At 44.3% G+C, this 70,491-nt stretch overlaps 6 protein-coding genes and 1 non-coding gene across 8 annotated transcripts; 3 read left to right on the top strand and 4 right to left on the bottom strand.

The window, feature by feature from the left end:
• Nucleotides 1–16,467: 16,467 nt before the first annotated feature.
• LOC133912298 (abscisic acid receptor PYL4-like) lies at nucleotides 16,468–17,520 on the top strand. Its single transcript, XM_062354964.1, has one exon. It carries the CDS (start codon nucleotides 16,546–16,548, stop codon nucleotides 17,212–17,214), a length of 669 nt encoding a protein of 222 aa, XP_062210948.1. The 5' UTR covers nucleotides 16,468–16,545; the 3' UTR covers nucleotides 17,215–17,520.
• A 16,471-nt stretch (nucleotides 17,521–33,991) lies between these two features.
• Nucleotides 33,992–37,511, top strand: LOC133912297 (uncharacterized). Its single transcript, XM_062354963.1, has 10 exons — nucleotides 33,992–34,471; nucleotides 34,967–35,052; nucleotides 35,193–35,259; nucleotides 35,686–35,828; nucleotides 36,014–36,062; nucleotides 36,135–36,272; nucleotides 36,361–36,441; nucleotides 36,622–36,798; nucleotides 36,901–36,987; nucleotides 37,109–37,511. The coding sequence occupies exons 1-10, from the start codon at nucleotides 34,181–34,183 to the stop codon at nucleotides 37,169–37,171; spliced, it is 1,182 nt and encodes a 393-aa protein (XP_062210947.1). The 5' UTR covers nucleotides 33,992–34,180; the 3' UTR covers nucleotides 37,172–37,511.
• Nucleotides 37,512–51,067: 13,556 nt separating this feature from the next.
• Nucleotides 51,068–53,209, bottom strand: LOC133912295 (small ribosomal subunit protein eS7). Its single transcript, XM_062354960.1, has 6 exons — nucleotides 53,077–53,209; nucleotides 52,894–52,989; nucleotides 52,693–52,766; nucleotides 52,442–52,565; nucleotides 51,687–51,869; nucleotides 51,068–51,382 (listed from the first exon to the last, which is right to left on the bottom strand). Exons 2-6 carry the CDS (start codon nucleotides 52,966–52,968, stop codon nucleotides 51,260–51,262), a joined length of 579 nt encoding a protein of 192 aa, XP_062210944.1. The 5' UTR covers nucleotides 52,969–52,989; nucleotides 53,077–53,209; the 3' UTR covers nucleotides 51,068–51,259.
• A 569-nt stretch (nucleotides 53,210–53,778) lies between these two features.
• On the bottom strand, nucleotides 53,779–56,185 carry LOC133912296 (small ribosomal subunit protein eS7-like). 2 transcript variants are annotated; one of them, XM_062354961.1, is made up of 6 exons: nucleotides 56,081–56,185; nucleotides 55,853–55,956; nucleotides 55,597–55,670; nucleotides 55,350–55,473; nucleotides 54,399–54,581; nucleotides 53,779–54,097 (listed from the first exon to the last, which is right to left on the bottom strand). In XM_062354961.1, the coding sequence occupies exons 2-6, from the start codon at nucleotides 55,925–55,927 to the stop codon at nucleotides 53,975–53,977; spliced, it is 579 nt and encodes a 192-aa protein (XP_062210945.1). In that variant the 5' UTR covers nucleotides 55,928–55,956; nucleotides 56,081–56,185; the 3' UTR covers nucleotides 53,779–53,974. The 2 variants fall into 2 exon arrangements, with proteins under 2 accessions (XP_062210945.1, XP_062210946.1); XM_062354962.1 differs by having other exon boundaries at nucleotides 56,043–56,099.
• Nucleotides 56,186–56,783: 598 nt separating this feature from the next.
• LOC133912294 (uncharacterized protein At5g01610-like) lies at nucleotides 56,784–58,356 on the top strand. The gene is made up of 2 exons (XM_062354959.1): nucleotides 56,784–57,159; nucleotides 57,716–58,356. Exons 1-2 carry the CDS (start codon nucleotides 57,073–57,075, stop codon nucleotides 58,139–58,141), a joined length of 513 nt encoding a protein of 170 aa, XP_062210943.1. The 5' UTR covers nucleotides 56,784–57,072; the 3' UTR covers nucleotides 58,142–58,356.
• A 165-nt stretch (nucleotides 58,357–58,521) lies between these two features.
• On the bottom strand, nucleotides 58,522–58,592 carry TRNAG-GCC (transfer RNA glycine (anticodon GCC)). Its single transcript has one exon. It is a non-coding gene; the product is annotated as a tRNA-Gly (tRNA).
• A 265-nt stretch (nucleotides 58,593–58,857) lies between these two features.
• LOC133912292 (uncharacterized) lies at nucleotides 58,858–62,250 on the bottom strand. The gene is made up of 2 exons (XM_062354957.1): nucleotides 61,240–62,250; nucleotides 58,858–59,291 (listed from the first exon to the last, which is right to left on the bottom strand). Exons 1-2 carry the CDS (start codon nucleotides 62,026–62,028, stop codon nucleotides 59,088–59,090), a joined length of 993 nt encoding a protein of 330 aa, XP_062210941.1. The 5' UTR covers nucleotides 62,029–62,250; the 3' UTR covers nucleotides 58,858–59,087.
• Nucleotides 62,251–70,491: the final 8,241 nt, after the last annotated feature.

The raw sequence follows: 70,491 nt of genomic DNA, 5'->3' as shown, positions 1-70,491 counted from the left end.
TCGCTTCTGGTTTCATTTTGCTCCATGTCGAGCCATTCCATGAAGTCACAGATAGGTGGAGGAGATTGGATAAATGAAGCAAGATGTGAGATTAGTAAAATAGTGCATGAAATTGTATGGAAAGTATCACATGAGTGATTTATGTTATTATACTGGTTGGTACTCATATGGTTCATGTTGAGACTTGCCGTATTGGTAGTTAGCACATATGAAGAAGAGTAGGTTATAGGTGTAGGAGATCTCCTAGGACTCACGAAGCCTACAAGGATCGTCATAGAAGCATATCGACGGTTCGTCCTCCTGTGGGATAAAAATCTCCCAATATTTCTTGAATGGGCTTGGTGGAGCAACCAAAGCAGGTAGGTCTCCAAGTGTCTCGAGACCGAGTACACACCAGCGTCTGGGTGGATGTATGCAGGCTTGAAGTAATGCAAATGATGATGAGTAAAATATCTTTAAAATCGTAAAGTAAATGAGAAGGTAAATTGCAAGATACCTAGAACTATATGATCCACTTCTTCATGGGTCCTCATGGATTTGATAGGAACTCGGGCACATAGGCAGGGGTGTGGTACATAGAAAGTAGACACGTTCGAATATATAAGACTAGTTCGTGAATCGAAGATGCATCATGAAACAAACATATAAGTAACAAAAGCAAAGGTAAAATCCTACTGATGTCTCCCCCGATGCCATCGGCCATTCCCACCATCATGGTCCCGTAGCCGCTACCGCTAGTTCGTCCTCACATGGCCCCTCGAGTAGGTTAGGGTGTCCAGCGGACCAACCTAGCTGGTAGGCCTCATAGCGATCACAGGTGTCGAGGCGTCCTGTTGGGTCTGCTGCGTTGATAGTGGAGCACTGGGCAACTGGGACCGCGTGACGACATCGTAGTCCGGTGTGGCCCCGAAGAAATCCCTCACAATGTCAAATGGGGGGTCTGGCCTAGGCTCGGCCTCCTGACTTAGGTATGACAACTACGATGGTGCCGCCGTCGCCCATGTATTATCACTTGAGGGGCTTGCGAACGGATAAATTTATTAGATATGATAAATGTGAAAATGAATGTGTTAGTATAAAATACAATGTTGTACTTGTATGATATGTAGGTGTAGCAGTAGATGGTCAGGCATGAGTGCCAAAGTATGGTGCGAACGGTAGAGGTCTGAACGGTCGAGGTGCAAACGAAGACGTCCCAACTTCATCACCGTAACAACCTACAAATAGATGATTATATTGAATATATTGAATACGACAGTATATTAGAGCCTATTAGCTGAGAGGCCTGTGAACGGCGAAGGTGTCGGCAATGGCCATGGTCTAGGTGTTAGCATCGATAAATATGTAGGTGCACCTAATATATTTTTTGAAATTAATGCATCAGTAAAACAAAAGAATATCGCTAACCGTTGTGCGTCTGAAAAATGTGTATCTATTGTGTCTAGCTCTGGAGCTGTGGTCGAGGTGACGGTGTGGATGTCGGTCCCGGTGGAGGTCGTTGCACATCAGACCTCATGGATGACTCTGCATGGACCCCACTCGACCTGGAAGGAGCACTGATGATGTCTGTGATGGATCGGCATGAGGTAAGATTGATAAATGTCGCTACATCCGCCGCACTAAGCTGCATCCTTGCGTGAGGCGCTCCGTGGTTCCAGCCGCGTCCCTATGGATATCGTATATGATATCAGCCTGTTGAAACCAAGGTTCAACTTACCGACCTCCGGCGGTAACCGAAAAACCGCGGTAACCGCGATTGCCGGTCAAAAATTCAAAAAAATTCGGAGAAAATTCATTCGGTAAATTTTGAATTTTTGCGAAAAAAAATCGGATTTTTGACCTCTCGGTAACCGGTCGGTTTGGACCGGTTACCGAGCGGTTTGCTCGATAAATCGAGCGGTTTGGGCGGTTACTGACAGTTCGAAAACCGACCGCATTTGTGCGATTACCGATCGATTTTTAGCGATTACCGACATGTGTGGATGCATTTTCAATAATTAAGCTGAAAAATCATAATAAACAAATAATTGCCCACTAAATCATGAGGAAAAATAGTATATAACCATGATATGTTTTCTAATATCATATAAAATTTTGGCATGACCTTTGCTAATTTTTTATGTTTCGAAGGCAACAAACAGATAGTAATAGCAATTCAAGTACGAACATATAATTATTGTTTCGAATATATGCGTATATTACATATGCAGCGCCTGAAATTAATAAATATATATGGAATTATCATGACCTTCGAAAGTAAATTTGCATCACCTTTAGAACCACCAGCTTGGGGGCCGATTACATTCGGCCATACTGTACTCATCGGTGGACATTAGCATTAGCCGTCGTGTCGATAGTAACTCTGCTTTAAACTCAGCCCATGTTTGTCCTGTCCATGCAGAAGTGGTTGACCATTGTCCTTGCAAAGTGGCATAAAACTCAAGGTCTTGCCACTCATAGACCCACTGAATAGGAGGCTCTGAATGAGCATCGGGGGCAGGATAGTGGTACGGATACGATCCAGAACTACTCTCCATGCCATAGCTGCTGGAATAGCTTGCACTATCTTGTGGTCCATCGTGGCCACCATGTGTTATATGCCTTAGTGAGGATGGAGCAACGTGGTCCTGATCTTGCGTGGCATGTGAAAACTGACTCTCACCAGTGAATTGCACAGGAGGAACGACAGATGTTTGGCCTGGATGAGCATCACCGCCCTGACCATCATCGGTTGCACAGGGGATTTTGCTAAAGCAACATTGTAATCCCGGACACTTGGTGGTGGCTCCCTTGTTGACGATGCTCTCCTAAGCATCCTCTTTAATACAGAGCCCCCTCTGTCAGTACCACTACCACCTCCATGCTCGTAGGACTCGCCTGCCCTCCTCCTAAACTCTTCCTCATCCCTCGATCGACCTATGGCACGCTGCACCTGTTCCTCTTCCGTGTCCTCATTGTCGCTTGTCAAATCTACTTGAACTCTAGCTGATTCTTGCCTCTGAAGCCTCTCGTCTGCCTTTCCCTTCCTCTTATCTTTTGCCCTATCCAGCTCACATCTGAAATAATCACTTACATCTGGAGGCACCCTATCACAGTGTACAACATTTGATCCGCGCCCTGCCAAATGTTCTTTCAACCTTGTGGCACCACCGCCTCTCTTCAACTTATTGCAATAATTACACCTAAAACCCGGAGCCAAATTGTCCCCATGCTGCCACACCACATCTTTATCTGTCATTGATTAGTTTGCAATTTCTCTGTACGAAGAAGAAATCTCGAAGGTTAGCCTACTAATACATATGCCCACATGTGTTCAAATCGTTACCCAACTCAATTGAACAAAAATTATCAATGCTTACCCAACTAATAAACTTATTTGACCGCATATTAGCATCATATACACCTACATAACCGATTATGTAGCACATATATTACCATCATTCACATGTACATGGACAATTCAATGTAATAAGGTCTATAGCTCAACGATTCACCCGAACTCATCACCGAACAATGCATTTTACATGAAAGAACTACTGCACAGTTCACAACCGAACTAATAACGCATTGCATTGTCAAAATAACATGATACCGACCGTTAAATTGCTAAAATCGAGCTAACTACATCGGTTTCCGACCGCTACTCTGCAAAAATCGCGCACAAATTAACGGTTACCGAAGGGGGAGAAACGGTTACCGATCTTGCGCCCAAACTCCGCGCCCGAGCTGTTGAAGCTGTCGGTTACCGAATTAAATCGGTCGGTAACCGAGTTGAAGCTGTCGGTTACCGAAGCTTCACCACCGGAATCGCGCCGTCCTTCCACGGAATCGATCGGAATGTCGCCGGCGCCGCTCTAGGAGCTCCTGCATTCGCGGTGGGGAAAGTGAAATGCTGCCAGGACGCGCTTACCGACGCCAGCTTATCCATTCGCCGTGGGCTACAAATGGGCCAAAGTCCACTGTTCATTCGGCCCAGAACAGAAACGAGCCCATTAGAAATATGTCCGAAGTTTGCCCATCAATTTGGATGTCAAAATGATATTTGTTTCAAGTTTCATTTTTCACAGATACTCTTGAAATTACCTCTAGTTTTTTATCAGATTTTTTTTGGAATTTTTTATTTTTTTAAAATTCGGTTTGAATTTTTTGAATTCAAATTCGGTAACCGAACGATTTTTGAAACCGAGCCGCAGCGGGAAGGTCGGTAACCGCGATTTTTGGGCGGTTACCGTCGCATTTTTGAACCCTGGTTGAAACAAACATCAAATGGGAATTTCAGTTTATAGTGGCTCCTATGGGATTATATGATAAATAAATGAGACGTTAATTAAACATACCGTTAATGCAGCGTCCTCGTCCTAATGGTCTGGGTAGGCCTACGTAGTCGAAGCGACGTGCTGCCGGACAATATATGGGGTGTAGGTGACCCGTGTACGTGTACGCGGGACGTACCACTATAGGTACTCCTCGAAGCTCGAGTCAGCTAAAGGACGAGGCTCCTCAACGACATCCTCAAGGGCATGGGCCCATGCTGAGACGTATGGCGCCAAGCAATCTGCCCATAGGTTGCCACCTAGTTGGCCCCTACGTGTATACCTGCAAGTCAACCACGTTAGATAGACTATAAATGAGATGAATGCTATGGATTGTATACTTGATTTTTACCTGTGAACATGGCCCAGAACAGTACGAACGTTGATGAGGGGAACGCCTAGAAGCGTCTGAACTATCTCATCACGTGGTGGGGTGAGTACTCCTCGATGTAGATGTCAAAGACAAGGAGCTTCTTCGTAAGCTTGCAGTCCTTGTCGCGGCTTCACAACGGAGACAGATCGAAAGGCGCACGGGCTTGTATCATCAAGTGGCTATAGGGGGTCCAGACCATGTCCTCTGGGCGCAGACGATCCAACTACTAAAAAGCTCGTACGTGATGTGGGCTTACTCGTGCGCCCAATGTGGTTATGGAGAAAAATAGTAAGAAACCAGAATTAAAATATGTGGCAAGTGAAGCAGAGCTATGTTTCATACGTACCTGATATCAACACCTCAACGAGCCCATGGTGGGCCCGTCCTCCTCGGGTCCCTGTACCATTCCTCGGGGTATGGGGACTGGTCCACAACGAGCCGACTGATCACGAACCACTCGTATGACCACAATTGCAGTAGGAGTGGACACCTAGCAAATGTGGGTTGTGGCTCCTTCTTTGTGCACGCATCGCACAAGGTTCGATACATCGTGCCCAGGACAACAGAGGCCCAACTCAACAGGGGACATCATCTGGCTCCACATCTGTGATCCCCCTCGTGTACCGAACAAGGGCCCTCAACACCAGGTGGCCTTGGCCGCTGGTGAACATAACCCGGCCGAACAACCAAAGCAGGTAGGCCTCCAAGTGCCTCAAGACTGAGTACACACCGGCGTCTGGGTGGATGTATGTAGGCTTGAAGTAATGCAAATGATGATGAGTAAAATATCTTTGAAATCATAAAGTAAATAGGAAGGTAAATTGCAAGGTATCCGAAACTGGAGGATCTACTTCTTCGTGGGTCCTCATGGATCCGACAGGAACTCAGGCACGTAGTTGGGTGCGTCGTCCGTCCACTGAACATGGGTGAACCGCTGGAGAATGATGTTCATCCAGTCTGCATCCATGTTGATGACTCCAACGACGGCTCTGGCAAAAGGTAATCCTAATAGGTAGGCTACGTCCTGCAACATCAGAGCCATTTCGCCACAAAGGAGGTGGAAAGTGTGGGACTCAGGCCTTCACCGGTCGACCAATGCAACAATCAGCGAGCAGTCGAAATAGAATTGCCTCGCAGCTGCCTCAGGGTTCTCTATCGCTTGGGCCTCCACCAAACGACACAACGGTTGGAGTCCAAATGCTGCCAACATGTACCATTTGGAATACTAAGTGAATATAGATCATGCAATAAATAAATAATCGGGCACATACGCAATTAATTCGGGACACACTGGTGCTTCCAATGATCATCAATCGTAAGTAGCTCCTCGGAGCCACGTGGTCGAAAAATTCTAACTCCGTCTGGTGAACGACAGATAAGAAGTTACGATGCTTCTTATCCACTGCAGGGTCAAGAAGCTCAGGGGTCGGTGGGTGCGTCATATCTGCATTGAAACAAAATATAAATAGTTTGTTATATGAACATAGAAACACAATTACGTGAACAACATATAACATATATGTACACAAAGTTACATGAACATATTACAACATATAGGTACACAATCAAATACAAATGTAAGGTCCATACAACATACATATGTAAGGCGAAAACCTTGAGATACGCTAAACACATTCATACTTGACTGTCGTCATGACCCCATCTACACACCAAGTGTATTTTTCAGACAATTGTAGATCTCAACAAGATTAGTTATAAATCTCAGCGAGATTAGTTGCAGATCTCAGCAAGATTAGTTGTCATTTGTTGCCATTATCCCATACCTTGCCCCTCTAGTGTTGTACATAAATGCTTATTTCTCTCTAGGCTCATTTTGTATCCACTGCAAAAATTTCCTAACAGGTGATCCTAACCTCCTTACTATCTAGGGAGTATCTGTTGGGATGGGTCCAAGAGCAACCGGGTCATCTCCTATGTTTGCTAACTCAGTTGTCTACTTCGTCGTTAGTCTGTCTAGCCTTACTTATAGTTGAACTTTCTATGCTAGTTTTGGCTGCACAATTTCTTGAAAAGATTCATCAAGTCCTTGTTTTTGAATTATCTGTAAAAGTTTACACTCGTATACCTTATGCACCACCTTCTTTTTGTACGACGGTATTTTTACCGTGTTTGTGCGCAATCCCCGTATACTTATTTATACACAAAAGAAAAAAAAGAGAGAATAAAGAAAGAAAAAAAGAGAGAGAGAAAGGGGGGCAACTCGGCCGGCCTTTTGGGTCGGGCCGGTCTTTCTCCCCCCCCCCCCCCCCCCTTCTCCCCCCAACTTCCTTCCCGCACCAAGCCAGCCCAGCCCGCTCGCCCCTCCTTATCCCATCACCCGCCTGCCCTAGAGGCGTTGATTGGCTCTTGTGCTTCTTCCTCGCATGAGCTGCCCGCCCCTCTTTCTCGCATGCGTCGCCACTTCTCTCCCCGTGCTCTTGAGCCGCGCCACTGGCCGAGCCAGCCCGCTCCTCCCCTACTCTCTCCTTTCCCCTTTCTCTCTGCTCCTCGCCTCCCTATTCCTTGGGCCTTGCGCCCGAGCGCGCGGCCAGCCTTGGCCGCGCTCACGCCGCACCTGAGTCGTGCCGCCCTCTCCCGAGTCATTCGCTCATGTCTATCCCCTCCTTGCTTATCCTTATCCCCTCCAAAACCGCGTCAATCCATTTTTGCCGTGTGGAGGGCCCTAGCCACTGCTATATAGCTCGGACGGGGTACCCACGGTGGGAAGGGGGGCCGGATCGGTGAAAGAGAGAGAGAGAGAGAAGAGAGAGAAGAGAGAGAGGAGAGCTTTTCCTCTTCAATCCACTACTTGCCATCGTTTTTATTTCGGTCATCACCGGAGCACCATGGCTGCCGTCGCCCTTGCCAGTAGGTCTCGGCAATGATCGATTCTTCTTCCCCCTCCATGTGTGTTGCAGGTCACCGGCCGGTGCCTCGTGCCCGTGTCCACGCAAGCAGGTGGTCTCCGACCATTGTTTTGTGCCGTGACCATGTATGACTTTGATTGGATGCATGGGTGCTAATCCTCGGCCGGGTTTGTGCTACAATTTTTGGTGATCCAGCTGTTCTTGTGTGGTACCCGGCCGATGTTCTTGCGCCGCGTCTGTGTGTACGGGTGGTTTGTTCTGTGATCCGACCGGCCCTTGTTGCCGTGTCCGTGGTGTGGTGCTGTGAGTTGGCCGGCGGTGCTTGTTGCTCTGTAGTGGTGATTCGGCTGGCCTCCATGCCGCGACCGTGATGATGGAGATGTTTCGGCCCGATTGTTTCTTCTATTTTTTTTGTGCCGACCTCGTTACTGTGGCCATGGAGATGTGATCATTGGCCACCGGCTAGGAGCCAGAGGGCTACCGGTGAACCGGTCGAGGGTCTGGAGCCGCCAGGCATCTTATGCTGAATGCCATGGTATGGAGATGGTTTTGCGTCGTGGTGTTCATGATGGAACCTGGCAGCCATAGTCTTTCTTTTCTTTGCTCTGATGCAAGTGGCCGATGACTATTTTGAGGCCAAACCTTGCTGCTGTTGTTACTTTGTGCTGAGACTATGGCCAACTGGTGTTGCTCCCATGGCGGTGTTGCTAGCTCATTGGTTGGTGATGAAGCCATCAAAGATGAGCCCCCCTCCCATCTTTTCACCCTTCTCCGCATTTTTGTCCTAGCGTTCAAGTGGAGATGGTTGGGGCTGAGGTGCTTTGGTCGGGTGCTACTGTGTTGGCGCGCGCGATGTGTTGTTGCCTGGTCAATGTGGCACTATAGTTGACATCATTGCTTGGCTAGTGTACATACTGTCGTTGTCGTCGCCATTCCATAACTTGGCCTGCGAGCATGGTGTAGCCATTCTGTTATGCCATGGTTGCTGTTAGCTGTTATCCGTTAGCAATGATAATTGGGATGTTGGGGGGCTTCGCTGGTGTGTGTGCCCTTGCCAATTAGGTGATGAAGTACGAAGCCTTGTCTTCCTTTGGTGCCTGATATGGTTCCTGGTTAAGGGAAGGGCATGTTGTTGCCTTTGGCTGGTCAGTTCATGATTCTTAGAGTCTTTGGCCTGTCAGCTGGTTGTTGATGGTCAGCTTATGTGATCGGCATGATGTTTAGTTTGGCCTTGATGCCTATGGCACGTCTCTTCTATTAGTTGGCCGGCTTGTGTTGGATGGGCCTTGCTGAAGTATGCGCCCTTGTTAATAAGATCAGGGTAGTGATCTTTTCCTTCCTTGGTGGATATTGTAGCATTTCTATCTGATGGATGGTGCTCTCATCACTTGTATGCTTCACTGTGATGGGCGTGGTTGTTTGGCTGATTGGTTATGATGGCATGATGATGGCCCCTTAGCTACTGGCGCTTGGATGTTGCCTCTGTTCTTTTGTTTAGTCTGGTTCATGTGGGTTTCCTCCTCTGATGTTGCCCCCTCCACTGATCTTAAGGTTATTCGTTTGATGTCAGATGAGCTCCCTGTGGTGAGGTTTGCTAATATCTTTGTGGCATGATGTCGCCTACCCTCTTGTGATGTATCTGTGACCCTTCTCTCTCCCTTTGTGGTCTTTTTGGCGCACTGTGATCATCCTGATGCTTGTGTGCCCCTTGTGTTGGCTGTTGCCTTTGTGGCTCACCATGATCGCCTTATACTTGTGCGGCATTCGCCTTCGTGGCTTCGGTTGTTATTGTTATCACCCCGACGCATGTGTGGTATTTGCCTTTGTGGTTCTGTTGCCTGTGGGATAGTAATAGAGGTCGCAGATAGGAGTTTAGAAACGTTGCATTTCACCGGGCTCCTGCGAGGTTGTAGCTGGTGAACTGCCATGTAGCAAGATTCTCTCTCCCTCTATCTCTCGTGTAGCACCTGAGGCTACGGTCGATGATGAGGGGGTTGTAGTTTCTAAGGCCTGTTTGAACGATGATGATCCGGGATATATAGACAGTCCATAAAGCTCATGCTAGATTGTTTGTCCCATTTCTTTTACCGTTTTGATTTTTGACGCTTACTTTGCTTGGTATGTGATGTATGTGACTACAGTATTACAGACTCATAGATGACTTGATGATGATCAGTGGAAAAATAGCTTAATCGGAGGTAGTCCGACCGGAAGCCGGACGTAATTAACCGGCGGCCTCACGAGGCCCCACGAACCAGAAGACACAGCCGCCAGAAGATAGTCAGTAGCGCATGTGTTTGTGTGTGACATTGTAATAATATGAAACTGTACTTTATGATTTCAAATGGTGAACGAATAAAGTTCGTGTTTCTATTACAATTGTCTCTATTGTCTTTTCGTATACTTTGAGTATACTGGCACGTCTGCAACATATACATACAGTTATACATATACATCAATTCAAAGCATCGTGTTTAGAATCCGCGAAACACTTTTCAAGTCGGGCCACTTTGCTCTTACACAACGCCGAACACTACCGTATTGCATATCTAGCAAAGCCTGCAATAGCCCTGCATATCTATCATGAATCCAACATACATCAGGTCGGTCCAGAACAATAGCATGCTTGATTCGCTCAAGGAACCAATACCAGCTCTCCCTGTTTTGCTCTCCACAAAGGAAAACCCCAGTGGCATGACTTCGTCGTTCCCCTCTACCCTAATTGCAGACAATATCTGTTCTTTATACTTCCAAGTGAGGAACATCCTGTCCAAACAAATGATGGATCGATAGTACTTAAATGCCTTGATGGTTGCTGCAAATGCAAAGAAAGCACGCTGCAATACTCGCTTCCCTCTATACTTCACATTAGTCGAGAGGTAATGCTTGATCTCAAAGTAACTTCCAGAGTTTCTTGCACATATTGTGGCTAGTTGACGTGGTAAGTTGTCATATAAATCTTTGTTTGTCCCAAATCTAATCTCAATAGCCTTCTGTTTTACCCTCCATGTCTTGGTGTAGTTTATTGTGTACTGTAATATTTCCTTAATAGTACGGATTATTGATCATAGCTCATACTTTAGGTTGTCCATAATCTCTCAGTATATAACATTGGCAACAAAAGCAGATGACAGGTTTCGGTGGGAGAACACTATTTTCTGAATATAACAATTATGCTCCCTAACTATTGAGCACTCCTAGTTGTCAACCCACTTCTCCCTAAATACGTGCACCCGCCATGGACAATCAGGTACTAAACACTTGATGTCGTACTCTCTTTTACTCGACTTCACAACCTTGAATTACCTCCGAAGAGACAGTGATCAGAATTTCACTGCATCAATAATAACCTCCTTACTATGGTACATAGCACCCTGGGATACCTCGTTCTCATGATATCTCTAAGGTGTCTAATGACTCTCACTCACCGCTAGCTTTGAAAATTTCTGAGTCCTTCACTCTGCAGGAATATGAGCATTTCCCTCCTCATCGACAATGGCTTTATCCAACTCTTGATCCTCCCTCTCCATCTCTTAAATTATGCTAGTGATGTGCTCTCGCTCATCGGCTACACCCCTCGGTTGCATCTCCTGCACATCCCTAACATCTTACTCGTCCCCCACAGTTGTCGGGTATGTTTCATCCACCACTACCTGACATGTTACTGTTACTGTTTCAAAAATGTTTATATCTGTTGGATCCTTCTGGTACGCCTCAGCTATCAGCACAAGAGGAAAACCACGTTCACAAGATATATCTATGTACTGCCTCTAAGTAGATATCGCATTAATCAGGACGAGCTCCCTGAAGTACCCTTGAGTAGCACGGTTTAGCACAACTCTCAGCTTAAGCTTATGTTGTTGGGGATCCAGTTGAAAATGGCGCATCAGTCATTTACACACGTCCACTATGATCCTCTTATTAGCTCTACTAAGTCACTTGATGACATGCTGAAATTCTGAATGATCTACATCGTTAGTACCATAACCAATCTGATATTCACCATAATATATCTAAAAATATAATTTATCAAACATCCCTAAAAACATCCGAAAATATGTCTAATGTTAATACCTAAAAACTATACTTCTGATTATCGAAACTCTAACAAAATTACCGGTACCGATAATCATCTAACAATATGTTTAGTTCACTATCATCAATATTGCTCCTTAGAAAACTAACTAATTTAAACTAATTAACCATCTGTCTATTTAATAAAGTTTTTAATCATCTAACAATACGTTTAGTCCACTACCATCAATATTGCTCCTTAGAAAACTAACCAATTTAAACTAATTATTCATCTGTCTATTTAATAAAGTTTCTAATTATCTATAATTATTACTTACATTATTATTCTGTAAAATCTAGATAATCGAAACTACCGTACTCTAAATACTATATACATCTGATGGCTATCCTACCGTATTGAAATTGATCTTTATAATATACTATAAAAGACATAAAAGTATTATTTTTTACCTTTTTAAACCTAAGTCTCATATAATATAACTATTATTACGTCGCTAAACTCTAGATCTAGTGGTACTTTAATTACTAATAAAAACATAAGTCTAGAAAAATTACCGGAATCATCCTCTGAAAAGACTGCAGCTCAAAAGACGGTAAACATCTATTTATAAAAATATTACCATCAGAATCTATTTATTTAAATATTAATGATAGAAAATATAAAAATAAAAAACCTCCCCCAACCGAACCCACACACCGAAAATTGTCAGGTAGATTGAGCCGGCCCATCGAAACAAGCCATAAACGTCGTAGTTCCCGGGTCCTCTTCGTACGTTCTGGTCATGAAGTGGAAGAAGCACGCAAGCGGGCAGCGTTTATCGTGATTCGTGGCTGCCGAATTTGGGCTGGAAAATGGGCCTGACGTCTAAAGATCATTGCAGGCCTGCAAGTCGACCTGTTCCAAATGAAACCCTGTTTGCCGTGCCTTCCAGTGAAAAAACTGCATGAACATGCATACAGGAAGGAATAACGAAAATGGAATAACTATTCCATTAAAAAAAAGTAAGATAGACTCAGGGGGGAAAAAGAAGGAAGAAGAAAGCTCCTCTCAAAAGGAAAAAAAAGAGAGGAAGAAGTGATATGCTCAACCGACTCGTATAGGTCTACCTAGTGCTCAACGGAAAGCTTGAAGCCCGTAAGGACATCTCCAGCGGAGGAGGCTTCCGCGCTCCGCATCCCTGTGCCTGACACAATTGCCGATCGCAGCTGCCGCAAACAGCTCCAACGGAATCCGCAAACTAGCTTTTTCAAAGCTACAGAGGTACGGCATGCAGCTGGAGTTCGGCATATTTGCCGCAGGATACGGCATCCCCTAACACTGTTCACAGCGTATGCACGTGGGCCTGAGGAGAGGAGGAGAGTAATGGAAGGTAGGAAATAGGGTAATTGCTGGAGATGAAAAAATAAGGGATACTGTAATAGTATTAGGGGATGTTGTAATAGTGTTATAGTGGATGAATTTTTAGAGTATCTGCTGGAGATAGCCTAAGTTAGCTTAGCTCATATTTAGCTCGGTTTGGATCATTTTAAAATCTAACAAACCGAGTCAGAGTTTTAACACATTTATATAATGAGCTACCTCACAAGCAGCTCGTAAACCAAACGAGCCAGAAAGTAGACCATATAACATTGTATAACCTGATAGCCTATTTGCATAATCAAATATATACCTTCACCCCTAGTAACCCTAACGTAGCATCTTATTTCTATTATACCACTGTCACCGCAAACCAATTCTCGAGGGATGAGGGCTCGACCGCTTGAGACATGGGCACGAGGGCTGCGAGGCCCAGGTGCGGAGCCGCCAGCTACCGGCGACTCGATGAATGGTGAATCGGCAACACCATCCTCCATCCATAGCAGTCATCATCCCCCCCCCCCCCCCCGGTTCACGACATTCGTGTCGTCGGCCACCAAGATTCCCATCCACCCGGTTGCTTGACACCAACTCAGATCTCTGTTCATGTCACCAATAATCCTCCGTTAGTCGTGTCGTCGGCCACCAAGATTCCCATCCACCCGGTTGCTTGACACCAACTCAGATCTCTGTTCATGTCACCAATAATCCTCCGTTAGTCAAATGAGCTAGCTCGCGAGCCAAACGAGCCAAACCTGGCTACCATATTTTTCTTGTTATATTAATGAGCTAAGCTAAACCAGCTCGTTATCTAAACGAGTCAAACAAGCCGAGCTATAATAAGCCAAATTGTTTGATATCCAACCCTAGCCTACGAACTGGACACCCGGAACTCGAACCAACAAAAATCCGGGCAAAGCAACAGGCATGAACTGCCTCCAGGCGCGGGTGGCCTCCCGCGATCCCGCGAGCCGTGTGACCCGTCGTCGCTCGTGAGCTGCGACCAGTACTCCTCGTTCCAAACAGCACGCCCCACTTGCATGTTGTGCCCGGTGGGGGTAGCGCCACTAGGCTACTAGCGTGACGGAGGAGGGACCGGCCGGCATCGGACGGAAGCCTCTGGTCCAAGGACCGGAGCACGCCGCGGGCGGGAAACGGGGCCGAGCGACCGCTCGTGATCAGACCGTGACGCCAGCTGCAGCTGGCGCAACTGGGAGTGCTACTGCGGGTGGTGATACTTCGGAAAGGGACGCGCGCGCTCCCACTTGCTCGCGTTCCCCTCGCGCCCTTGTCCCGTCCACCAGCCTCGCGCAAGTAGTGGCCTCCCAATTTGCAAGCTTGTTGATTTGCTATCACGACCGCCTCTGCCGCGGTCGATTTTACACCTCTGCATGCGACGGACGGTAATTATGTTCAAAGTTGGTTCACGAGTCCGGCCGTAGAAGAACCGCCTACTGCGTGCTAAGCCTGGAGTAGCTGTGGCTCCTGTTTACGCATGTGGAAATTACTGGGGAACCGCCGCTGGCTGTTGCTGTAAGGTGAAAGAAAATGTATCGATGACGAACTGACGACGTTGTACGTGACACATCGATTATCATGGTTCAAACAAAACTCTGGTGATGCATCGATGTTCTTGCGCTTACATTGATTAATTGGGTGAGCTCGCGTCTTTGTTTCAAAGAAAAAAAAATAGGTACGCGCATGTTCATCCAAAAATCCAGATTCGTGATCGATTCGTTTACCTATAGGTATATGTGTATTGAGCACTAATGCATGCAATTTGAAGAGACCCATTCAAATTGTATATAGGCATGTTTCCTGGAAGGCTTTCTTAATCGGGCGGGTAGAAATGAGCCCTCCTGCCAAATCATGAGCTAGCTATATTTCTCCTATCGCAATCCATCATGTGCGTGGAAGAAGAATGCTCGATAGTTAGAAGAAGCTATAGCGAGCCACTCCTTTGTGATGGCTTTCTGCTATTCTGTGTCATAGGTACTTGCCAAGAAAGTGTCCTCTTGCGACTTGCAAATTGTTGTCACCATGTACAGGGCACGGCTGGAAAGAAACCGTATACGTTGCTAGCTTTGTCGTAAACAGGATGTCAAAATAAACTTCCCCTGTGTCTACCGTTGTCCATGTCCACGCCGACATGCATATGATTCAAGCTTTTTTATTCAGGAGAACCGATACCTATTTCAAGTACGGTTGATGAGAGAACATGTGATAAAAAAAATATTTTAGACATACAAGAGATAATAAAAACATATTTTTCTTCTTTTTTACGTTCTTTATATATGCTGTGCTATTTGTATGTGAAATACAACTTTGGTGGTCCTTTCAACCGAAGAAAGGGACATAGCACAAGTTGAACCCCCATGTAGCATTAGTTATTAGGTGAAAGATTGATAATAGTAAAGGGAGGGGATCACGACGATGGAAAGCAACAAGGTATGGCAAAGAGGGCTGATATACATCTAAAAAAAGAGGGGTGATATAGAAATGGGCATCCAGGGAAAGCACATTGTCAGGGTTATATATAAACTTATCTCAACCAACCTGCTTAGTTACCTCCCCTATTCTATATATATGCTCCACTAGTCCTAGACCATTCTCAATGTTTTATTTCTTATACTATGTCTAAGAAAAGAGAGAGTAAGAAATAGATATTAAAAAAAAACTTCTAACATATGTATATATCTTACTAGTTTTTTAGTCTTTCAAAGCAATTTATTATCTCACAATCATCTAGAATTACTTAAAGAGCTAATTTCTTCTATAAAAAACAATCTCCTTATTTTTCATCTTTAAATTACTTACCACATCAATTTTTTACTTAGATAAACACTTAATTAATATATAAGAAACTAGCATTGGGAGTGGCTTTACGATTAAATCATATTTCACTGGCTCAATCACCTCCCATGTTTTAATCAATCATCCCCTCTAGCATCAAGACTTGCATGTCGCAGTGTTTATGTGCCCATATTATCTTATTAAATACTCCATCCGATCACAAATACAAATTATTTTGGATAAGCCGCATTCTTTAACATATAGCTTTGATCATTATTTTCTATTAGAATATATTATAAAATCCATTGAATTTTTGATATTATAAAAGTTTTTTTCAAAACAAATCTACCCGTATGATTTTAAGTTTTTCAAACTAAATATTTTGAAAGCTATTATTAGTTAAAGTTTTAAAAGTTTGATCAAGTCTTTTTCAAAATAATATGTATTTATAATCAGGTGGAGTATTTCAACTATTACTATGTACAGATTATATATAGTGAAAGAAATTAAAAACATTGTAGATTATATGGAAGTAGTATCGACCAGATCAAACAACCGCAACCTCCCCATGCAACTTGGGCAATTGTGAGAAGCAGACCCTACTCAAAGATGATTTATTTGAATTAATTAAAGAGCAAGCACAATAAAAGCGTAGGTGCAACTAGATACATATATGCAACAGTGCAAGCCAGGACAAGTTGGCGCGCCGCGTCTATATAGACGCCTCTCTACCTGGCCGCAAGAAATTCCACCGCACACGGGAAGCGAAGGAGGAAGGTAGCTAGCGGACCAGGAGCCAGCGCGGTCATGCCTTGCATCCAGGCGTCCAGCCCCAGCAGCATGCCGCACCAGCACCACGGGCGGGTCCTGGCCGGCGTCTGCGTCGGCGTGGGGTGCGGGGCTGAGGCGGCCACGGCTTCTACCAAGGCGGGGATGAGGTGCGGGGCGCACGACGGGGAGGTGCCGGCGGAGGTGGCGCGTCACCACGAGCACGCGGCGCCGGAGCCCGGGCGGAGCTGCTCCGCGGTGGTCCAGCACGTGGCGGCGCCCGCGGCGGTGGTGTGGTCGGTGGTGCGGCGGTTCGACCAGCCGCAGGCGTACAAGCGGTTCGTGCGCAGCTGCGCGCTTCTGGCGGGGGACGGCGGCGTGGGCACGCTCCGGGAGGTGCGCGTCGTGTCGGGCCTCCCCGCCGCGTCAAGCCGCGAGCGGCTCGAGATCCTGGACGACGAGAGCCACGTCCTCAGCTTCCGCGTCATCGGCGGCGAGCACCGGCTCCAGAACTACCTCTCCGTCACTACCGTCCATCCGTCCCCGGCCGCGCCCGACTCCGCCACCGTCGTCGTGGAGTCCTACGTGGTAGACGTGCCACCGGGCAACACCCCCGAGGACACCCGCGTGTTCGTTGGCACCATCGTCAAGTGCAACCTCCAGTCGCTAGCCACCACCGCCGAGAAGCTCGCCGCCGTCTCGTCGTGAGGCGTCCATCTCCATCTCCACGGGTAGTCGATCAGTCGTTTTCCGGGCGGGAGGGATGCGTGTTTCTTCCGCGCGTGAGCTTTTTTTCCCCTTCTTTCTTCTTTGTTTTTTCACATTTGACCCCTCTTTTTTTTTTCTCGTTGTTACGACGCACACCCCTCCCTCCCTTGTCCAAAGATTCAAGAGATAAGTAAAAGATAGAGATTTCAGTTCGAGTACATGCTTGAATTTTGTATATATATGTTCGTGATGTAGATATTGTCTCTTTGGAAGGCCAGAAATACATACGATTGTGTTCTTTTGCAAGTTTTGATCTATATATACCATATGTTCATGTGTAGCAATTAAGATCTAGAGCATCGGGTACAAGCGATGAGGAACATAACCTTTCCGGCTTACAATATTAGTTGCGCGATCGAGCTTGTCTGTAAACAAGTTGTGACACAGCAACTGATGAGAGTTTGATCGATATAGTACATAGCAACAGCAAGCTCAATCCTGGCAGGTCTTAAAAAGTGAGATATTTAGCCGGCCTGATTGCTGCAGATCGACATTTCCCGACCGATCAGCATACTAGATGCGATAAAACACAGCCGTGCATGCCTTTGATCAGTGGTACAGACCAATTGAACCATGGATCGACCTCAGTCTCCAGCAATTGATTTTTCCGAAGAAAAGAAGTTACGCAATACACAACTTTGAGGTACTTGTCAAGCAAAGATCTAGAATGGCTACGATCCAGTAAGTAAATCGTGTCAATGAACTGATGGTGTGGACCCTCTCGCCCTGTTAGATTTTTTTGGTTTGAAGGAAGGAACACAGGCCTGCTCGTCGGTGTAAGGACCGAATTGAATTTCGTTCGTTCAAAGCAAAAGAAAAGGACCGGGGGAGTGCCTGTTATTGTGATTAGAAGCTAAACACATGGTGCGCGCGGCGAATGTGCCGCGCGCCGCTCCCACTTGCGGCGCGTCACGACGTCTCGAGCTGTACCGCCGAAGCCGCCGGCCCGGCCCGGCCCGTTCCCCTCCCCTGTCCCCTCCTCCGTCTCCGCGCCAGCCAAGCCAAAGCCAACTTGCGCCTATTGCTTGGCCGCCGCCCCCACCCACCCCAAAATGTCCGTTTCGACTTTGCGCCTGTTACATTCGTCCTGACCCTAACTTATTCCAGCAATGAGATTTACATAATTAGATCTTGTTTAGCAAAATTTAACTTCTAATTCTATATCAGATATTACGTTTGTTCATAGGATAAGATTAAATAGTTTAAGTCTCTATTTTTATACTAAAATTAGTAAGGTGATCCACACTAATAGCATAACCAATCTTATTGTAATATTTTGTCACGATAATCTTTGATTAAAAATTAGTCTCTTTAACTTTTTTTAATAAGATTAGTGTCATTTAGTTACAAAATATATAAAATTAGAAGAAGAGATAAAATTTATTAATAAAAGAGAAAATTATTTTATGCTCCAAACTTGCACCGAGTCGTATATATGTATTGGTTCAATACATTTGATCAACTATCAAAATTGTCTGTCAGGTTTAGGTAATATAACCAAAATCAGAATAGATTTGTCTTGCCTACATTTTATGATGCGATGACTTTGAGCTAAACATTGGTTTTTTATCTATTATTTTAGTAATAATTTTGATTTTTTTATTTTTATTATGAATTTTAGCTATTGATTAATTGTATTTTGCCTAGAGTCTTTATTTAGGTATTTGATTTTTATAATATTCTGCTTTCCAAACTATATAGAAATCAAACTACTAATTTTCTATATATTTTAATTCCGAATTTACTTAATTATTAATTAGATTTGATACAGACTTTTTAATTAAATCTAGACTATTAGATGTTTATACTATGAGTGATCTAAATTATTTTTTAAAATTAACATAATAATTTTGTAACTAAAAATAAACATGAATGCTTATGTTTCCTTTAAATATTAAGATCATAGAAGATAGAAACAAAATGACTCAATTAAACATGCTAGGTGTAACTTCAGCTGCACAAAATTTTAAAATAGGAATCCCCTTGCCCCTGCCGCTCAGATCAGCCCAACTTGCTGTGCGATGAGCGTCGCGATCGAGACCGGCCGGGGCAACTAGCCGTTGGAAATGGATCACGGGGGCGGGACCAGGTCAGCACATCTACGTGACGTGAACAGTTAGCTGCGCAAGTGGCCGAGCAACTTGCATCCGTCAGATCGTGGCTCGCTTAATTGCCTGCCCGGTTGGTCCCTCGCCTTCCGTCGACCGGTACGGTGGCAGCGGTGCTCGTAGTGGCGGTCCTGCTCCCGTAGCTCCAAGTTGGGATGTTTTGTGGGATCCTTCTACTAGCTTCTGGAACGGTCCGAGCGGGGTATCGGACGGACCGACCGGACCTTCCACTATTTCCTTTTGAGTTTTGGCAATGGTCAGACAAAATCGGTGAAAGTTTCAAGCCATTTGAATATCTTGCTACCTGAGCGAAGAATTGGAGCGGGTTGAGGCCATCGCCTGAGCCGGGAGACTACTGGGGCACCGCCGGCGCCGGTTCCGGTGGCCGGAGGCGGCAACTAGGATGGCGAACGCAACGGCTCCAATTTGGGGAGAGGCCGGCCGATCGGGACGGTGAGGCATCCAGGCAACAAGCCGCCGCGATCTTTACCAGTCAGCTGCAACGGAAGAGAAGAGGAGAATGGAACGCACGCGTATGTACGTACGTACCATTACGATATTACTCGCGTACTTGAGAAATCAAACGTACGTACTGCTCTCCGTACACGAAGGCTACCCTGAGGGGCGATGGAGCCAAACTACCGTACATCTATTTCTGAATGTAAAACGTGCAACGGAGTCAGAACCGCGTTCCGATTGGCCGGTCGAGACAGCCAGGTCGGTCGCCACCGACAGCTAGAGTAGAAGTGACGCTGTTTATCAGATGTATGTTTTCTTTTTCTTGCTATCAATCTTAGTCGGCCGATGAAGATTCCACATTTATCTTTTTTTTTCTTCTTCTCCTAATGACTTCGTCCTCTCTTATTATCTGTCACACAACAGCTCCTATTTTTATAGTGCTTCCTTGACTCACCACCCACCTTTAGCCATCTCTAGCATCTCTCTTGTCGTCGGATTCACACCTAGCATCCTCGTTGCCTTACCGCTTTGCTTCCACGTCTGTCTCCTCCGCCTGGCCTATATTTCTCCCCCAAAATCTCTTCTAAGTCCAATAGACATGGAGGACTCTTCAAATCACGAAACTTCTAACTTTAACCCCCATCGACAACCGCTATCCTTCATCGTTTGATCTCACCTTCTAAATTTTAGATATCTGAAATTTAGAGGCCTGCTAGAGTAAACATGCATAGAGTGGCCATGGTTATAGTCAGACTGATTTAGGCCTATTCATGAACAACTTAGTTTGAGGAACCTGATCTGATTTAACCAGTGTATGAGCCAAGTTCTAGCTTTAAATCATAGATCAGTAGTTATAGTCAGGCTAGACTCGAGCTTCAAATTAGACTCAAAACCTAAAAAAAAACTCTAAGCCTAAACCTAATGTCAGGCTTAGGCTGGGCCCAGGCCTACAGATTTTCTGTCAGCTTTTTCAAAGCCGGATCTAAAACCTAACCCAATCCGACTTTTGAATAGGCTGGACTGATTAGACAAATCCAGTTGAGTTTATCCGCCACTAGCTACATTCAAGTGTGACGACCGAGCGCCTAGTTCATTGAACATACTACAAAGCAAAAAATATCGCTCCGTCTTCTTCGTCTTTTCATCAGCTAGAAAATAAGCTGTTGCTACACCGGACTGCACGTTGCTTGCTACTGTGCTAAGTTCGGGCGGCGGCCTCTCCAGACGCCAGTGCAGACAGTGGGACAGGGTTTGTTTTCCTTTCTCCTCCTCCACTTTATCTTCCTCTTTTTCTCTTTTTTCTCTTATAAAAAAATCGATGAGGGCTTTGGGGCTACAGGAGTGACAGCTGGTAGAGGCCCTAAGATCTGTCGCTTAGTGTGGATGGATAAAGCGATGATATCCACATTATGTCTTGGCCTTAGCATCTTACTCTTTGTAACAGCATGATCCATGTTCCATGATGGTGACCGGCGATTGATTCTGCCGTTGTTAACTGTATGCGCCGCGCATGCATGCATACGTATATGGTATCACTACGTAAGAAAATCATATGCACTAAGTAATAAACCAATAAAATAGACACGTTATTAGTAACGATTACTCATTATACGTCGCTAATATTTTATTAATGATGAGTTATATGAGATCCTATTACCAATATGATACTGGACTAAGACCCATCTCAAACCTACCACTAACGACAACAGTGACGAATGGCAAGTCATCACTAATGTCCTAGTTATTAATGATGGGTTAAACAAAATCCATCACTAATGTCCACCGGCTAAGCTTTCTTTTTGTCCGAATGCCACTACGCTCGCCTTGCATTGCTCAAGAAACATCTGTATCACGTATGCACATGAGTTGCCTCGCTCATGCATCCCTTGGACAAGTGGTCCTCTCTCTCCACTCATTTTTTCTGAAGAGTTTAGACCAGACGGCCTCCTAATCAAATCACATGCGCTCTCCCTCTCACTCTCCTCTGAATACAAATCATGATGGGGTAGTCGAGGGCTGGCGAGGCCATCGACGCCCTCTCTCTCTCATCCACTTCCTCTTATCCACCGCTAGGAACCATGACTCGCAAGTGAGGTCAAACCGCCATGGAGAACCGCTGCCTCATGTGATTACGAACCGCTATCGGTGTGCATCTCAACATCTCTTTCTCTCTTTTCTTTTTCTCTGTGATTTGTATTAAAATCTTCCCCCACTGCCTCCCCTTTTCGCTTACCTTCCCCTTTCCTCCCCTCTTGTCGCTACCTTATTCTAGGGTTTCCCCCCGCCGCCGCTACCGCTCAATTCGAGGCAAATTGCCGCCCGCAACCATGGTGCCGCCGCCGTCTAACTTAGGTATGCGCGTGCCTCAGTCACCCAGATCCGGTCAGCTTGGGCTGACTGCTGGCTTCTCTCTCTCTCCGTATGTTATCTCATATGCTCATCGTGTTCTCGTGCTGATGGATGGGTTGGCTCATCGTGTTTCGATAGAGGATCCTCTCTACCCAAAGCTTTGACATGCCTATGCCGGCCCATTCGTCATCATCTCACGCGTCCACGACCTTGTCTTCTATTTCCCGTAGGGCCACATAGAGCAGGTCGTACGTCCCCTTTAGTTTCTTTGAGCTATTTCGATTCTGTTGTTTGCATGTTATGCAAAATTTAACAGGCGAAGATGGATAGGACGAGGTCTATGCGCAGATCATGCTCATGTTAGGAGCTCGAGGTAATCTCCTTATTTAAGCGATTTAATTTGGCTATGTTTTGAGTTTTTTTTTTTCGGTTCAAGGAGATGCTTAATTGAGTTCGGCTTGTTGATGCAGCAAAACGACATAGCGGCCGAGAAGGCTAGTTCTAGGTCATACGCCATGCCATCTAGGCCAGAAGTCAGCTTCTTCTTTTTTAAACATACATTAGTAACGAGTCTGAATCCGACTCGTCACTAATAACTATACGTTAGTGATAGGTTAGGTTTAAACTCATCACTGATGAGTCTATATTAATAACGTGTTCAAACTAATAAATGTGACACTTACCACTAATAAAAATTATTACCTATCACTAATAAACTTTTTTTAAGTGTACGGCTCAATCGAGCCCGAAGGAAGCAATGCGGCAAGTGTGTAGAGCGACACCGCGTGAGGTCGACTATCGGCGGCGCCGGCATTATCCCCATCGAACATGAGTTCAGCAAATTAAACAATGATATTACTTGAGGCCTCTCTGAGCACTGTATCGTCTTATCGACCGCACAAGCACTATAGATAGCATGCAATTGTACACATATGCATACATATATACATACATACATCGGCAAAGCACCGTACTATATCCAACTTTATCCTGGTTGTACGGACCAAAATGGCCCTCTGGCCGGCTACTTTGAATCCTATACCAAAGTTGGTAACAAGTTAAGGCCCCTTTGGATTCTAATTCCTCTACAATTCACTCAGACCTCATTTTATTTGCACTGTTCACGTAGGAATGACACTGTTTTTCTTGTGTTTTTTCTACGGCTCATCCAAACACTCATTCCTACAAGTTTATTTATTTATTTTTGAATCCTCTATTTTCTAGCTGCATTCCTATTATATTCTTGTGTTTTTTCTATTCCTATGATTTTCTAATCCTGCGCTTCAAAGGGAGCCAAAAATATGAAAAAGTACTCCCAAAAATCGAAATGTGGAAAAGGAAGATTAAAAGCATCTATCCTTGGATATGCTAGCTCGACTAGACTAACATCGTAAGTGTTTTATTTTTCTTTCAAAGCAAGGGCGGGAGCTCTGCCATTGGTTAACATTGTAATTATTACCTTGTTTGCAATTTATTGGGAATCAAATTAGGTTGGGGTGACGGCTATATGAATATGAATATATGATTGATGGATGGCAAGACCTGTCCTGAAATTGTTCTAGTTCGACTTGTTCAGGATTAAGTAACGCTTTCAAATGTTTTTTAAACAATAATGCTTTCAAATATCGTCACCAAACTGCAGGTTCCTGCAAGCTGATGAGCACTAGTTAAGGTGGGTGCAGTCGTGCAGATGCAGTCTTTAGAGGTGATCACTGATCAGATAGCTGTAGTTTGTTAAGCACCAGCTAATCATGGGGGCAAGGTGATTTGGTTTGGTTTCTAGTATATTCGGTGATGTAAATTAACGCGTGATGCTGCTGACATGTAAGTATCTATCTGGCAACCTAAGTCCATTGCGATCAAACTAATTCACATCGAGCCATTGATCGATAGGCCTTTGCCGACTTGCCGTTTTGTTTTTCGGTGCTGTCTGCCCTTTTCCGAGCACATTAATTCTTGGGTTCTTTCTGCACTCGGCCGTATTTCGCTAGCAAAGTAATATCGAGAAACTTGTTGGTGCTCACACTTTTTCTCGTAGTTCCACACGTTCTCAAATACTACCTCTGATCCCAAATAGAAGTCCGTTAGGATAAGTCATTTTTTAAGATTTGATCATCAATTCCTAAAAAATAATATAGATTAACAATATAAATTAATGTTACTAGATTTATCATGAAAAATGTTTTCATGATATATAACTCTTTTATTTAAAAGAGTTAATTTCTCCAAACTAAAGATACTATGATAAAATTATTGCAAAACTACAAATTTAAAGAATAGTTTTACAAAACTACAGATTTAATACCGATTTTATCGCAAAACTACAGATATTTTGATAAAATTATCATAAACTATAAATTTAAGCAACAATTTTACAAAACTACAGATTTAGCTCTGATTTTATCGCAGAACTATAGATTCTAGAAAAGTTGTTTCCAACCCCGTTACCATGACGACTGAGCCCTGCTTGCAATCTTATAGCAGCTGCCAACTTATGAAACATATCGTCTGGGAGTTCATGTGACCACAAGTGGAGCACATTTGTCAGGTTAACAGGTTTTTGATAAAATCTATAGTTTTACGATAAAATCGATACTAAATTTATAGTTTTATGAAATTGTTACTTAAATCTGTAATTTTACGATTTGCGATAATTTTGCCCAAGTATCTGCAATTTCATGAGCTCTCAGATGGTCCATTTCATGAGATGACAGTTGTTGTGAGATTGCAAGTGAGACCCGATTGTTATATAGGGCTGAGAACAACTCCTCTAGAATATGTAGTTTTGAGATAAAATCGGTGCTAAATATATAGTTTTATGAAATTATGGTTTAAATATGTAGTTTGTGATAATTTTGCTAAAGGTCTTTGGTTTCACGATAAAAGTGGCATTAAATCTATAATTTTATGAAATTATTACTTAAATTTGTAATTTTATAATAATTTTATCAAAGTATCTATAGTTTTACAAAATTTACTTTATTTAAAATAACATATTTTCTATAGACATTGCTAGTAAAAATATCATATTAGAGACTGTATCAATATCAAATAAATTTATATTTATGATAAGATGAAGTAGGCATTTTGCATCGCGATAACCGGGGCAAATTTAGCAAGAAATATGTGCATAACAAATAGGGCATGCGCCTATGTGTGCCCTAATATGCGTGACGTATCGAATTTTTGGTTCATAACTAGTTTGACTAATCATCGATCTTCTGCTCAAACTTGTGTAACTTTATTGTGCCAAGGTGTTGACTAAACATCCACCTTTTGTTCTGCATCAGTTATGATGTGCTGAAGTGCAGGTGAACTAGTTGGTACATAGTAACTTAATATTATACATTATTTCTCACGAAGTGCGGATTTTGCAACAAAATAGCGTCTAGGGTGCCTGCTTTAGCGAAAGAACTTACTAACCGGAAGCCAAATGACAGGACCATGCTGCTCCTAGCTCAGAAATTTTTGGAGAAGCTAGCAAATGCTCTGGCTCCCCAAAAATTGAGGTGATAAATAAGGACGGATGGCTCCGTTGGAGGAAGACACCGCCCTCCACTTGTTGGGATGGCAATCGGATCTCCGGGTGTAGGGCTTTGGTGGGTTTTGTGCCCTATGGAATCAAGGGTAGATCTAGTTTTGCGCCCATGGGTCGGGTGGGCCGGGGACCTGAGAAGGGGGTGGGTCTAACATTTAATCCGCGGGCTTGCTTGCTTGCTTGGATGGATTCATTACTTGCTCAGATGGATTCGTTACTAGCTTGAACGGATTGGTTGGATGGAGTTGATACTTGCGTCGCTCTCTGCTTTCCGGTCGCCGTCCTACTGTCGATATGCCAACACAACATAAGTGGCAATGGCCAGGTCCGATGGGCGCCCACTGGGTCTCAAGTGCTTGTCAGGCACATATTTTGGACGGATCTACTGTTTGCTTGCTTGGATAGATTCATTACTTGCTCGGATGGATTTGTTACTTCCTTGAATGGATTGGTTGGATGGATTTGTTACTCACGTCGCTCTCTACTTCTGACCACCGTCCCACTATCGAGATGCCGACACAACATAAGTGGCAATGGCCAGACCCGGTGGGCGCCCATCAGGTCACGAGTGCCCGTCCGGCGTGAGTGTGGTACAGTTTTCCACTCGCAAAGAATTTTAGGGGCGGGTCTAACTCTGTGTCTCGAGATTCATCGCGAGTGAGTTTTTGCTAAACCTGGTCTCAGCCTTGTTAAGATAATTGATCACATGTGTAACAGGTTAGACATAAATCATGTTTAATTAGTCTATAGATAGAATTTGGTTCAGGTTCAAACTTGTGTTTCAGTTGTGATCATATCCAACTCTTGATGTACTCAATTTGTATATATAACTTGATTATAAATAGCAGAGCTGCCCACGATTGAACGTGAGGCACAATTCCTAAATAATTCTATCGTTCTTCTATTTTTTATGGTACCAGGGCCAGGGCCATGACGACTCGTGCAAACACCTCCCTCTTGCTTGGAACCATGGATGCCGACGTTGTGTCCACCTCTATCAGGGTCCTGCCACAACCATCCACTCCACCTTTTACCTAACTCGTCACGATCAAACTCAAGCGAGAGAACTACCTCCTATGGAAAGCACATATGCTACCTTGGCTCAAGAGCTACAACCTCATGGGGTGCGTTGATGGATCGAAGGCACCCCCACCATGGGTTATCACCATCGCCACCACCACTGAAGGAGACGAGGCGCAAGTCCTCAACAATCTTGCATTCACGACCTGACAATAGCAAGATCAGGTCGTTGTGAGAGGCTTGCTGTCGTCACTCTCGGAGGAGGTCCTTGGGCATGTCCTGTTCAACCGCACGATAATGGGAATTTGGAGTGAACTCGAATGCATGTTCACATCTCGTTTCACATGCCAAGACTGCCCAAGTGCGTGTGCAGCTCGCCAACTTCAAGCGCAACGACATGCCGGTCATTGATTCCAGTCTCACTCGGAGAACTCTGTGGATATATGGTGAGTTATGAGGCTTGATTGAGCAAAACGCCTCGACAGGCATGCAACAACAATTCTCTTCATCTATGAACCAAGCATCACACGATGGCGGCAATTATCAAGGTGATGATGGACAAGGATGCGACAACAGAGGTGATAGTAGCCGTGGACGTGGAGGAGGCGATCGTGGATGTAAGGATCGGTGACGTCCTAAGAGGGGGGGTGAATTAGGACATCTAAAACTATTTTTAGCTTCAAAAACAACACAAGATAAACCTATATCAATTTCTATCTAAATGTGCTCTAGGTTTATCTAGTGTGTCTACTCTACCGATCAAAGCGCTTGCAACCTATCTAAGAAGGTAAATTGCAAGTAAGTAAATGCGGAAACATAAATAAGGTAGAGAGAGCAAACTCAGCACAAGGATTTTTCCCGTGGTATAGATGGCATGAATGCCACCCCTAATCCATGTTGGAGCTCCACAAAGGATATGCTCCCGGTCGGCACCCGGTCACGGCCTTTGAGCCACCGAGTCACAAAGACAAGGCCTCCCCTGGATGAGCCACCAAGACAAGGTCTCACCACTAGCCTCTCTTCCGGTTCCTTGCCGCCGTGATCACTTCGGAGCTTGAGCCACAAAGGCAAGGGTCTCCGCGTCCCCGCACAATCGCCTTGCCGTCGCTCCACACCAAGTCGGAGGGTCAACAAGCTTACCGGCGAGTCACCAAGACTCCAAGGTGCCGACGTACTAAGAGGTACACTGTTGGATCACTCCTTGATCTACTCTCTAGGCAGCAATCACCTAGCAACTCACTCTCTAGGCCTATAAGCACTAATCACTCACTAATCTTGTGCTTGATCGCCTTGGATGATCACTTTAAGCGCTTTGGTGGCTTGGATGTCTTCTGAGGTGTTTGTCAACTTCTCTAGACTCCAGCATACTTAAATGACTGAGTGGAGGGGTATTTATAGCCTCAAACTTGCGCACTAGCCGTTAACCCAACGGCTCTAAAAAGCTGTTAACACCGGATGATCCGGTGAGAACAGTAGTACTAACACCGGATCATCCAGTGAGTACACTCTCACAAACTAGCCGTTGGAACCCCCACTCAAGTCTCTGTGAACACCGGATTATCCTGTGATGGCTCACTGAACACCGGACAAATGCACCGGATAATCCTATGTGTATATGTTCATTGTGATGCTCTTTGCAAATAATAGTCCGGTGTGTTCATTTTGTGAACACCGGATCATCCTGTGATAACTTATTGAACACCGGACTATCCTATATGCATATCTTCATTTTGGAGCTCTCTGGAAATATTATTCCGGTGTGTTCATTTTGTGAACACCGGATCATCCTGTGATGCAAAATATTCTGCTTCAAATTTTCTGTGAACACCGGACTATTTTTCATTGAACTCACCGGATTATCCTATGCAACACCGGACTAATTTTTATGTGAGCACCGGATCATCCTGTGAGGAAAATTTCAGCAAAATATCGTTATGTATTTTGGGCATAACTTTTCGCTCTGAACTCCGATTTTGATGATCTTTGGCTCTATGTAAAGCTTGTGAAGATCTCTACAAGATTATATAGAAATATATTCCATTTGATCACATCAAAATTTATGGAACAAGTCTAATTCATTCCTCTCTTTGTTCCGGCTTCGGCGACTTCTCTTTTGTTGCATCCATGAGGCTTACTAAAGCATATACTTGACAAACATGTTAGTCCCAATGACTATATTGTCATTAATCATCAAAATCACAATCATAACCTAATAGGGCTATTTTCGCTACAGTGGACCGAACCAGGGACACTGTGGTGGCAATGCCCAGCAGCAATATTGCACCAACAACAATCCAGGACAAGGACGTCCACCACTCCCCACGCTACCAGATCTGCTCGAAGCGAGGGCATGATGCCCTTAACTGCATTTATTGAGTTTCATCCCAATTTTTTCTTTGTCAAGGATCAAAACACCAAGAAAATCATGCACCAAGGACTGTGTAAGGGAGGCCTTTACCCTCTTGCAAGCTCGGTGTCCACATCCCTACCAAGAAATTTTCTTTCAGCCACCAGAATTGATCAAGATCTATGACATCGAAGACTCGATTGTCCGTCATCATCCGTCGTGTCGTCTATCCTAGCATCTCTTAAACTTTTTCCTTTAAATAAAGAAACACATGCGTGTGATGCGCGTCAACAAGCAAAAGCTCGCATGCTACCAAATAAATCGTTTTCTCGAGCGTCTACAGTTTCTTTAGAATTAGTTCGCTAAGATGTTTGGGGTACTACCATATTCCTACCATATCATCTGTAAACGGTCATAAATATTATGTTCTTTTTATTTATTATTTCAGTTGCTTTACTTGGATTTATCTTCTTAAACATAATCAGATGTAGGACATGTTTTTCTTCGGTTTCAACAACTTGCCGAAAAATGATTGAATGTCAAAAATCAAATCTGTGCAAACAGATGGTGGTGCAGAATATATCAACCTTCATCCTTATTTGGATTCTACTGGCATCTTACATAGGATTTCGTGTCCTCACAATAGTTAGCAAAATGGTGTTGCCAAAAGGAAACGTCGCCATCTAAGTAGAGACAAGACCTGCTCTCCTGGCTCAATCTTCAGTTCCCCTTTGCTTTTGGGATGAGGCCTTTTTATCTGCATGATATCTCATCAATAGAATGCAAAGTGAAGTGATACATGACCAATCACCCAATGCACATCTCCTAAAGAAACCAATGGACTAATCCTTGCACAACATATTTGGTTGTGCATGTTAGCCTAATTTGTGCCCGTATAATGCTCGAAAAATTTAGTTCCGGTCAAACCAATGTGTATTCTTGGTTATAGTGTCAAGTACAATAGGTATAAGTGTTTACACATGTCTACTGGGCGGATATATATCTCACGAGATGTAGTCTTTGATGAAAAATTATTTCCCTTTGCCATGGTGTCTCAAAACTCTACATCCGAGCCTCATCCTATGTCCAATATTCCTGTAATAATCTCCTCGACTCAGCCACCTGCAACTTCCTTGTTTGAACCAGGAATAGATAGTGATCATGCATGACAATACTGTTGCAGATTTTCCTGCCTTTATAGAGCATGTAGGTGATGTCCATTAGGCCCAACCAGACTTGTCTGCTGCTCAGGAACCGGTGTCACTGAGTGCTTAGTCTCCAGTTGCACCCGATGAGCCTCTCGCTGAGCCCGACGCATCACCACCGCCCGCGTCGCCTCCACCAGCCTCTCAGATGCGCACAAGGTTGAGTCACAACATTAACAAACCCAAGGTATTCATTGATGGTACAGTGCGGTACCCACTGAACAAACGTGCATTCCTGACAACTACTAGCTCATGTCCAGCAAAACCTATATCGCATGATGAGGCTACTAAGTTCCCTGAGTGGCGAGATACAATAGACACTGAATATGAGGCCTTGATGCGAAATAAGACATGACGACTCATTCCTCTCCAAGCACATCACAACGTTGTTGGTTGTCGACGGATTTTCATGGTAAAACATAAAGCAGATGGGACACGGGATCGATACAGCGGGAGGGCATTGACTACGGAGACACATTTAGCCCTATAGGTTTAAACCTATCTTTCAGTTATGATTATATCCAACTCTTGTTGTATTTGGTTTGTATCTGTAACTTGAATATAATTTATAAATAGCGGAGCTACCCACGATTAAACGTGAGGCTCAATCTCTAAATAATTCTATCGTTCTTCTATTTTTCGAATCTGGTCCGTTGCCATCCTATACACTTGCAGCTGCCTTGCTCCATACCAAGAGCAGTGGCGTGCAACTGCGACGGCAAGTTGTGCTGCTTTGATTTAGTAAGTGGCACAGTGTGTACAGCGATAGTAGACTGAAACTCCAAAGGCGCACGTCGGCTCAGGCCTTTATTCGTCGTCTTCCCCCCGTCTGTCCCCGTCTCCTACGCTGTTCGGTCACTCCTGCTCTCGATGCACATGAGTAGCAGCGTGTGCTCGTAGTGCCTAAGTATCTCCGCGTGACATGTGCGGTGCCAGTCCAAGTCTCTTCGGGCCAGGATCTCTGTGGCGGGCCGTCGCGCACGTAAGTACAGAGGCGTGCTCGTGCAACTCAGCGGGTGTGTGGTGGTTGCTCGGACACGAGCGGCGCCGTGGATGGACAAGCCACGCTCCCGACAAGGTCTTGCGAGACTGCACTGAAGGATGGTGGCGACTAGTCGTACGTAGCTGCTGTCGCCATCGGTTTCTGCTCGTGTCAGACGGTAGCTTCATCGTATCCGGATATGTGTGTGACAATTCGTGCGCAAGTTACAAAGCTAAAAGGCGTGTGCCATACATGCCGCCGCCGCCGCCGCCGCTAACTTCCTAGTTAAGGTACACGCCGACGCCGCGATGCCCCGACCCACTCCCAAAAGTTGAAGCGATGGTGATTTCTCCTGAATCCCGATCACGTGCTGTTCCGATTCCTTCTTTCGACGGAAGCGCCTTAGGAAGAGGTGTTTGCACGTGATACATCGTCATCTCCTACGTACCTAGGGTGTGTGCCCGGATGGTAGGAAGCTCGTTGCGTCGCGGTACGCTACGTAGCTACATGCCCGCGCCGCGCGAGCACGCACGTACCAGGTGCCAGAGGCCACGGCAACCGGCCGGCCGGCGCGGCACACGGAGGCATCGCGGCGTCTCCGTATCCCATCGGATCTGCCGCTACCGCACGCACCACGGAGTAGCAAGTGGCGCCCCGTGCGGGAAGGCTGGGTGCGGTCCAAAGAACCAGTCGCGCTCGAGCGGCTTTTCTACCCGCCGCTCCATGTTGGCAAGTGGCTGGTCGTTTGATGGGTACGCAACTATGCGCGGGCGCCCTTTCTTCCCTTCTTCTTTTGACCGCATCTTGTGTTACGTGTGGCTTGCTGCCGATCGATTCTTTTGACTGTTTGGTTCATGACTCTAGAATGCCGAGCTAAAATTGGGCTATGCCCACGAAATTTGGCTACTATTTGGTTGTAAGCAAAAAATTGATAAGCCCAAACTTTTTTTGGCACGCCTGACGTCCAGCAGGTTCCTTCACAAACTGCCGGCAAGATTTGGACGCTGGATTTGCTCGCCCCAGCTTTGGGCAGCCAAATCCCATGCAAGGACACGTGGCAGCAGAGCATAGGATATGCTAAAGCACATTAATGATTGGAGCATAACATTTAAATGAATATATCTCTCAAACTGTGATTCTAATTTATAATCCGTTTGAATTATCGTATTCCTCGTAATTTAATCAACAAAATAAGACCCATCTTAGTTATGCTCTAGTGATAAAAGTTTTAGCATTGTGTGAGACTCATATGTCATAGTAACTGCTTAGCGTTGTTTGGCAACATTTTTAGTATTTGACTTGTTTGCAATCCAAACAACTCTACTTCACCAAAATCTGATTTTGGTTTGGCATTCTAGGACACAAACTAAACAGCTCCTTAGACTGTAAGTGACTGCTGAGCTGACACTGCTTGATACTCCATGGCATAACTCGCGAGCAAATTGTAGTGGACCGGCCCTTTTCGTTCTAAAAAAATGGAGTTGAGATCGGAGTAGCTATTGACCTACTGTTTGTCTTCTTAGGGCTGGCCCAATCAAGTTTCATCAAAGAGGCCTACTAATCCTCAACAACTAAGCCCACTAAGTAGCTCATATAACAAGAATTATATATATATATATATATATATATATATATATATTAATAATTTCAAAATACACGTATGTATAAAAAAAACTCATATTTAACTTATCGTCGTCTGTTCAACGGGCGAGAACGAACGGGCGAGACGTTGTGGGCTCAAACGTTTGCGGTTTTTATGCGATTTAATTAATCAGAGAAAAGTAGATCTCGCTCGTTTACTGGACGAGATAAAGTTCTTGCCCGCTGAACGAGCAATACCTTGTACTCGGATCATATAATATTTCACTGTCCCCATAAAAAATCATAAACTGCCACATATCCTACATACCTGTTAACCATCGACAAAAACTCTAACATTATTGCAATCGAACAAAAATAAGTATGTAAAATTACATCTACAACGAAAAATTCAGTTACGACTACACTATATCTAAAACCTACATCTAATACCTAACATATATCTAAATACTACATCTAATTGCTAAGATATACGTTTAAACAGTATCTAATTACTAAACTATATCTAACACTAATTCAAAAACTAGATCTACATTCTAACATAAATCTAGTGACTATCCTACCAAGTTTGTAAAAAAATTCTAGATCTCGTATCATATCTATGTTAACATCTAACACTACTAGCTATCCTACCAAGTTTATAAAATAATCTGAGAAAAAAAATCTCTTCTCTCCGACAGAGCTTCGCCGTAATTTCCCCATCTCCCCTTCCCTCTCATCTCTTCTCCTCTTCTCTTGGCTCGAGTGTGGGAGGAAATGAGTGCTGACGTCGACAGGACTGGCACGACCGGGCTAAATAGCCAGAAGATCTCGCCGACTCAACGGACGAAACCTTTTGGGTGGGACCGCGCGGCGCCGCACCCACGAAGGTCTTGCCCGTTCAGCGGGCGAGAACTTCCATCTTGCACACTGAACGTGCGAGATCTACCTCTCTCCACTGGGTCCACAACATCTCCACCGTTCAATGGACGAGACTTTATTCTCATCCGTTGAATGAGCGACAATAGGTTAGATATGAGTTTTTTAAACCGACGTGTATTCTTGAAATTATTAATATATATATATATATATATATATAAACCAAAGCCCACTAATCAACAGGCCCAGCGATTCCTCCGACCATCCCCCAGCTTCCGGCCCACGTATTCAGCCCTTCCGAGAGGCGTCCTCCTCGCGTGACTCGCTCTCCTGCTCCACGGCTCCACCTCGTGAGCTCCGCCGCCGCCTCGCCAGTCGCTACAGGCCAGCCATCCTCCCCCACCTACAGGCTACAGCTAGAAAGCTCGCGGCTGCACTCGCATGCTCCTAGCCTCCTCTCGCCTATCGCCCCTGCGCGTCCCGCCTCGCCGCCTCCGCCACCTCGCTCCGGGGTACCCGATGGCCTCCACGTTCGCCATCCTCAGGCCCTCCGCGCCGGCCCCGCTCGCCGGCCGGGTCCAGGTTGCTGCGCCGTCGGCCGCGAGGGTGGCCCCGCCGTCCAGATCTAGGTTCTCGTCGGCCAGGGTGTCGCTTGGGTCGGAGGTGGCGGTCGGCGCCGACTCACTTTTCGCCGACTACAAGCCCACCACTGCATTCCTCTTCCCCGGCCAGGTACGAGCCAAAGCGAGCTCTTCCGCCACGTTGGGCTGTGCCTGTGTGAACTAGCTTAGGACGTATACACGCGAGACCGTATCATCCAGGAATACGAGTGAATTCTGGGAGTGGTGATCATTGTACAATGATTAACTCAATTATGTTTCAACTTTGAAATTAAAGACAAGTGTTTAATCTAACTGAATTACAAATTTGAAAGAATCTGAAGTAATTTGGCATTTGTAACTGTGTTCGAGTCATAGGCTTTTGTAAGCTTCAGTTGATTAAATCAAATTTTGACTACAAAAGATTGAAGTGTGATCCTTAGATCGTGCCGGGAGGTTCTGTTGATTTAAAATTTGGTGCTCTAGCGCTGTTGTAATTTGCATGCTACCACATGTATAATTTGAAGCTAATGAATACCTTTCCTGATCTCCAAAGGAAAAAAAAATTATGGCATGTACATTATACCTATCTGCCTGTCCATTTATAGCCGAATGCTTCTCATTTTAGGGTGCCCAAACAGTTGGAATGGGTGCAGAAGCTCAGAGTGTTCCAGCAGCTGCCAAACTGTTCAACCAGGCAAACGACATACTTGGGTATATCCGAACCTCTTATAGTATTTATATTTTTTTTCTCACACTTTCAGTACTTCTTTAAAGTTCATGAGGGGTCTTCTTCAAAGAGGAAGAAAGATGAGTGCTCATGCTAATGCTTTTCTTTCTTTTGGTTCATAAAGATACGACTTGTTGAATCTTTGCACCAATGGACCAAAAGAAAAGCTTGACTCAACAGTGATCAGTCAGGTATGTGGATTTCAGAGTCCAAAGCCATTTGCACCCATTTATAGCTAATCCGTTTTTTTATGCAACTTTGTTTCATGTATGTAGCTCTGTTCACTACTGCTAAATACCCTGCTACAGAAACATGTTTCTTGATTCATTTGATATTTTATAAAATCTATATGGTCATCTTGGGAATCACAAACTTTGATGGGCATTTTTTAAGCAGTACCTATGATCTGGTTTGGTTACCGATATTTGCATTTTGCAGCTTGCAATCATCCTGAAAATTCTCAGGAATTAATTTGGCATTTTTTCTTTTTTGAATCAGCTATATTGCATATTTGTATGAGTAAGACTGCCACGGATTATGCATTTGAAGTACAGTATTTTTTGCAGTCTTGTCAATGAAATATTGTGTTCTGTTTGTTAAGCAAGTCCATTTTGCAGCCAGCTATATTTGTTACCAGCCTTGCAGCGGTAGAGGTACTACGGGCACGTGATGGAGGCAAAGATGTAATTAACTCTGTAGACGTCACATGTGGTCTCAGCTTGGGAGAATACACCGCACTTGCATTTGCTGATGCTTTTAGGTATTCCTTTTTTCTATTTGAAAGCACTCATTTGTTATGCCAAAAATATAAGTGAAATGAACTCATGCGCTCATGTCCATCATGGATTGAAAAGAGTATACATAATAAGCTTATTTTGGTGACCATGGCTTGGATTTTATAGTATATCAAGTATGTACACTTACTCATTGCATATCAATACGCAGCTTTGAGGACGGCCTGAAGCTTGTCAAGCTAAGAGGAGAAGCTATGCAGGTTAGTCTACAGAAACTATGAGATTGTATGTTTTGCCTCTAGGTTGACTTTTAATATTTATTATCTGTGTAGGATGCTTCATATGCTGCCAGTAGTGCGATGGTTAGTGTAATTGGTCTAGATTCAGAAAAGGTGCAACAACTATGTGATGCTGCTAATGAGGAAGTAGATGAAAAAGAAAGAGTTCAGATAGCAAATTTTCTGTGTCCTGTAAGTATTATATCTGATGCTATAAGTAGCCCTGTTAGTTGCCTACTAGGTCTTGATTGAATTCAATTGAAGCAACACTACATTACAGGGGAATTATGCAGTTTCTGGTGGTGTAAAGGGTATTGAAGTGGTTGAAGCCAAAGCAAAGTCCTTCAAGGCCAGAATGACGGTTAGTGTCCCAGTTTATATTTGCTGGAGGCATATTTATGGAAATAAAATTTTAATACCACCTATGAAATATTTAATCTGGCTATCACAATTTTCAGTTATTTCGGTGGCTTTCATTGGTTTGCTTTGGTACATTGTCACCATAGTATTTTACTCAACGAGCTAACCATTATGTTATCAGGTCCGCCTAGCTGTTGCTGGTGCTTTCCATACTAGCTTCATGCAACCAGCTGTTTCAAGATTGGAATCTGCGTTGGCTGCCACAGAGATTAGAACACCGAGAATTCCAGTCATCTCCAATGTTGACGCGCAACCTCACTCAGACCCTGACACAATTAAGCAGATTTTGGCGCAGCAGGTGAGCTCTATATCAAACTGCCAATTTGTATCACAGGCTTGCCACTTTCTAGGGCGAAGTGATTTGTGACTGTTGTATGGCTCTGACTGACCGGAGCAACAGGTAACCTCTCCTGTACAATGGGAGACCACTGTGAAGACTCTTATGGGCAAGGGGCTTGAGAAAAGTTATGAACTTGGACCTGGAAAGGTAAGAGATTTGCTTATAGTTTGTGATCTATCTATTTGTTTAGTAATGCTTTCGAGTAATAGCAGTAAAGTATTTTTATACCAAATTTTAATATAGCAGCTTACCCATTTTCTGTAACCAGGTTATAGCAGGTATTTTGAAGAGGATCAACAAAGGTGCTAGTATTGAGAACATCGGTGCTTGAGATGTTAGAATTTCAAGATCTCCAGGTCATATAATAAGGTCAGGGGTCTGGAGTACCCCTGATGGTACGAAATTTTACAGAAAAGGGGTGATGGCAATTGCTCTCACTCATCAGGGGTAAAATACGACCCTACAATGATTATTACGATGATTATTGTAAGATCAGTTTCGATGCCATAGAGTTGGGAGATTTTTCGGTTATGTTTATTTACCTCCCGTGGTTGAATTTAGACCTCGATGTGTAATGTACACTTGTAAACTCGAGTGAAAACTCCATGATCATCTGAACGTAAGTGTAGTTTTCGCTGTATTAAAAATGTTAGAGCATGTCAGATTGGTAAGTTACCAAACATTTCACACGGTTGTTTTGCTGCATGCGCCACCGTTGAAATATTTAACTATATTATGTTCACATCGATTTAATTTCTGTTCACGATGCAGAACCGGACAGTTAGAGACTGTTTGGCAAAGCTTCTAAGCAGCCGTTTTTTTCTTTTAAACAGCAGTTTTTAGCTTTTTTTTTTAGTGGAATCTGTGAAAGTGATTTTCTAAAATAAACTAAAAATTAGAGTAAAAAAAAGTAATTTTCTCTAATTCATTTGTAGTAGAAAATCATTTTTTTATATATTTTATTTAAAAATCACTTTTAATTATAAAATCATTTTCTTTAAAAGATCACTTCACTTAAAAAATTTAAATCAAACAGAGCTCTATCAAGATTCAACCCAACACAACTATTTATGCTTAGAGAACTGAGCGTAGCTCTGGCTTCGGCGGGTGCGCTCACCTAGGGGTTGCAACTAAAGATGGCTAAATGGGCCGTGCTTACTGGGCCGGCCCGAGGCACGGAACTGTAGGCACGGCCCAGGCACGGCCCGGTCCGAGCCGAGATGGGCCGGGCCGGCACGGCACGAGGCCACGGGCCGTGCCTGGGCCGAGCGCGCGGCACGGCGGGCCGGCACGGCACGGCCCGGTCGAGTCGGGCCGGCACGGGCACGGCCCGACCCACGAGCGGCACAGGCAAGGCACGGCCGGCTCAGGCACGGCTGGCCCAGGAGGCACGGCACGCGGCGGCCCATCACGGCACGGCCGGCCCATCACGGCACGGCCCACCGTGCCGGCTCGGCACGCGGCGGCCCACGGCACGGCACGGCCCACCACGGGGGGCACAGCCCGGTCGACACGTGGGGCACGATGGGCCGGCGGGGGCACGCGGGTTAACGGGTTAAACGGCCCGTTTAACCCGTTAACCCGATATTTTTGAATTTTATAGCCGTTTTGTGACCGTTTGAGCTCCAAAAAATTCGAAAAAAATTGCAAAAATCACCATTTTTCACCTATAAATAGAGGAGCACCTTGCCCTTCCATTCCACACCAGCAACACCATTTTCTCTCTTGTTTCCTCCTCTCATTCTTGTCTCAAAGTTCGTGAGAATTAGCGATAATTTGGCAAAATTAGTTTGAATTGTTGCAAAAAAATCCGAGCAATTCCAAAATCGTCATCCTGCTGATTTGCTATCTTGAAGTTGAAGAAATCTTGGTGATTTTTTTGCATCGTTGTTGAGTCTTATTTTATTATTTGATTATTTCTAACTCTGAATATTTGCAATTTTTGTAGTGTCATTCGACATTGATCATGGATGCCGGTGATCATGATACATCCATAGATCATGATTTTTTTCTTCAAGGACTCACAGGGGACTACGGCCCCTTTGATACTAGTGCTGCAGGTGATGATGGACCCGACGGTGAACCTCCGGTTGGTTCACATCCAGATCCAGGTGATGCAGCAGGAGTGCCATCGTTAGGCTCTACAAGTGCGCACACATTAGCAAGCAGCGGGTCTAAAAGATCAAGAGCCGGTACTTCCGAAGTTTGGCAAGACTTTGAAAGGATCTACAAAGAGGAAGATGGGGTAAGTGTCAGGTATGCTAAGTGTTATATTTGTAAAAATGAATTATCTGCAAAGCCCTCGGGTGGAACGGGGCACTTGAAGAGGCACGCCATAAGTTGCAAGCGAAAGAGTGGAGCAGCCATGAAGCAGACGGTGTTGCAGTACAACCCCGACGACTCTGTTCATCATTGGGAGTACGACTCTGCCAATGCTCGAAAAGAGCTATGTCGCTTCATTGCAAGAGCGGATCTACCACTCAATATCGGTGAGTCTGCTGCATTTGAAGATTACATTAAGCAAGCTCATAATCCTAGGTTCACGCATGTTTCTAGACAGACAACTAGTAGGGATATGGTAAAATACTACAATACGTGTCGTAGCAAACTTAAAGAAATGTTGCAAACATGTACATTTTCAGTTGCTTTGACCTCGGACATATGGGCAGGTAGGGCTAGAGAGGATTATCTTAGTGTGGTTGCTCATTTTGTTAATAATGATTGAGAATTAGAAAAGAGAATAATAGGTTTTCGCTTGATTGACAACGCGCATACCGGTGAAAATATTGCTGAAAAAATATCTCAAGTAGTTGCAGACTTTGGCCTCACGAATAAAATATTTTCTATCACTTTAGATAATGCCGGTGCAAATTCTAGAGCAATGGATATTCTTACTCCGTTGTTTAGTACTTATGCTGAATCTTTCTTGTTACATCAACGTTGTGCTTGTCATATTATCAATCTTATAGTAAAATCCGGTTTGAAGAGGTTATCGCGATACTTAGAAGATTTTCGTACTGCAATATCTTTTGTGAACTCCTCTAACCAACGAATTGCAGCATATAAACAGTATTGTGTTGCAATGGGTGTGCGTCCACGTAAGTTTGCTCTGGACATGCCGGTGAGATGGAACTCTACTTTCTTGATGCTTAAAAATATTATACCATATAAGAGCACATTTGGTGTGTTTATTCATACACATTACCATCAGCATGGGGGTCAAACTTTACTCACGGAAGCGCATTGGTATGTTGCTGAAAGGATACTGGAGTTTCTTGAATTTTTTTATGATTCAACTGTGAGTTTATCAGGAGTTTATTATCCAACATCTTGTTTAGTAGTGCATAATATTGTTGAAATTGCTACTCATTTAAACAACTATGAAAATGACAATCTTTTAAGAGATTGTGTAGTTCCTATGAAATCTAAATTCTTAAAGTATTGGAAAGAAATTCCTTTGTTATACGCTTTTGCCTTTATTTTAGATCCTAGAGCTAAAATTGCAGCTTTCTGTAGAGTTCTCGCAATTCTAGGTGATGCTCTTGGCCATGATTATTCTAATTATTATACTAATGTTCGTTCTAAGTTATTCGAAGTTTATAGTAAATATGAAACAAAGTATGGCGGAGTTCGCCTGCAACGACCTCCACTAGCACCCACAACAAGTAAGAAGACGACAACGTGGGGGAAAATATTTGGTGCAGGTTCTTCATCAAGAAGTTCAGACTCTTCGTCACGATCGTCTACGGGCACCGGAATTCCAACATCCGGAGGGGAGCTAACTACCTTCATCGACAGTGACGTTATCAGCCACGAACAAGAAAACTTCAACATACTGCAATGGTGGCATGAGCACAAGACGAATTATCCAGTCCTTTCACTGTTAGCGCGAGATTTGTTAACGGTTCCTGTATCTACAGTTTCTTCTGAGGCTACCTTCAGTCTTACAGGAAGGATAATCGAAGAGAGAAGAACAAATCTGTCAAGTGAGATGGTTGAAATACTCACCATAGTAAAGGATTGGGAACAAGCTGAAGCACGAATGCAACACACTGCAGAAAATACTGAGCTTGAAGAATCATTCCAAAATTTGTATCTAGATGCTGATGAGAACGTGTAATTTTAAATTTTCTGAGCTATGTTGTACTCTTTTTTCCTTTGCTAGAAAGGTTTTTAATGAGGCAACCTATCAATAAAGCTCATTTTTAGAATTAATCATGTGCCCCTATTATTTCTAAGTTTTTTTATTCATGTTTTTTGTTTATTTTTTTAAAATACCCCCCGCGGCCCCACCCCCACCTACCTCTCCTCTCATCCCTATAAATACCATCTACTCCATCTCAAACTCCACCCTGCCCATCCATCTCTCTTTTCCTATTTGCTAGCCAAGTAGCCAGTATTCACTTCACATCAAGAAACTAATTCCATATTTCAATTCATAGATCAAGGCGCCGAGAACTCAGGTGCATGGTCCCAAGTGTGGCAACATTTTGAAAAGGTCTTCAAAGAAATTAACGGGGAACAGGTAAGATTTGCTAAGTGTAATATATGCAGTATAGAAATAGGTGCCAGATCTTCACATGGAATGGGACACTTGAGGAAGCATATGAAAAATTGCAAGCAAAATTCTGGGGTTTCTAATGAAACCATGTAATTTTCGGAGCATAATCATTGGTTGTACTCTTTTTTCCTTCTAGTAGAAAGGTTTTTAACGAGGCAACCAATCAATAAAGATGTTATGTATTTATTTTCCATATTTTTTATTGTTGTTTGGATTTTTTTAGCTATTATTTTTTATTTTTTCCTATTTTTTTGAGTGGAGACGGGCCCAACGTGCCTCCACCGTGCCGGCCGGGCCCGTCGTGCCTTCCCGTGCCGGCCGGGCCCGTCGTGCCTTCCCGTGCCGACCTGGCCCGTCGTGCCTCCACCGTGCCGATCGGGCCCGTCGTGCCAAACGGGCCTATCGTGCCTCCACCGTGCCGAACGGGCCCATCGTGCCGAACGGGCCCATCGTGCCGGCCGGGCCCATCGTGCCTACCGTGCCGTGGGCTGGCCCGACACGGCACGGTGATAGTTGGGCCGTGCCGTGGGCCGACGGCTCGGCACGCGGGCCGGCATGGCACGGCCCGTAACAGTAAATGGGCCAATCGGGCCGTGCCGAGATGGGCCCGTGCCGGGCCGGCCCGATTGGCCCATTTGGCCATCTTTAGTTGCAACCCTCAGCTGCTCCTGGGACGTCTCGGGTGTTAAATAGGATAGGTCCTCTAATCTGTTTCTAGTGTGGTATAGGACGCCCACGCGTGTCTAAGACGTAAGTGAGATGTGTGGATGGTGCGCGTATATCTTAAAAAACTTTATATGCCTAGATACGATTAGGGTTAAAAAACCAACGGTAATCAAGTAAAAATTACGATAACCGATCATCTTAGCCCAGTTCGGTTTCAGAAACCGAACGGTAATCGAATTTGAATTAAAAAATTCGAAAAATAAAAAAAATAAAAAAATTCAAAAAAAATCTTAAAAAAAAACTAGACACAATTCTAAGACTTTCTGTGATTTTTTTTTTCAAAAATAATATCATTTGCATCATATTCTATAGGAAGAAAGGTTAAACAAAAATATTGAAATGTACGGCTCAGTTATTAACTCATGTTAAGAAAAAGTTTAACAAGCATATATTTCTTGTGTAAAACGTATCTTAAGAGAATCTTTAAAATTAATTTCACTTTATTTAGTGTTTTATTCATTTTTCTATGATTTTTACAAAGTTCACAAACATAAAGTGAATATGTTAAGAAACAACACTGTAATTAACTTGTTCATGCCTATTATTATTTTTTCTACGTAAATCATTGTATAAATGAACTAATAAAAGTATTTTCACTAATTTTTGAGGTATGATGGGTCAGTTATAAATTAATCTAATCACAATATATTTACACAATCCTACGTGTTACAATAACTAATTCATGAGTTCTTGTATTTTTAAAAAACATATGATCATGTAAGAAGACTAACAAAATTAGTTTCTTAATTTTTAAATTAGCAAAGAGTAAACTATGTATTTATCTCAGTTTAACAATGTAACACCCTACTTTACCACTAAACCTAATTATATGAAAATAGAAAATTTTGGCAACATTTCCTATATAGGGCGGTATAACTGACCACAAGAAAAGATCACAGGCAGACAAAATATGATATAACCAGCATATATATAGAAACCTTCACGACGCTACCAGCGTCTTACCACAACATATATCAAAACAAACGGCAACCCACCAAAAAAACACAACTTATATACACCGGAAGAGCTATCGGCATTATGATGAGGGCGTGTGTGCAACTACCAAGATCCATCCCCAAAAAGATGCACGTCAGCATCTAAACATACCTGTAAAAGATTTAACAGGAGGTGAGACGAGCTCAGCAAGTAACAGCTATGAATATAAACACGTCTCACTTAGATCAAAAGTATTTGGGAAAATAAACATTCTTCTCACATCAACCAGAAAGAAACACATGGTTTAAAAGAGATTATCATTTCAGAATATTTGTCGAGAAAGTAACGACAAACTTCAACCCAGTCTCCCACAAAATATGGCATTCAACTCCCAGAAATCTGTATTCTCCAGATATCATAAAAAAATGTATGAATGCCATGATGCAACTGCATTTGAGAGCTGGACGATGCCAACATCTCATGCAACTCCATGTACTGGTACGAATCACGCACGATGGCAGTGATCGGCCTTTATCACCATATGAAGTGCATAAACGCATATGTATGCATGTGAATTGACGTCAATTCTTAATTTCCTTTTGAATGACTTGTAATAAAAACCACAACTGATTCATTAAGACAAAGGTACAATCCAAATCAATAAGAAAAGCATGGATTTAAATAATCAAATGCAACATCATCCATGATTTGAATGAATTTGAAAAATGCCATTATTTGCAAAAGAAGTAAGACATGAATATAAACATAGCACGGAATCACACCCCCACGTTACTTGCCTTTTACCAAAAGCGATGAAGAAAATTCGATCAAGAACGCCCGGAAGTAGTACCACCTGTACAGGTATATTATTAGCACTAAAACATATTTAAAACATATAAAATATGAAGCGTCAACCCTACGTCGGAAAACGTCGCGTCTACGCCTATATTCCGGACAACTGAACAGACAATTGTATCACATGAAATGATACACTATTTCTAATTCAGAGTCGAACACTATTTCCAATTCAGAGTCGAACTAAAATTCTCATTAATTAGACTTTGCTCCGATGAACGAATTAAATACTTCGACTCGGATGTCGTATCTTCGAATCAATAACGATTATCGAAACGAATCATACTATTGATCACATGAAATGATACGACACAAATTGATTGATTTGATTTAATCAAACCACAATCGTCCTGGAATTACCGAGAAATCGCCTTCGAAAGATTGACGACGAATCCGACGAAAATCCGAAATTTCCAACTTTTCCTTTTTTTTTTCCTCTCTTTTTTTCCCCTTTTTTCCTTTTCTCTTTTTTTTCTCTTTTCTTTCCTTTTCTCTTTATTCCTTTCTTCTTCCTGGGTCCTTTGCTCAGCGCTGGCTGCTGCTTCGGCCGGCTAGCTTCCTTCTCGGTCAGAACACAGGGAGAGAGAGAGTGCGACAGCCGGCGGCGGCGCACGGCAGCGCCCGACGGCAGGATGGCGACAGCGCGCGGCGGCGACGCGCGCAAGCAGCAGCGGCGACGGCGGCTCGGCAACGCGCGGCACGCGCAGCAGGCGCGGCGGTGCGCAGCACGGCGGCGCAGGCAGGCCGGCGACAGGCTCGGTGCAGTGCGCAAGAGAGAGAGAGAGAGACGCGAGAGAGAGAGAGAGAGTAAAAAGAGAACACAGCGCTCGAAAGCTCTGGATGGGTCGGGGTGACGACCGATCCATCCGGCTTTATCTGTTGTTTGTTTTTTTTAAATCAACGAACGGTCTAAATTTATTGGGCTTGCTACGGGTCACAAAGTGACCGGAACGGACATACGAATAGCAAAATGGGTTCGTCTCGACGAGATGAACGCAACCACGGTCTCCGATCGTCCATACGAGCAACGGATCAAAAAGTCAAATTTTTGGTCAAAAGTCTTTTATTTTTTCTCCAAAAATTCGGTATTACATTCTCCCCCCTTAAAGGAATTCGTCCCCGAATTCTGCCGCTTCCATAGCAACTATGGAACGGAGGTAAAATATTTCAAAACTTATGACTCACCAGTCTCAAAGAGCTCAGGATACTCCTTGCGCATTTTTTCTTCAAGTTCCCAAGTTACTTCTCGTTCTGTTTGATTTGTCCAAAGGACTCTCACAAATTTGATAGTTCTCCTTCTCATGACTCGCTCGGAGGAATCCAGAATACGTACCGGGTGGCACTTTACGGTCAGATCTTTCTCTATCGTGATTGATTCAACATCAATTTTATGCTCAGGGTCTCTCAGATATTTTCTTAGCATAGAAACATGAAAGACATTATGTACTCCACTCATTGAGTCTGGTAATTCAAGACGGTACGCCAAACTGCCTACTCGGGCTGTGATTAGAAATGGACCAATGTACCTCGGGTTAAGCTTCCCAGAGATACCAAAACGTACAACACCTTTGGTTGGCGATACTCTGAGAAGAACATAGTCACCAACTGAAAATTCTAGGTCTCGTCTCCGGATATCTGCATAGCCTTCTGTCGACTTTGAGCAGCCAACTGGTTCTGACGTATTTGGTGCACCTTTTCTGATGTTTGCTGAACCAAATCCGGACCAAGTAATGATCTCTCTCCAACTGAATCCCAACACAAAGGGGAAACACACTTTCGGCCATACAAGGCCTCAAAAGGAGCCATCCGGATACTTGCTTGATAGCTATTATTATAAGCAAATTCTGCTAAGGCTAGATGGTCTTCCCAATTGCCTTTCCAAGATAGGACACAAGCACGAAGCATGGCCTCCAAAGTCTGAATAGTCCGCTCTGACTGACCATCCGTCTGAGGGTGGAAGGCTGTGCTAAGAGAAAGTTTTGTGCCCAAGGCACTTTGCAAACTCTACCAAAACTGAGATACAAATTTGGAATCCCGATCTGAAATGATCGATTTTGGCACACCATGCAACCTCACTATTTCCCTGATATACAAGGGAGCCAAATCATATGCCGAACTGGTTGTCTTCATAGGGATGAAATGTGCAGATTTGGTAAGCCTATCCACGATAACCCAAATAGCATCTCTGCCTCGAGGTGAACGAGGAAACCCAACAATAAAATCCATAGTGATATGTTCCCATTTCCATTCTAGAATTTCTAAGGATTGCATTAATCCTGCAGGTCTTTTATGTTCAACCTTTACTTGTTGGTAGACACCACAAGCTGCAACGTACTTAGCAATATCTACTTTCATCCTTTTCCACCAAAAATTTTGTTTTAGGTCTCGATACATTTTGGTTTCACCTGGATGAATCGTATAAGGAGTCCGGTGAGCTTCTCTCAATATATCCATTTTCACATCTGCCTTCTGTGGTACACAGAGACGGCCTCTAAAGCATATTGCACCATGCTCATCCACACTAAACTCTTTTGATTTTCCTGCTGAAATTCTCTTTTGAACTTCTAAAAGAAGGCCGTACACGTTCAGGTATAGCAGATTGGATGATCATTTGAGTTTCTTTCTGCACAGTGCCAGCAAAGCAAAAAGATATCCCCATCCGATCCAATTCTGAATGTAAGGACATTATTGCTTTAGGTACACCTGTTCTGCTAAGGGCGTTAGCTACCACATTTGCTTTTCCGGGATGATACTGAATCGTCAGATCATAGTCTTTGATTAATTCTAACCATCTTCGCTGTCTCAAATTCAGATCCCTTTGAGTGAAAATATACTTGAGACTCTTATGATCAGTGAAAATATCACATGACTCACCATACAGGTAATGCCTCCAACTCTTCAAGGCAAAAAGCATTGCAGCCAATTCTAAGTCATGAGTGGGATAATTCTGTTCATGAGTTTTCAATTGTCTGGAAGCATATGCAATTACCCGACCTTCTTGCATAAGCACACAGCCAAGTCCGATCTGAGAAGCATCGGTGTAAACTGTGAAACGCTTACCACTCTCGAGCAAAGCCAAAATAGGAGCATTCACCAACTTATTCTTTAAGGTTTGGAAACTGACCTCACATTCATTAGTCCATACAAATGGAACGCCCTTTTGAGTAAGTCTAGTCATATGTTTTGCAATAATGGAGAAATCTTGTACGAAGCGCCGGTAATAGCCAGCGAGTCCAAGAAAACTTCGAATCTCTGTCACATTAGATGGTTTTTGCCATTCTAATACTGCAGCAACATTCTTTGGGTCCACAGTAATACCATGCTGATTAATAACATGACCAAGAAATGCTACTTCTTCGAGCCAAAAGGCACATTTCTTTAGCTTCGCATAAAATTTATTCTTTCGAAGAGCCTCCAACACTAAACTGAGATGCACCTCATGTCCCTCTTTTGACTTGGAATAAATCAATATATCATCGATGAAAACCACCACAAAGACATCTAGATATTCATGGAGCATCCGGTTCATGGCTTTCATAAAAACAACAGGGGCATTCGTTAGTCCAAAAGACATAACTACATATTCAAAATGCCCATACCTTGTATTGAAAGCCGTCTTCTCAATATCCTCATCTCGGATTCACAATTGATGATAACCCGATTGCAAATCAATCTTCGAAAATATCATAGCGCCCCTCAACTGATCGAAAAGATCATCAATACGAGGTAGAGGATATTTATTTTTGATTGTCACTTGATTAAGCGCCCGATAATCCACACAAAGCCTTTTAGTGCCATCTTTCTTTTCCACAAATAAAATAGGGGTAGCCCAAGGTGACGTACTCGGTCTGATAAATCCCTTAGCAAGGAGTTCATCTAATTGCTTCTTCAATTCTATTTGTTCCATTGGAGCCATTCGGTACGGAGTCTTATAAATAGGTTGTGTACCTGGAATCAACTCAATACGAAAGACTGTTTCTCGTTTAGGAGGTAATCCTGGAAGCTCACTAGGAAACACATCAGGATAACGACACACTACTGGAATATCTTCCACGCGTAGAGTGACATCCTGTCCTTCAACCAATGACCAAAGAGCACCAGATTTCCACATCCTTCGGTTAGGGAAAATCCTGCACAACATGGAAAGTGCATATAGCAAGGCCTTCCCTTGGAAAACAATCTCCATTCCTGATGGAGCTCGCAAGGTGATGATTCTCAAAGAACAAGAGATAATGGCTTGGTACTGGGCAAGCCAATCCATACCAAGAATAACATCGAAGGACTCTAAATTGATCATCACCAAGTTAGCTTTGAATTCCTCATCTCCAATATTTATAATACACCCCGGGCAAACAAAAAAACTGGATATAAGACCACTGGGGGAGTTAACTACCACAGATTGCCCAATTTGTTGTACTGATAGTCTCGCTCGTCTAACGAAGTCTACCGAGACAAATGAAAAGCTAGCTCGAGAATCAAATAAAATATGTGCATCAAAGGAGTCCACGGGTAAGATACCTGTCACAACGTCATTATGACCTCCGGTCTCAGCACTAGGCAAAGTATATAACCCAGAAGGTGTCTGAGATGAAGAGGTTCCTGCAGTGTGGGAAGAAGATGCCCCAATCATCGGCAGTGTCGGTGTAGAAGTTCCCTGAGGAAGCATAGGCTGATGTGACCAGTAAGGCCCAGTGGGAACTGTAGAAGGAAGATAATACTGCATCGGTGGAGCCATCGGGCCAGTAATGACTGTAGGAGTAGGAGTAGCAGCCAATACATGTGCTGATCCTTTAGCTGAAGAAGAAACCCCAGAAGAAGAAGATACTGGTTCCCACTTGATACGACTGTTCGGGTTTCTGCGACACACCACATCCTTGTGGCCTGGACGACCACATACCGAACAGTTCCCCTTCCAAGAACATTCACTTTGCATATGTGAATCACCACACTTGAAACACACCAATCCAAAACCAAGTTTAACCACTGTACAGAATTGGGTACTGGTGCCTGGAGGATGCATCTGAGAGGATCCACCATGGTATGGTTGGTGACGTTGTTGTCCCTTGTACTTCTTATGGATAGGACCACCAAAACGACTCTTCTTCTCTTCTGATCCTTTATGCTGATCTGCTCCCGATGTCTTGCGAATATCATCAGTGTAAGATTGCTGCAACTCAACACCAGAAGCCTGTTCAACCATAGAGCGAAAATCTGTAACAGGAAAAGCACCAAGGACATGATGGATAAAAGGCTTCAAACCCTGTCTGAAACGTCTGGCCTTCTCTGCATCATCGTGGGCTACATGAGGTACAAAACGCACAATTTGATTAAAGCCCACTTCATACTCTGCCACTGATTTCTGACCTTGTGTATAGTTGTTTAAGTCAGTTTGCATTTTATCCAGAAAAGTAGCTGGATAAAATCTCCTCTCAAATTGCCTGACAAACTCAGACCAGGTAAGATCCTCATGGGCAACAGTCCTAGCTGACTGTACACCTCTCCACCAGATCTGGGCTTCTCCCTTCATCAACTGTATCACATATCTAACCTTGTCTCGAGGCAACACATCAAAAGCATCCAGCTGCATTTCTATATAAGCAAGCCAATCTGCAGCCTGAATTGGAGTCCCTGATCCATCAAAAGAGTCTAATTTCATACTGACCCATTCACGGAGCGTTACCCCACTAGTAGCACCCCCTTCAGGCATCTCCCATGCCACAGCTCTAGCAGCAGTAGGAGTATTTGGAACAGCCTGCCTCAAAGCTCTTAGCTCTTCTTGTATCTCCTTCATAGTGGTCATTAGCTCCGCTTGACTGATACTTCCTGTTTGAGAGGACTCAACCTCAGCGGCTGATAATTGCGCATCACCACGACCTGGGACTGCTGTACGACTACGTCCTGCCTCGATACCTCGACCACGACCTCGCAACTTTGGCGGCATAGCTACAAACATCACAACGGATAAGTAAACAAGCACTAAACTGCAAACATACTTCAAACAAATGAACTAAAGGGAATATAGCGGAACAAGACATATGAAAGATATGCAAACCCTTTCCCATCCTACATGTGCATGTGTGTCAAGTTATTAACTTCTTACCCTAGAACCTAAAGTCTAGACTCTGATACCAAGCTGTAACACCCTACTTTACCATTAAACCTAATTATATGAAAATAGAAAATTTTGGCAGCATTTCCTATATAGGGCGGTATAACTGACCACAAGAAAAGATCACAGGCAGACAAAATATGATATAACCAGCATATATATAGAAACCTTCACGACGCTACCAGCGTCTTACCACAACATATATCAAAACAAACGGCAACCCACCAAAAAAACACAACTTATATACACCGAGAGAGCTATTGGCATTGTGATGAGGGCGTGTATGCAACTACCAAGATCCATCCTAAAAAGATGCACATCAACATCTAAACATACCTGTAAAAGATTTAACAGAGGGTGACGATCGATCCATCTAGCTTTATTTGTTTATTTTTTTTAAATCAATAAACGATCTAAATTTATTGGGCTTGCTACGGATCACAAAGTACCCAGAACGGATATATGAATAGTAAAATAGGTTCGTCTCGACAACATGAACGCAACCACGGTCTCCGATCGTCCATACGAGCAACGGATCAAAAAGTCAATTTTTTTTTCAAAACTCTTTTATTTTTTCTCAAAAATTCGGTATTACAAACAAATACATTTTTTAATAGAAAATTTTGAACTTTTTTATCATATAGATCATGTTACAAAGAAACTAACAAAATTTGTTTCACTTTAAAACTCAAATGAATTAGTTTTTGATTTTACAAGATTGAGATCATTTTTAGATTTTTTGTTAAATTTCACTAAAAATCGAAACAACCACAATTAAAAAAACCACTCAGTAACCAATCCAAACCGACCGATTACTGAGCAGCTAAAATTCCGATTTTTCCATAAATTCAAATTTTACCAAATAAATTTTATCCAATTTTTTTTAATTTTCGACATAAACCGGACACTAACAAGGTCACTGGATCGATTTACTCGACAAAGATCAGAGCGATAACACTGCGGTGCAGCAAGTACACACAAGGTAGTTTTTTTGTTAACACAAGTGATACGTTTAGCAATAGATATGAAATTGCAATGAGTTAACAGGGCAAAGGTTCTATAACTTAAATGCTCAAAACTTAACATTGTTCACGTCCCCTGCCAATTCCCGAGTACCAAATACCTAAGCAACAACTTTGGCATCAAAACTATGATTTCCGAATACATAGGGAGCCCTTAACCAAAACATTCGGATTCAAAGAAATGAAATGGAGATATCGAAGGCATCAGCTTCATGCGGTTTCGGTCACCGGGTACTCAAAGACAACGTCTTTCCCACAGAGCCTACGATAAACTGCAGTGAAAGTCTCCAGCTTGTATTCGGTGTTGTTCCTCTCCTTTGGGTCCAAGAAGATCTGAAAGAGCATCACAAGATGTTCAGTAACTCTCCTTTGGATCCAAGAAGAACATCACACTGATGTGCAAAATGTTGCTCGACTGGCTGGCTTAATCTTAAATTATATTAAAAATATGCCAAGCAAATTCATAATAATAAAAGCTGAGACAAAGTTTACTTGCATATGTACTTATATGGAGATAGTATCAGTGAATAACAAGTATAGCACTGCTGATGCAGACATGCAAGTTAAATGTTTCAATAGCTCATATGACAGTTAGATTATCATAACAAAACAAGATAATAAAAACTAAGGCATATACCTTGATGATCTTGGCACCATCCAAACGATATCTGACACGCTTCCCCACAATCTCAGCTGGGTAGACAACATCCTCCAAGACTCCATCATGAACAGCAGTAAGAGTCCTGGTGCGAGGGCGCTGAATAGCAGAACCCTTCTTGGGCGGCCTCACAATCCTTCTTGTCGCAACAACTACCACATCCTGTATGAAGTGAAAAGTATGATCAATCCAAGTCTTCTGATGAACTTGATTATACAATTACAGAGAAGCATATTAGCATACTATTATTTAGCCAAAAGTTTCATCAGCATCTGATATTACACAAAGAATGTACTCCTTATCTTGCATATTCTGATCACTTTGGAACAAATGATGCAAAGAAGGTTAAATAGGACCACAATTGCCTTGACATAAGTTAGTAATAGGTAGAGTTCATAAGGGTCCTGCAGTGTAGGCTCACCTCAAGATTAGGTTAGCGATAAGTATTTTTGGACAAACAAGGAAGTTAAAAGCAAATATTACACGGTTGGTAAAACAGGGAAAAAACTACTGGCTTTTTCCAAAATTAAAACTTATGCATGTGCTACAGAAATCTACTAGTAGGAACATGAGGTGCTAAATTTGGTGATCCATTTCCCAATACATCTCAAACATGGACTACATATGCTGTCTGAAGTCTTGCGCCCAACATTCCAACATTCCGAGAACAATAAGTTCGTTTAAGCAGCAATAACTATACAATCGTAAGTAATCTAAGCACCGCAGTGGCTCACCTTGCCACTGAACTTCTTCTCCAGCTCCCTGACAAGCCTGACGTGGATCTTCCTGAAGCCCTTGCGCAGGCGGTAGGGGACGTGGATCACCACAGCCTTCCTGTTCCCGGTAACATCCATCTGGCTGGAACGACACAACCATCACCACCACATGTCAGCCCATTTCAAGTTCTCAACAAGTGCCAAAAGGCAAGCTTAATCCTCATCTCAAGACCGATAGAGATACTAGATAGGAACAAATGGCTGCTTACATTGCATTGTTGATGTAGAGGTCCTTGAGGTCGCTCTTCAGCTCCTGGTTGCCGTTCTCCAGATCAAAGAAAGCCTGCGAGACAGCAACAAGCGCAGACATATCACACACCGAGACATCCACACACACAGCAGCTTCAAGAAAGGCAACGCAAGAACGGCACGACGCTGAGGCGTGAGACGAGATGGCAGGGCGCTCTCACCTGGGCGACAGAGTCCTCGAACTCGGAGGGCTCGAGGCCCTTCTCCTTCTGGATCTTCTTCCTCGCGGTGTACATCTTCCCTTCCTTCACCGGACCCTGACGCAAGAAGACACGATCCGGGGAGCGCAGATAAGCGACAAGCACGGTGAGACTAGCGTTGGTGGATTCGGAGGCGAAGATTACCTGAGCGCCAGGAAATGTGGGAGAAGCGAAGTGGAGGCGCCGGCGGTAGGGTTTGGAGGAGGAACTGGTGGCTGCGCTTGGGGTGGTCTTATAAAACCCTAGCCTCGGGTGTGGGCCGACGAGGACGGATGGAATGTCAGACGGGCCGCGTATTTAGGCCTGTCCTTATGGCCCAATTAGAAATGGATGGTGAGGCACGGTGACTCGTGGATCGTCGGCTCTGCTCTGTGGGCTTCAGATGAACCAAATCGAGCGCCGGAGGACCAAGAAAACTCTAGCAATTTTTAGCTTTTCCGTTCTATTTACATAGTGTGAATTTGGCTGGATTCGAATAAGAACATGTCGTGGTAAAAGAGAGATCTTACCAAATGTGATACTTGCTACGATTATTTTGCCGCATGCGCCTACTCACCTGCACCGTTAACTTCCAACGAGTTCAACGGGCGTTTATTTATTTTACGTTTGCGTCGACAGATTGCAGTGGCGACCTTAAACTCTGTTCACTGTGGACCGGACACTTTCATCCTATCACAACTAATTGTGGCTTGGATTCAACGATACAAATGAAACCATGACTTTTTAAGTTAAATTAAAGCCTTGAAGAACAGTTGATTTACTCAAGGAAGATCAGCATGATAACACGCTGTTACGTGCAAACAGATGAATCATTTTTCTAACACAGGCATTGAACACGTTCGGCGATAGACACGAAATTGCAACGAGTTAACCGGGCAAAGGTAATGCTCAAAACATAACGTTGTCCAGGTCCACAGCAAATACCTAAGCAACAACTTTGGAAATCAAAACTTTGATTTCTCAAGTACACAGGAAGCAAGTAGCCTCAACCAAAACATCCAGATTCAAAGAAATGAAATGGAGCCTGTGGTTTCGGTCATCTTCATGCGGTTTCGGTCATGGGGTACTCAAAGACCACGTCTTTCCCACAGAGCCTGCGGTAGACTGCAGTGAAGGTCTCCAGCTTGTATTCGGTGTTGTTCCTCTCCTTTGGGTCCAACAAGATCTGAAAGAGCATCACAGGAAAATGTTCAGTACCTCAGAAAGCCCATCACATTGATGTGTCAAACGCTACTTGACTGGTTGGCCTAACCTTAAATTATACAAAAAAATGGCAAGAAAATTCTAGATAACAAAAAATGTGACACGGTTTCAGTATTAGTAATTCTATATGTAGAGATAGTATCAGTGAATTTCAAGTATAGCACTAAGGATGTAGTGACTGATGCCTGTCAAATGCTTCGGTTATTCATTGGGCATTTAGATTATGAGAAGAAAACAAGATAATAAAAAAGCAAAGCATATACCTTAATGACCTTGGCACCATCCAAACGATATCTGACACGCTTCCCCACAATCTCAGCAGGGTAGACAACATCCTCCAAGATTCCATCATGAACAGCAGTCAGAGTCCTGGTGCGAGGACGCTGAACAGCTGAACCCTTCTTGGGCGGCCTCACGATCCTTCTTGTTGCAACAACTACCACATCCTGCGTGAAGTGAAAAACCATGATCAATTCAAGTATTCTGATCCGAACCTGATTTTACAATTACAGAGAAGCATAGTATTATCAAAGTCAAAAGTTTCTACAGAATGACTTAGCACTGTAGACTTGTAATACACGTAAGCTTCATTTTCTATATTCTCATCAGTTTTGGAGCAAATGGTGCAAACAAGGTAGAATAAGACCACAATACCCTCTAATAATAACACAAGCACAAAAAATAATCTAGTAAGTGGATGGTAATAGTAGAGTTAATAAGGGTCTTTCAGTGTAGATGAACCTCAAGAATAGGTTAGTGAAAAGTAATTATGAACAAATAATGTATTTAAAAGCAAAAAGTATTTGCAAATCAGATGAAGCTTGTGTGTATTACAGGTCTACAGTGCCAACATGCAGAAAAAACCTCAAATCTGCCAAACTTAAGGTCACGAGCAATTACACGGTTAGTAAAACAGGGTAGAAACCTCTGCCTTTTTCCAAAATTAAAATTATGGAACTTTGCAATTAACCAACCAGCATACTAACTAAAGGACATCAAACTTATTTGGCACCTTTTAATCATTTGGCTATTATTATCAGGTAATTGAAGAGGATAGGTCAGGGCAGTTAATGGCTCACTAATCATTTAATCAACATGTTTTAAGTACCAATATACTCAACCAACTCCAAACACTTGAGCATACAGAAATCTACTAGTATGAACATGAGGTAATCTAAGCATGGCAGTGGCGCAATCAAGCATAAAAAATTCACCTTGCCACTAAACTTCTTCTCCAGCTCCCTGACGAGCCTGACGTGGATCTTCCTGAAGGCCTTGCGCAGGCGGTAGGGGACGTGGATCACCACAGCCTTCCTGTTCCCGGCAACATCCATCTGGCTGCACAGACACAACCATCACCACCACACGTCATCACATCTCAACAAGTACAATACCAAAAGGCAAGCTCAATCCTCATCTCAAAACCAGGAGAACTACTGGATAAGAAAAACGGCTGATTACACTGCATTGTTGATGTAGAGGTCCTTGAGATCGCTCTGGAGCTCCTTGTTGCCGTTCTCCAGATCAAAGAAAGCCTGCGAGGTAGCAACCAGCGTAAACACATCACACACCGACACATCCATACACACAGAACAATTCAGAGAAAGGATAACATCACACACCGATCCATCCCTACACACAGAGCAGTCCAGAGAGAAGGCACGCAAGAACAGCGCGACACCGACACGTGTGAGACGAGAAGGCAAGGTGCTCTAACCTGGGCGACGGAGTCCTCGAACTCGGAGGGCTCGAGGCCCTTCTCCTTCTGGATCTTCTTCCTCGCGGTGTACATCTTCCCTCCCTTCGCCGGACGGCCGGACCCTGCAGCAAGAAGATTCGATTTGGGAAACGCAGATCGACAGCAACGACAACGAGGGAGGGAAGCGCAGGGATTAGCGGTTCTGGACTTGGTGGCGGCGGAGGGGAGAGAGACGGATAGAGAGACCTGCGCGCGAACGAAGTGGAGGCGCCTGCGCTAGGGTTTGGAGGAGGCGTGGGTGGGTACGCCGGGGCGCTCCTACAAAACTTTACAGACCTGGGAGTGGGCCCGATGAGGTTTGGTAGAATGTGAAATAGGCTGCATATATAGGCCCTCGTTTTGGCCCAGTTGATTGTCAGCCCACTTCATTGTGGGCTACGCAGCAACGTTTTTTTAGATTTTTTATTTTTATTTTTCAAATTTAGCAATTTTAAACAGAGTTTGAAAAAATAGCAACAAAAGGCGTTCTGTCACCAGATAGATGATAGTATCATATACACCATAATTTTTCTTCATATTTTTATGACCATTTACATAGCATTTTGAATTTTGCGAAAAATGGAATGCTGTATTTTTTAATTTTTAACTTGTGGCCCGTTCAATGAAAAACAAGTCCATTTTTTTAACATGTCGTCTATTGGAAGAATGATAACTTGTCACATTTTCAACTGATGACAGACATATATTTATACTATTTTTTCAAATGAACGCTTAAAATGCTCAATTTGAAATATAAAATAAAAAAACGCTTTGGACCCGGAAAAGTCTTTCCCCTGATATTCCTTGGCGCCATCGGGGAGGTTTCTGGAAGCCGACGTGACCAACTTCTGAAAAGTCAGACATGTCCGTCGTCAGCCACCGGTTTTTTCAATACGCGCAACCGTGCCATCGACCAACCAAACCAAGCGCAGAGGAAAGAGCCGTCGCTTTCACTCGGCGGTGGAGGGCACATCTTCCTCACCGCTTCTCGCTTTGATCCGGTCGCGTCCAACGCGCGACTCGGTGAGCCAGGGCAGCCTCCCCACTATTCCTTTCTTCTTCGTCTCCGGCTCCGCGTATCTAACAAGCTAACCAAGGAACGGGGCAAGAGACCGCAAGCAGCAGCGGAGAGATCGATCGAGGTGGTACCTCACTTTTGTGCCGAGAGAGTCGGAGAAAGAGAAAGGGGGAGGGGAGAGATGGACGCGATCATGAACAAGGTGGGCACCTACTGGCTGGGGCAGAGGGCCAACAAGGAGATGTCATCGGCCGGCGACGACATCGAAGTCCGTGAGACAAACCATGCCATCCTCGTTCTTTCCCACAGCATGTTCTGCTACGTTTTGTTTGCTCATAGCATTTTCTCTGCTCTGATGAGCGTACATAAAGCTCGTCTTGCTTGCACCCTCTGTTCTCCATGTGCATGCACTGCATCATCACTCTAACAAAGCAGGGATGGGTGAACAGGTTAGAGGTTGTGTATTTTCTTACGGATTTCAGAAGCTAGAACCGTCCTGGTTGGGTCGATTTACTGATTACTACTTGCTGTTTGTCATCAGTTTCATTGTTCCCTACTAGGCAAGTTTACTACTGGGTTGAAACTTGTGAAGGAGGCAAAGTCTTCTCATGTAACCTTGGAGAACAAACTCTGATACCTAACCTTGGATCCTTCGTTCTATCTCTTCTAATCAAGCATCGGCAATTCCGTCGCTAAACAATCTCGAAACTGGTTCGGTTAATTTCATTAGCGCGGGACGATTAGATTGAGAAACAGTAGTAATTCATCGAATCGCCTCCTCTGCTTGTGCAGTTGTGCTGATGCCGATGTTTCTTACTCTGCAGTCGCTATCGACCAGCGTCGGGGAGGGAGCTAAGTGGCTGGTGAACAAGGTCAAAGGTAAGATGCAGAAGCCGCTGCCGGAGCTGCTGAAGGAGCACGGCCTGCCGGTGGGTCTGTTCCCGCGCGAGGCGACCAACTACGAGTTCGAGCCGGAGACGCGGCGCCTGACGGTGCACATCCCGTCCCCCTGCGAGGTCGGGTACCGTGACGGCTCCGAGCTGCGGTTCGACGCCACGGTGTCCGGGACGCTGGGCGAGGGCCGGCTGACGGAGGTGGAGGGGATGAAGACCAAGGTGCTCGTCTGGGCCAGGGTCACCGCCGTCAAGGCCGACGCCGCCAAGGTCCACTTCACCGCGGGGATCAAGAGGTCGCGAAGCCGGGAGGCCTACGAGGTCATCAGGGGCAGCATCACCGTCGAGGAGTTCTAGCTGTTAGCGCGACTCTTAAACGATCTTGCTGCACATTGAGATGGTTACTTGCACAAATAATTACTACTCGTTGCTCGTTGGGAGATTTGTGTGCAGTGTGTGTTTGTGGTTGCAGTGAGATGTTACTACTTGCAAAAATTCAGAACTTGTGGTTACGTATTGTATGATCATATTTGAAGTGAACAACATTTTATGATTAGAATTGAAGCTAACAATGGCGCAAATATTTGTGCTTGATGCAGTGCGAGTGAACGATTACGATTGAACAAGGATTTAGACGATTCTAAAACTAGGTTGTTCACTGAGAGGAGCTGGACAGAAATGCACCGGCAAATTTGCCAATTGAGAAAAAACCGATTACTTAAAAAAAGTAAAAATGATGCACCAGCCGGGAATCGAACCCGGGTCTGTACCGTGGCAGGGTACTATTCTACCACTAGACCACTGGTGCTGTTGTGTCAAACGTGTATTTGAATCTACGTTTATTTATTCATTCCTGAGTTCAAACAGTCTTACAAGGCCCGTTCCGAATTTTAAATTAAAATTACTCGTTCATGTCCATTCCAGCAACAGAAGGAAATTATACGAACAAATTGGCATGCAAACTCTTTGCATTATCAACCTGGCACAGGGTAGGAGGCCATACAGATAGAATTTGCTGAGTGATTCAGATAAAAAATGGGAAAATTTATTCTAGTACTTATTACCTCAACTCGGGCTGGAAATATAATACATTAACTTATCTGGAAAGAAATACAAGGTACAGAAAGATCTTCGTTAGTCAGATTTTGCAGCACATCTCAATTCCACATGGACCGCTCTGGGTCACAACCACACAACAAATGTATCCTGGCGCTGCGTCGTTCTGTCAGCTTAGCGAGTATGCTTCCGTATAGACGTACCCTGACTTCAAGAAAAATACATGGGACTTCAAGAAATCCTCGGACTATTTCCTCCTTTCCTCATTCAACCTTTCGAAAAAAGACTTTGAGGCTTCGTATGTGGACCAACATATCGCAGCCGCAGGTGCATGGAACAGCATTCTTGGCTTCCATCCCCTCACGAGCCCAGCATATCCATCACGCTTTATGATTGTTCTAAACACATCTCCTATAGAGCTACTTGAGAAGCGCTCACAGCCGCACACACCCTGACCACAAAAGTGAGTGTTACTAACTTGAAACTGAAAGCAGATCCATAGCATTCACATAGAACAGACGAAAATTGAAGAAATGGTCCACAGTAAAATTGAATATATGTGGAAATAACAGAATGATGATGACAGGGGCAGCACTGTGCAACAATGATGCTATTTCCATGATACAGATAGAGGCAACTTTCAACTAAACCACAAAACAAGAAGGGTCTAAGGTCCCCATCAGGAAATTTTCGTGTTGATTTAATACCCCAAATGGAAAGCATTTTCATCATGGACACCGAGTTGTGCATTTGCATTTTATATCTCCACAGAAGAATATGCAATATAAGTGAATCGTACAGACGTGCTACGGACCTACGGTACATGGAGGCTCATGTTTGATCGATAAGGGAACACAAATACACACATACAAAGGGGAAAATACAAGCCTTCTTCCCTCAGGACGAACCAAGGAAGTGAATTACCCAAGATGTAGTAAAAACACATATTGTGTTTAGCACATCGTAGCTTACTTTTTTACATTTAACAGAGCTAGACAGAAAAGATTCTCGCAAACTCATACTGGATACCTAGTGCACGAAACAAGTCCAATATTAACCTGAATTTTGGCCAGATCAGTATGGCAACCAACATATGACCAAGGGAAAATGATAGACACAAATACTTCAAATTGGTGGAGATTGCAACCTATAGTGACAACTTTTGAGTTGATAGAAAGAAGATCAAGTATATCTAAACCAGTCGGTTGATCATGTCAAACATAAACAGTATATGGACAATGAGGACAATCAAATGTATCTATAGTAAAACTAATTAGCGTTTAAGGTCCAAAGTTTGATCCACAAAGTTGTCAATTGTGTAACTCATGATTTATAAACTTTTACTTCTGATTTTTAGCAAAAACTGCAGGTCAGCTATTGGCTAATGCTATATTATTTCAATCAAGACAGTGTCAATCAACTATACATCCAGAGTTAACATTCATATGTTTTACTTTTCTTAGCCAAAAATGCCATAGCTCAAAACTAATTCTTACCCCCCCCCCCCCACCCAAAAAAAATGGTGAGCGGCAAGCCTAACCTAAAACCGAAAAGTTGCTTAAAAGATTCCAGCCATAGAAGTGGCGAACTTTAGCATATGCCATATCCACAGCAGTCTCTAAATCGATTTGGAAGCGTACAGATTCAATACTTGTAGCTTTAATAGGATTTTTTATAAGCTGGATCTGTTCTTTTGGTACCAATTTATTAGGAACAGGTAGCTCAGAAAGTTTGCTAGATGCTTTGAAGTTACTGAGCTTGGAGTTCCAGTCTCACTGTTCAGTGGAGGCAGTTTCTCACAACAAAAAAGGTTGCCTTCCTATGTAAATTGGCCTCCAGACTAGTGTTACAGAGCATCCTTAAAACTGCAATCACCACTAACAGATCAAAGGAACACAAAAAAGAACAAACTTGTAGCTTCAATAGGATTTTTTTATAGTTTGGATGGGTGCGGATTCAACACTTCTAACTCAAAAAATGATTTCTTATAATTTGGATCTGTTACATTGGCATAGGGATACGTAGCTCAGGAGTTCGCCAGATGCTTCGAAATTGCTGATGTTGGAGTTCTCTACAGTCTAATTGTACAGTGGCTAGTTTAGCACGAACAAAAATGTTGTCACTATGTAAATGGGCCTCCATACTCTGATATTATAGAGCATCCTTACAACAGTAATAACCGCTGACATATCAAAGGAACACAAAAAATAACAAGATTGACTACACAAATTGTCTCCAATAATCTTGGAGATGAATAGGACAACTAGACGGCATAAAAAGATCCCACCTTTAGCTGGTCAAGACATCGGAATCCACTTGAATCAGCTCCGGTTTTATTACCCAGCATTAATAATCACATCTTTGGTCAGAACGCGAATCCAAATGCATAAGATCCTCACCTGGCACTGCAGTTGCGTCTTGACCACATCGAGCGGAGTGGTGACTGCTGCCGCAAGTGCGCCAGCTGCAGCCCCAGCTGTGGCGTGCACGGCCAGCGAGTCCTCGTCGGCGGCCATGTCCCCGAGCATCCGCTTAGCCGCCTCGTAGGTGGCGAAGTGGACGGCGGTGTAGGGTGCGTTCATCAGGACGGTGGTCCGGTAGGACACGAAGAACGCGCCGGGCCCCTCGTCGCGCAGCACGGTGCGGACACAGTGCCCGACGCCCGTGTAGGGGCTGCTCGTGAGCTGCAGCCGCTGCTTGACGGTGTCCATCGGGTTGAACACCGCGTCGCTGGCGACGGTGGCGAACACCCCGGAGGCCGCGTGCGCCGCGGGGTTATTGGGGCCAAGGCGGTCGGTCAGCGCCGACTTGGCGAACTCATAGACGGAGAAGTAGACGGCGTGGGCGGGCCCCGCGCCGAGCGCCATGGCCGGGAGCCCCCGGTAGAGCGCCAGCGCGCCGCCCTCGCCGGCCACGGCGTTGCGCAGGGCCGCCCTCAGCGACACGGCCGGGCGGCACGGCGGCGCGCCGGCCTGCATGTGGGTCTTGAGGGTGTCGACGGGGAACATCGCCGTGTGCTCGACGACGCCGGCGACGGAGCCGGCGAGCATGTACTGCCAGAAGCGGAGGCCGTCGTGGGTGGCCGCGGCGGCGGGGGTGCTAATCACCGGCCTGGGCAGGCCCTGGGGCGACGGCTCCTCGGCGGCGGCGGGCAGGAGGCGGTCGGGGGTGCGGTAGTCGGCGGCCATGGACTAGGGTTAGGGTTTTGAGTGGGTAGGACGAGGGGTAAGGGGAGGCAGAGGAGGCGAGGAGTGGAGGTGGAGGAGGAAATAAAGAGGCGGAGAGATTTGGAGGAGAAGATATCGCCATTCAGGGGGAGGGGAGGAGGAAGAGGAGGTGGTGGTCAAATCGATCTCGACGCATCCTTCATTCCTTCTCGGGGTCACTTGCCCTTCTCTTTTCTGCCCTATTTGATTTGAAATTTATTATGTTTATTGATTTTGATTCGATTTGATTTGCTGTGCATATGCCGGATTAAGATTCCTAATTCTCTCTTCCATTAGTTTAAGAGCAAGAAAAGTAGCCTTTTTATTTCCAGTGTAGAGATCGAGTCATGGTCTAATTCTGATTTGCATACGCGACTTAATTGTTTAGGGCGCTTTGACCTGCCCCTATCCACGTTTTCTATTGCAAGCTGAAACCAAGCGATGACATTTGTATCTGTGACGCAACATGTATGGTGTCCGGATTTCTGAGGATGCATTCGCTTGGACGAAACGATATGGGGAGAAGAAAGACAAGTCCAACATGAGGATCTGCAGGTCAACAGTACAAATTTTTAGCTACTTCTTGCATTGGGATCGTATGATCTGTGAGAAACAAAAAGGAAAACCGGTGATACTGGAGGCTGGTAGCAACTTGGTAATCCATTGCTACCATAGGTTTATTATATTTTGGTGATTACAATACAGTTAATGAAGCTAACTTGATTTGCGAGTATGCAACATGCTATGTGATGTGCTCGGGTATCAAATACATCAGAGGAGTTGCAATTCAAGCTTAAAAAAGAGCTATATAAAGATATAATAACCTATTGTTTAGATAGGTGATCATGATGTTAAGAGCATTATTTAGTAGATATGTTTATTTTCTTATCGTACTATAAAGAGAGGTTTGTGTTTAATAGTTTGATCCAGTGTCTTTAGATTAGTTATCTAGTAGTGATGCACACTAGGTTTAGCTAGTCCTAATAGACAAAGAAATATGCAAGATGCCAAGGAATAAAAGCCATCGAAGCTAAAAAAAAGTTGGATTGAATTGGATAAAGTCATTGTCATATTACACTCACTGGATGTTCTGATGTGAACATCGGAAGGTTTATCGGAAGTTCTAATATGTATCGGAAGGTTTGAAAGCACTTAATGTTGACTAGAGGGGGGTGAATAGTTGTTTCTGAAAATTAAAACTTTACAGCGGATCAGACAGTGTTCGGAAACTCCGGCTCAATCCGAATACTTCGGGTTCCGGAGTATCCGAGTTCACCCAGATTATCCGGACTATACAGGAACTCGAAATTAAAGTAAATCTAAGTAAGTCTAATTTGGTCTACGAGTTATCACATGCTCTATAAGATGTATAAGCTCCTTTTCAACAACAACCTGCACTTAAATACACACAAACAACAATATTGGGGCAAATCCTCAAATATCAATTTGAAAGAGTAAAGTGCAAGAAAGTAAATGGAGACAAGATTTGTTCCCGAAGTTCAGCCACCTCATAAAGAAGTGCCTACGTCTCCGTTGAGGAGCTCACAAAGAACCGTGTATTTTTCAACCCTATCCTCACCTAAGCGACCACAAAGATCGAGTTAGGGTTATTACTCAAATCATGGATAATACAAACTTCCTGTAACACTCCACAAAGATTAGGTGCTCCACGGGTGACTTCTTGCCATTTAGAAGCACGAAGCTTCAAGAGTAAAGAATGCAAATCACAGCTTGGCAAGAACTCAAATGCTCAAAGATTTGTCTTTTGCTCTCTTGCTCTAGATTTCACTCTCCAAACCCTAACTCTCAAATCTTGCAAGGATCAAAGCACTAGAGGGGTTTGAGAGGGCTATTGAATGCTATTAAGAAGGTTTGTTCGCAGGTAGCTCAGCAGCATTGAATGGAGGGGGTGAAGAGGTATTTATACCATTCCCCCCAAAACTAGCCGTTACAGTGTTTTTCAGACAGACCCGGAGTATCCAGGTTCACCCGAAGACTTCGGGTAGCACAGAAATACATGCACCAACCCTGTCAGAAACTAGCCGTTATACTGACCCAAAGTATCCAGGTTCACCCGGAAACTCCGGGTAACACTTGAGAAACGGCCAAGAACTCAGTCCGGAGGATGCACGGAAGGTCCGGCAGCATCAGGACCCGGAGACTCCGGACCAACTCGGAGACTTCGGCTTAAATACCTTTGACAGACAGAGACTCTTTCTTGGAGTCTCACTCGGAGACTCTAAGATACTGACAGCATCTGGAGCATCCGGGTTAACCTAGAAACTCCGGGCTCAGGCTTTTAAGCAAGACAGGGACTCTCACTCGGAGACTCCAGGACACGAATAAAGTCCGGAGTATCCGGGCTAACCGGAGACTCCGAGCTCAGACTTTAAGCCAGACAGAGACCTTCTTTCGGAGTCTTACTCGGAGACTCCGAAACACTAACAGAATCCGGAGTATCCAGACTAACCCAGAGACTCCAGGCTCAGACAACTCTGCCCTTTTTCCCAGTGTCTGTGAGTGATTGTGTCTCTCAAATTTTGGTTTTAAAAGATACTGTCGGTGACATGGGAACCAGGGGTCCCCGAGTTCCGAGGCCAAGACAGCAGAGTGCCATGTGGCGCCCTCCCTCGGGGATTATCTCCCCGAGGTCCAAGAAGACCAAGTTCCGGGAGAGGGTGCTCGGGGCTATGAACAGTGGTCCCTGAGTACCCGAGTTCCCCGATGACCCAAGAAGGCCAAGTTCCGGGAGAGGGTGCTCGGGGCCATGAATAGTGGTCCCCGAGCACCCGAGTTCCCCGATGACCAGAGAAGTCACAGTTCCGGGAGAGGGCGCTCGGGGCCGTGAACAGTGGTCCCCGAGCACCCGAGTTCCCCGAGGACCAAGAAAGGGCATATCCGGGAGAGAGTGTTCGGGGCTATGAACAGTGGTCTCTGAGCACTCGCAGTTCCTCGAGGACCAAGGAAGAGCATATCCAGGAGAGATTGCTCGGGGCTGTGAACAATAGTCCCCGACCACTCACAGTTCCCCGAGGATCTGAGAAGTCTTTCGCCGGTGGTCCCCACAAGGGCCCAGCGGTGAGGTGCCATTCGGTGAGAGGCCCGATGCTGCATTTAAGAGGGTGCGTGACCTGTCACTTCCAACCACTCCCCTCACGCCTGCTGTCAGTCTCTGCCACTCCCTAGCAGGGAGACGTGGGGACATTTAATACGCGGGTCCCATCGCGTGTCATCCGGCGCGCCTCGGGATAACATCGCAGGGCTCGAGGCATATCGCTTGCCGCTCTGCTGTGTTAGGCTCGCTCTGACCGGGCAGGCACGCGGGGTGCTCCGTGGTTGCCCGGTGGGCCCTCCCCGCAGCACCCGCCGAAAAGTAGGATAATGACGATAAGACCGGACGGGGGCGCGTTTTCAACCCTCCCCGTAACATCAAGCTGCAGCCCATGATGGTTGCTTTCCATTTATGGTGCCTTGGAACTCGCGCCATCCTTTCTGGGCACACCACCCGCCCCGACGGGGTATAAAAGGGGGGGGGGGGGGCGGGCTCCCCGGAGAAAGGGATCGAGTCCTTCAGTTCAAACTCTGGGTTGATAGACCGAACTGAGAAGATCGAGACACACAAAAGACAACAGCTTCTTCAAGACCGAGACAAGCGCGTGAAGCTCTAGTTTTAGACAAATATCCTTGTAACACAAGAGATCCTCAGAAAGGCATTCCCTGAGCATTTATAGCATACATACAGGAGTAGGGTATTACGCTCCGCGTGGCCCGAACCTGTCTAAAATCCCCTGAGCATTTATTTCCTCCTGCATCTGATCATCCAACCCACCTGCATCTCATTTACTCCCATTTATTTCACGTACGAGGTAGATTCAGAATCATCCCCCCGGCCGAATCTCAAAGGGGGTCCCTCCGGATCCCTGCTTGTGGAGTTCATCCTCCGACAGATACTTTAAGCACTGAGACACCAACAAGACTATCAAAATATATCCCTCTTAATAGTACGGTATTCCTAATTTCAAGATCAAAAGTAAAATTAATTAAACCCTATTGAGTTTCTTCATGCCGTTTCTCTTTTCTTTTTGAGGGACGTCAACTTCTTTTAACCTTTTCAATGGGACTAAAACCTGTTCATAAACTCGATAAACTCATTAGTCCCTTAATTATTTTCATCAATTAGCCAAAACCCACAAAGGGGCCTAGATGCACTTTTAATCTCCTTTTTGGTGATTGATGACAACACGATTAAAACTTACAAAAGATAAATGAATTTAAAGATTTGAATTTTAAGATATACGGTGAGCTCCCCCTAAATGTGCGCATTGACTTGAAATATGAATTTGAGATCAAATGCACTTATTTAAAGAGATTTTGCGAGAGCTCTCCCTATATATTAGAATCCATGGGGTGCAAAGGTGAGTGAACAAGAATATCGGTGATGCATATGGCAAGATATATCACAAAACCTAAGAAAGAGAGAAACAAACATTATATCAAGCAACTCATGGCATCACACTAGCACAAATATAGTCTTACAAATTTTAAAATTCAACTACAAGCACACCACACATAATTCAACACAATTATTATAAATGTCTTAAATGTCCAACGGAAGCGATGAAGAGTTTAATAAAGAAGCAAGACAGGACACAAGGATTTCTCTCCCCCTTCGGCATCAAGCACAAAAAAGGAAAGAGAAGCAAGATGAAGATCTAGTCGCTGTCCACTTCAAAGTCATCGTCTCCATCATCATCGGATCCGTTTCCATCACCATTGTTGTCCGAAGAGCTCGCTTCGGCTTCTCTTAACTCCTCTTCCTCTTCGGTCTCCTCATCTTCAACATCTTGGGCATGAGAAGTACCCTCCGCAGCTGTCTGGGCCTCATCATATCAAGCCCATGGATTTTCAAATTCTGGCTCACTAGCTTCTTTGTCACGTCCCAAATTCCATAATCGCGTGATTAAACTTAACCATGCATCATTAGCATCATAATTAATTTTGAGGTAAATTATTTTGGCGCACAAGAGCACTTCGTTTGAAATCAATTTGATGAGAGAAAGAAATTCGGGAGAGAAAAGAATTGAATTCGCAGTCAAACGAACTTCTCTCTTTTGTACGTGGGCCCACCGGCCGGCCCCACCATCTTTCCCTCCACTTGGGCAGTAGCCCCACCTGCTCCCTCACTCCCCCACATGCTCCTCTCTCCTCTCCCAACCAGCCAAAGCAAGGGAGCAGCCCCTCTCACCCCCTCTCTCTCAAACTCTCTCTTCCTCCCTCAAATCCGAGCTCAAGAGGAGGAATTAAGGTATGCATGTGGTACTCACGCGATCAGAAGCTCATGAGCTATCCATCCCTCCAATTCATTTTCGTTTTCCCGGAGGATTTGAGCCGGATTTGGTGTTTAGGGTTGAAATATGAAGAACACCGGATTTCTTCGTCTCCCGAGCTTTTCCCTCTATTTTCTCCTTCAATCGACGGTCCACAACCTTGGTAAAGACCTTTGGGTGAGTCCCTTAAGCTCCTATAGCAAGAATCCACCTTTTGGATGGTTGGATTTCGAATTTTGGATGGTTTGAAGTTCATGAGTTTTTGATGAATTAGAAGCAATAGCCGAGTTTTGGTCGATTTTGGCGTATGCATGTTGTCCTATGCGGTAGAGAAAGTCAATGTGATGCTCTAGGTCCAAGTCCCCACTCTAAATGTCGCCGGAATCGTCACCGGTGAGCTCCTAAAGTGCCTCCGGCGACTCCCAGCGGTCAGACCGTCACACCAAGGTCGGTCAGACCGCCAGGGACCAAAACTCTCTGCATGGGGGCAGTCTGACCACGTTTCCGGCGGTCTGACCGCCAGATGCCTGCGGTCTGACCGCTGTATACCCAGACAGCACAGTTACTTCTTGCTGAAACTTGTAAAATTCATAATAAATTCTCTGTAGCTCTAAAAATTATGAAACAAATTTTTTTGGTTTCATAATAACCTACTCTACCTATTAAAAATATCCTCTTCCATGAAATAATGAATTAAATTTATGAGATTAATTAATTAGGTTAAAGCTTCATTAATTCACCGTTAATTCATCATAAGTCCAAAATTGATGAATCCAATTTTGCTAGTTTCCTTATGACTTGTTCTATCTAGGAAAAATGTTTTCATCTATTATATGCATATTGTGGAATATATTTGCACTTTATTCTTACTCATTGCATTGCACGTATTGATCCTTTTTAGAGAACGTCGATCCGTCGATCCCGGAGGCCGAAGGCGATCCCGTCGCGCCGTATCTTTCTGATTCAGGGCAACAAGGCAAGAATCTATCATATTGCATCGTGTTAACTTGAAAGTCTAAAGTGTTATCTATGCTTATGTATGTATGCATGTGTCGGGTACCTTTGGGTAGAACCTATGCCGTTGCATTCTTCTACCTTAGTCACGAGTTCATGTATGTTCCTTGAAGCCTAGAGGTGATGTCGATGTCTAAAGGTCTTCGCTATGCTTAGCAATGCTTAGGTATTTCGGTAGAAGTCTAACGACGGTGTTCTCCGTTGTTCGCGAGGATAGGATCTACTACTGTTTACAATTACATGTTGATGGTGATGGTATGGTTGGTGAGTGGTGAGTATGAGACGAGGTATGAGCGATGCTAGGAGGGTGTCTAGCCTGCCCGGATGTAGAGTTCCCCTGAGTAGGACGGTAGAGGAAAACCGGGCACCGTAGACCGTTTGCACCGGTTAAGCACCGATCATCGGTGTAGTCGTCTTTAGCACTTACCTTACTCACCACACGCTGATATAATGGTAGGCAAGCCGAATACCTTCGCAGCTGTGGCTTTGTGGGTGTGAACAACGACGGTGTGAGCGGGCGGGCTTGCAAGCGGTACTAGTTTGCTCAGGGAGTAGTTCTAGTACCGTTGCGCCTAGCGTTGCATGCCCCACACGGTTGGGGCTAGTTAGGAAAGGTTGTCACGAGTACCCCCTTGTGTGCACTTTGGCCGGTGGCACAAGCCGAATGGTCCTCGTGTCGTGTGGGTCCAGGAGTATCCCCCTGCAGGGTGTAAAAATAGTTCGAACTGTCACGCTCTCGGTTATGAGCATGTCTATCGTTTATCTGCACCGGTCGTAGAGTCTCGATTGTGGGCGATGGTTCGGCTACGTGTTTGTGGATTGGTTATGTTGGAGTTATGTTGGAGTGATAGTGGTGTTGGTTCGGATATGAGATGGTTTGGTGTGGTTATGGTTCGGGTATGTGGATGTGTTTCGAATACAGTGTGGTGGTTTGGGCATGGTGATCGAGTTGGCATCGGTTATACTTTGATACACTTGTTGGTTATGTTTATATATGTTCAGTTGGTGGTGCAGGGTTGTTTCATATATGTTGGTTAAGCTAGTTGCTCACACCTACGTCTAGGTTGATTACCGCTTAATTAAACTTAACCATGTTAATTCTTGCTACCAGCTTAATGCATGAGTCAGGAATATATATACCCATACTGTGTAAGACTTGCGAGTACCTTCGTACTCAGGGTGCTGCCCTTAAGTTGTTGCAGGTTCACAGGTTGGCGAGGAAGAGGCACTATTTGGCTACTTTGTGCCTGCCGATCAGGGTGGCAAGTAGGAGTAGCACATTCTATTCCGAACTCGGTGCTCTTGGTATGGAGTCTAAGGGAATGTGGCTCCATATTCTTTTGTTGTATAGTTTATTTTCTTCCGCTGTGTAGATCTTTTGTTGTTTATGAGTTGAGGGGTTTTGTCTCCTCCTAGCTCGCTTTTGTTGTAAACTGTTGAAATCAGTTGTATGCTTAATACTTGTAATATAAATGTTTATTACTCGCTCTTTATTAAGCTATGTTGTGATGTACATGTTGGAAGGCATGTGTTCCGATCCTTAGGCACAAAACACGTGCCGGGACTGCCGAAGCGGTATTTTGATTAATCGTCGAGGTTGTGATTATGTTAGTGATCCGCCTGATAATTAGTTCGAATACTGTTTGGTCGGGTCCTCACATTCTTCTTCGAAAATGATGGGAGAGCAAGGGGGGTGAATTCCCAACTGAGTATGAATTTCCTTTAGCCTTGCCTCTATCTTCCTCATCCTCACTTTTGTCTCTCTGATTTGAGTGGCATTATGAGTGCAAACTCGGCAGATGACCTTGAGTGCACTCTTTAAGAATGATTGAGATCCACGTGAGGGAGGTGCACGCTTTGGAGCCGTTCTTTGAGCACTAGGAGCCGCGGGTGGAGGTGAAGGAGGAGGGGATGATCTTGTGCTCACAATCCTCATCCTATATGGTTCATGCTTAAATTCCTTGAAGAAGTTCTTCTTGGTGACCCTCTCTATCATATGCATGATGTACGAAGCATAGACACAACTTTTGTTGGGAGTGTAAGATGTAATGTGAATTTCCTCCCAAACAAAATCAATTACACTAAAAGGCTCGCCCACATTTGA

This window comes from Phragmites australis, chromosome 3 (assembly GCF_958298935.1).
Source record: "Phragmites australis chromosome 3, lpPhrAust1.1, whole genome shotgun sequence".
NCBI lineage: Eukaryota > Viridiplantae > Streptophyta > Magnoliopsida > Poales > Poaceae > Phragmites > Phragmites australis.
This window is presented reverse-complemented; position numbering and strand designations above follow the sequence as displayed.

Excerpts from the sequence above, each read along its gene's own strand:
- LOC133912298 (XM_062354964.1), top strand. The coding sequence starts at position 16,546 with ATGCCTTGCATCCAGGCGTCCAGCCCCAGCAGCATGCCGCACCAGCAC.
- LOC133912297 (XM_062354963.1), top strand. The coding sequence starts at position 34,181 with ATGCTCCTAGCCTCCTCTCGCCTATCGCCCCTGCGCGTCCCGCCTCGC. Across the intron at positions 36,442-36,621 it reads CCTTCAAGGCCAGAATGACG|GTCCGCCTAGCTGTTGCTGG; the intron begins GTTAGTGTCCCA and ends TTATGTTATCAG. Across the intron at positions 36,988-37,108 it reads ATGAACTTGGACCTGGAAAG|GTTATAGCAGGTATTTTGAA; the intron begins GTAAGAGATTTG and ends TTCTGTAACCAG.
- LOC133912295 (XM_062354960.1), bottom strand. The coding sequence starts at position 52,968 with ATGTACACCGCGAGGAAGAAGATCCAGAAGGAGAAGGGCCTCGAGCCC. Across the intron at positions 52,767-52,893 it reads TCGAGGACTCTGTCGCCCAG|GCTTTCTTTGATCTGGAGAA; the intron begins GTGAGAGCGCCC and ends GCTGTCTCGCAG. Across the intron at positions 51,870-52,441 it reads AGAAGAAGTTCAGTGGCAAG|GATGTGGTAGTTGTTGCGAC; the intron begins GTGAGCCACTGC and ends CACTTCATACAG.
- LOC133912296 (XM_062354961.1), bottom strand. The coding sequence starts at position 55,927 with ATGTACACCGCGAGGAAGAAGATCCAGAAGGAGAAGGGCCTCGAGCCC. Across the intron at positions 55,671-55,852 it reads TCGAGGACTCCGTCGCCCAG|GCTTTCTTTGATCTGGAGAA; the intron begins GTTAGAGCACCT and ends GCTACCTCGCAG. Across the intron at positions 54,098-54,398 it reads ATGGTGCCAAGGTCATTAAG|ATCTTGTTGGACCCAAAGGA; the intron begins GTATATGCTTTG and ends ATGCTCTTTCAG.
- LOC133912294 (XM_062354959.1), top strand. The coding sequence starts at position 57,073 with ATGGACGCGATCATGAACAAGGTGGGCACCTACTGGCTGGGGCAGAGG. Across the intron at positions 57,160-57,715 it reads CGGCCGGCGACGACATCGAA|TCGCTATCGACCAGCGTCGG; the intron begins GTCCGTGAGACA and ends CTTACTCTGCAG.
- LOC133912292 (XM_062354957.1), bottom strand. The coding sequence starts at position 62,028 with ATGGCCGCCGACTACCGCACCCCCGACCGCCTCCTGCCCGCCGCCGCC. Across the intron at positions 59,292-61,239 it reads AGACGCAACTGCAGTGCCAG|GGTGTGTGCGGCTGTGAGCG; the intron begins GTGAGGATCTTA and ends TTTTGTGGTCAG.